This window comes from Onychomys torridus, chromosome 1, assembly GCF_903995425.1.
Source record: "Onychomys torridus chromosome 1, mOncTor1.1, whole genome shotgun sequence".
Classification (NCBI taxonomy): domain Eukaryota; kingdom Metazoa; phylum Chordata; class Mammalia; order Rodentia; family Cricetidae; genus Onychomys; species Onychomys torridus.
The window spans coordinates 127680988-127753076 of record NC_050443.1 but is presented as its reverse complement, the minus strand read 5'-3'; the positions used below and the strand labels follow the sequence as shown (position 1 = coordinate 127753076).

The following is a 72089-nucleotide window of genomic DNA, read 5'->3' as shown; positions in this document are numbered from 1 at the left end:
AAGGCTGCACTGATTGCTCTTACTCAGGCTCTAAACTGGGGAAAGGACAATGAGTAAACACACAGAAAGCATGTATGTCTTTGCTACCCTTCATGTCCATGTCATGATTTATAAGGAGAGAGGCTTATTAATTGTTGAAGGAAAAAGTGTTAAAAACAGGGGAAATTCTATCTCTTCTTGAAGTGGACTGGCTTCCCAAGGAGGCAGCAGTCATCTATTAGACTGGACATGAAACAGCCAACATACCCGAAGTCAAAGAAATTGGAGGGCAGATCAGGATGTCCAACAAACAACAAAGATGTCTGTGGATCCCATTTCTGTCTTGATCCTTGCCTTTCCACAGCTCCATCTCCAACCCATCTACCAGAAAGAGGACCAGGCCCATTCCCAAGATGAAACACAGGATCTGAGAGGGTGGTGGATCTTTCCAGACTCAAGCATTATCCTCCTTGTGGCCCTTGGGCACCTTTTGTGCATCAAGTACACCAGATCACACATCTGAGTGCTACTAACTGACTGAGTTATTGTCTTCTAGGTACCAGATTCTGTCTCTATCTACCTTCAATAAAATCAGAAAATACTTAGTTACTCATCTGTTGTTTCTGCCATGATTGTACTGGCTGGCATATCTGTCTAGGCCAGCCATTCTTTTACCTTGCAGGGTTTACAGCTATGTAAAATTGTTGATTACTTTTCTCTTCTGATAGTTGTAAAGCACCTTCCAGTCCTTTGAATGCTAGCCAGTAGGGATGAAACTTCCAGGCCAATCAACTTGCTTCATTTTGCCATGTTCTAATCCTCGAGAGTGTGGTATCGTTAGAAATAGTTTTTTTCCTGGCAAGAGTAATGGCATTAGCCTGTAATGTTTGTGGGTCTATGGAATATAACTGATTCAAAATTCCAAAAGAACCCATTTCTGGCTCTGTGGGGTTTTTTTTTTGTTAGTTTCTGCTGTCTAGAGGGAGAATTGTTGTCCTATTATAGGGTAACTCTTTTACATTATCTTTTCAATACAAATGAAAACAGACTAACATAGCATCAAATTGATCAATTTTAGATAAATTTGAATTTTCTTCAAAGTGTTTCAAAAATGTTGTTTATTATTCTTACTACACCAATTTGTCCTTCTATTAACTGGAAGATCCATGTTTTCAAACCTAATCTATTGTTTTGTTACAGTTTGGATAAGGTTCTCATAATTTCATCTGTAGAAGAATTGGTTCTTGGTGTTAGTACTTTTGTAAGGTACTGATAACTTTATAAGTTGGGGGTTGTCTTAGTTATGGTGTGTATTGCAGTGAAGAGACACCATAACCATGGCAACTCTTACAATGAAAACATTTAATTGTGGTGTCTCAATTTCAGTTTCAGAGGATCAGTCCATTAGTATCATGACAGGGAGCATGGTGGCATGCAGGCAGTCGAGGTCATGGAGGAGTAGCTGAGAGTCCTACATCTTGCAGGCAACCAGAATTTGACTGAGACACTGGCAGCATCCTGAACATAGGAAACCTCAAATCCCACCACACAGTAGCACACTTCTTCCATAGGGCCATCCCCACTCCAACAAAGTCATACCTCTTAATAGTGCTACAGCCTATGAGATTATGTTGGCCAATTCTATTCAAACTAACAGAGTTCTCATAGTCTATAACAGTCTCAAACTTATTCAGAAGTCTGAAGTTCAAAGTCTGTGCTGAGATTGATAAACTCGCTTAACTGTAATCCCATGTAAAATCAAAATAAAAGAATAAGCCCATGCTTTTAACTTATAATGGAAAAGGATATACATTACCATTCCAAAATGGAGGAAAGACAGTATAGTGAGGAAATACTGGAACAAAGCAAGACAAAAAACCAGTTGGGCAAGCTCTACACTCTGTATCTCCATGTCTAATTTCAACATGTTCTTCAGTTCTCCAAATCCTTTCAGGATTGTTGACTGTAACATACTTCTTTCTCTTGGGCTGGCTCCATTCCACATTAGCAGCTCTCCTCAGCAGGTATCCCACAACTCTGGCATCTCTAACATCTTGGGTTTTCCAAGGCAACCCAGGCTTCAACTCCACAGCTTCATGCAATGGCCTCTCTAACCCTCCATTCAGTGACAGCCCTGACACATGCCTGGCCTCACCAATTTCCTTAATCTGAGTGGCAAATTCTGTAACCTCTTTCTTCTATCCTTAACTCTAAAGCCTAAACCATGTGGCCAAAGCTGCCAATTTCTCCTTCTTACTGTGGCTGGAATATGCCCCTCTCGCTCAATTACATCTTTTTTAGCTTTATGTCCTTCACTACCTAAGGGTAGAAGTCCTGAAACTGGAACTCTATACCTCAGACTCAGAGATCTACCAGTCTCTGCCTTCTGAGTGCTGGTATTAAAGACATGCACCACCTCACCTGGCTCTAGGCTTTTCTTTAGTTCCTTTTCACAAGTTGGAAATCTGCTAGATGGGATCTTGGCCTGAGGTCACCACTTCCTTTATTCCATTTCTTAATCCATTTATCTCCTTGAACACAGGATTTTACTTTATTCCAGTTCTTTTACCTCTTTTCTTTCTTTTTTTTTGTCACTTCATTTATTGTTTTTATTTGCAGGAGGAGTTGAAACAAAAACTTAAGGGTGTTTTTCTTTTCTTCCCTAAACATGAATCATTCAAGTAAAACCAACTTAAATATAGGAATTAGCAAAATAAGTGGAAGTAGTAACAACTCACGAGCAAGGCTGGGGGAAGAGGAGGTGCAGCCGGCATAGACCACGTGCACATAGACCATATGCACATAGCCCATATGCTCGGGACCCCCTCCCTGGAAGGCAAGCACAAGGACCCTTTTGTGAGGATGTTCCACCTCTTTTCTTTATATGTACGTTTTATTTTTTATTTGCTCAGCTTGCCACTTTTCATTATATATCTTCGTTAGAGTTACCACTAATAATCTCACAACAAAGTCTTGCTAGGCTGTTTTGAGATTTCTTCTGCCAAAGGAGTTAATCCAAAAATCTTCACTTTAGCCTCAGGCAGACTTTTCAGATAAAGATAAAAAGCAACCACATTCTTCACCAAACTATTATAAGATTGATTTCTAGGGAACATTCTAAAATTTTTATCCTCTGAAACATCTTGAGCCAGACCCCTGTCAGTTTAAATCATTCTCAGTACTACTGGCTTCCATACTCCTACTTGTGTGGACCATTGAGCAGTGCTTAAAGCATTTCACTGCTTTCCTAACCCAAAGTACCAAAGTCCAAATTCCTCCAAACCAAAGAACCTATCAGGGCAATACTCCAGTCCCTGTAATCAACATCTGTCATAGTTAGGGTGTTTATTGCTGTGAATAGGCACCATGCCCATGACAACTCTTATAAAGGAAAACATTTAATTGGGTGGCTCACTTAGAATTCAGTGTTTAGTACATTATTGTCATGGTGGGACATGATGCTGGAGAAGGAGCTGAGAGTCCTACATCTTTCTGGCATCAGGAAGTGGTCTGTGACATTGGGAGTAGTTAGAGTATATTGGAGACCTCAAAGTATGCCTCTTTGAGTGACACATTTCTTCCAACAATATCTCACCTGCTCCAACAAAGCCACACCTCCTAAGAGTGCCACACCTTTTGGGGGCCATTTTCTTTCAAACCACCACAGACGTGTATTTGGAGGCAGAAGCTTACTGGGGCACACCTCTGTGAGGAATGTTTGGTTCTTGTCTTCATTCCATTGTATATTCTTGTCATTTTTCTTTTTCTCTTCTTCTCTTCTTTATCATCCCCCTATCCCTCCTCATGCTCCTTTCCCCACATACCTTACTGACCACAGGAAATAAGTTGCTTTCCTCCAGAAATCCTTCTGTTGTTGTACACTACTTCACATAGACCCTTAAATACTGCAGCCAAATGGCCAGGACTAGATCCCAATGCAACAGTCAGCCATGACAACCTTTCTGAGGTATGCATCAGAGCTAAGGGAAGATGGCCACCCCTATAGTATTGAGGAACTTGTCAATTATCTCTGACTATAAAAATACTCTGTCAGAATTTGCTTTAATATATTGTTGCTTTCTTCACAATTCTTTCTTTTCATTTTTTATTGATTCTTTGTGAATTTGACATCATGAACCACAATCCCACTCATCTCCCCATCCCTCCATATCTGCCCTCTACTCTTACAACACCCCAAAGAAAACAAAAAACCAGACAGACAGACAAACAGACAGACTGACAGACAAATAAAAACTCTCTGGAAGCTGCAGTGTGTCTCAGTGTGTAACAGAGTATACCATTTGCTCAAGTATCTTTACTTGCAAATGTTCATTGCAATGAATCATTGGACTTGGTGGCATAGGTGCCAGTGAGCCAGTTCTGAGTGTGTGAACTCGGAAGAGTTGATCTCGCCTCTCACCTGGGCAGTGTGGGAAACTTATCAACATAATCCTAAGCAGTTGTAGGGCCTTAGACCCAAACATGGCCCTTGATAGCAGCTGGTCCTGGATGTAACCATGGCTTCAGGTGCCAGTACAGTCCTTGGAGTACTGTATGATCTTTGGTGGTAACTCAGGTGATGGACATCAACACAGACTCAGGCTACAGTAGTTTCTTGGACCCAAATGTGGCCCTCAGCAGCAGCCTGGACCAGGATATCACCATGACTACAGGAGGCAGCACAGGACACTCAGATCAATTTTGCCCCTTGTTACAGTAGGACTTCCAGACATCTGAATGGCATCAAGCAACAGTTCAGACCACAGACATCTGAGTGGTTCTCAGTGACAACATTGGCCATGGATATCCACACAGACCCCAGCTGTGACAGGGCTATGGACTTAGACATGGCATTTGTAGACAGCCCTGGCCCAGACATCCCCATGGCCTCTGGTGGCAGCAAAGCCACTATATCAGTTTGGCCCCAGTAACAACAGGGCTCCAGGACATCAACATGGCTACAAGTGGCAACAAAGGCTCCTCATCTCTGTCTGTTCCTCACAGCCTTTGAACCTTCACCTCTATCTACAGCACATGAAATGCTGTACTTCTCTTTCTCTCCATCTCTACCACACACTCTGTCTTTCCCATGTCTCCATCACACACTTGTTCGCTGTAGTGGCATCTGCTGCCCCAGTGTGTGGGATTAGGGCAGGCACTTGTGTGTCATTTACACATTTCTTACTGTGAATATAGGTGGCTTTTTAAAAAAAAATTTTAATTTTTTTTTTTTTTTTGGTTTTTCAAGACAAGGTTTCTCTGTGTAGCTTTGTGCCTTTCCTGGGACTCACTTGGTAGCCTAGGCTGGCCTTGAACTCACAGAGATCCACTTGGCTCTGCCTCCCAAGTGCTGGGATTAAAGGCGTGCACCACCACCGCCTGGCACTATAGGTGTTTTATGTATAATAATTTAGTAAAATAGTATAAATACAATCCATATTTGTATCAGCATTTATTGAAAAATTAGCTAATAGCTAGGAATGCTCCTGGGACAGCACATTCTGAGTGACATTTTCTTTATCCTGCTATTTGACCAGAGGCCAGTTCTCAGAGTTCCTTAAAATGGTGACACTTTGATGATGGCACCTTCCTCATTTGTATGCCTTGAACCTTTCCGCCTAGAACACACACAACAAATACCATCAATATTTTAAATGAACCTGAAAGGACACAGAGAATAAAGGCATATCCTGAATTTCTAAGAGCAATCTCATCCTTCACCCATCACCTTTTGTAAAGTCTGATTTCTACCAAAAGATTTAAGCAAATCTGGGAAAATAAAAACCAACTCCTCCCTAGTAACCTCTAGGAGTTAGCTTTGATACTTACTCCCTTGGTGGTCATAGCATTCTCCAAGGAGATTTGAAGGAAAAATAGCACAGGAAATACACCAACATTTAGAAATCTTGCTCATTCTTTTTTGTTTAATCTCATTTTTGACCTTGCCATTTTTTCTGTTGTGAACTTTTCATACTTAATGAAACCAAGATGATCTGAATCTCACAGCAAAAGTTCACTGTCACCTGTGTCTGGTTCTATTTCCTCTAAGTTATTCAGTGATCATGGCAGACCCCTAAGCCTCCAGAAACTGTCAGTTTCAGGTGGCTTGCCAGCACTCACTGGGCTGACAGATGATTCTGATTCTTAAGGATGAAATGCCATTTTAATTTGTGCATACTTGTGAAATATAGGCAAGAACATCTGTTTCATGGTTGAATTAACGGGTAAGCTCAGTGCATTGAGTATTTTCTGCAAAAGAAGCAGATCCTGAGTTCAAATCCTAGGAACTTGTGTACAAAGCTGGGCATGGACACAAATGCCTCTAATTGTAGTATTGTGGTACTCTTTGGTCTCCATACCAGCTCCTGGTTCATTGATGGAATCCTCAGAATGGGAAAAGTATGATTCAAGCATCTAATGACCTTCTCTGGCTTCTGTATACATATAAACCTCATACATGCACCACATTAACACATATGCTTTATATGGTTTACATAAAGGCAGAGTGGGCAGAAGACATAAATATGCATATTTATCAATAAATCTCCTAGCACATCCTAGTAGAGCTGGTCTTTGTGTCTAGAGAAATCCAAGAACCATTTATATCTAAATTACAAAGGAATACAGGATACACTTCTATGCCAAATGCAATGATCACATGGGAAAAAGCCTAGATGTCTGATTGCTTGGAAGAGAGATGGTCTGAATGCTATTTTGCTTTCCACATTGGCATCCAACGTGTCAGCAAGAATTTCCACCTAAAACCTGAGAAAAAAGATTCTAAAACGGAGCTAAAAACAGCTTCTTAGTTGTCTCCCTCAAGTTAGTGGCAGCCTGCCGGTTTGAGCTACTGAGGCGGGTTTCTGGCGTGTGGGTCTGACCTGCAGTGCGGTGGGAATGAGGAGTCTACAAGCAGCACTTTACTCTGCTGCGTGGTGGATTTGGTCTTTGCGAGTTTAAAAAAAAAAAGGGGGGGGGTGTGTTTCTGGGCTATGCGCTGCTTTGATAGAACTGCTTCTGATAGTTGATGGTACACATGGCTCCAGACCCAGAGCTGGTGGTAAACTGTACCACTGCCACTTTGGGAAGCTGAGGTGGGTGGAGCCAGCAGCCACAGTGGCTTTTCAGTCTTACAAAGATGGATATTACACAGAGAATCTAGTTTGTCTTGTCTTTGGGATTTTTAACTGCAGAAAAAGATTTGATCGTAAAAGCTGTTGAGTAAAACAAATATATAAATTTTAAAGGTACCTTGACTTCAAAATTTGGATATAAGGATATGTTGCTTTGAAAAAAAGTCTTTGCTTTTGTTTCCACAGAAAGCCAGAGGCTGTGGATTTGTTCCAGATTAAGATACATCAGGTTTGATCAGCCAAGACCACCTGAAAGGTCTCTGATGACACAACGGCCCAGATGATCCAACATCCAAAATTGTTTCAAGGCAACTGGCTCAGAGGTTTACCCTCATGGACTACTCCATAATCCTAAAATTTCCTTTGTGTCCCCATAAAATACAGCGCCCCCCCTCCAGCAGGAAGTAGTAAGAAAAACTACACCCAATTTCCCAAAATTATCAAACTGGCTTTGGAGATGGAATTGGCTCACTCCTTCTCTAAACCCAGACATATTGCTAAAAAAAAAGGTTAAGAGATTTTTGTGTCCCAAATCAGAAGAGCCCTCTGGTGTGGGACAGAAAAAAACCAATATTTTTATTTAAAGCAGGTTGTTTATAAATGTGATCTCTTTCTAAAGAAGAAAAGGGGATATGATATAGATATAATAGAAAGAAAGGGTAGATTAATGAACTTACTTCTAAAAGAGCAACAACTCATTTAAAATGTTTTACATTGGTATAGATTTAGTCTATTGATACAAACTTAAAGTTAATTTTGTTATACTGTGTGTATATTTCTACTCTTGTTTAAGGTATTATGTTTATATAGCTCATTTTAAATTGTAATGGATAATTAAAAATAGATTAATAATTAGTCATCTAGGATAATCATACCTGTAGCCATGTTAGTTAAGTCTTCTAGGTATACACAGAGATATTTCAGATAGATAGGTAATCTTCAAATACGTCAAAGACCTACAGAATATGGCATTTAAAATATTTTTAAAATTTAGACTTTCTGGACAGTGAGACATGTCTGCTCCTGGCAACACCGATTTACTTCAGAGAGGAGGATGGGCATTGAAGACACTTCATATGGAATTATCTTCACCTTGGCAAAATAGCCATTTGGGCAAGAAACTGTTCTTGCCTGGACTGCTTGATCGACTGGACATGCAGGACCCATAGAAAGGTGACCACTAAACTTTGCTTGACAAAATGGTCCTTCAGGTTCCTGCTTCACAGAGGAAATGGCCAGACATTCTACAGGACACTGAGAGAAGTGACTGAGAGACTCTAGCCCTGTGGGCTGAAGACAGATGCCCCAACTTTACAAAGGAACATTAGGTGACTGTCCAGGCTGCCAGCTGTCTCTGTCTACCCTACAAGACTCCCGAAAGTTGCTTGCATCCTTCTCCCAGTTCTCAGGTAATATCATATCCTTCTGAGGTCTTTGATGTGGTTGAAGACTAGATAGTTATAATTTCCTCAATTATGATAAGAGATAAATTAGATATAAAAATTTAGACTCACAAATATAAGACAGATAGGATATCTTCTTTAATAATGTAACTGTAATTCTTGCTTGATAATTGTTTTGTTATATGTAATTTTACTATGTAAAAGTTAAAACCTTCCTTTAACAAAAAAGAAAAGGGGAAGTGCTGTGGATATCGCTTTGTGTAAATAAAGTTCTGATTGGCCAGTGGCCAGGCAGGAAGTATAAGCAGGACAAGGAAGAGGAGAAGGCGGGGAACAGGAAGGCTGGGAGGGGACACTTCCAGCCGCTGCCATGAGAAGCAACATGTAAAGATACCGGTAAGCCACAAGCCATGTGGCAAAATATAGACTAATAGAAATGGGCTAAATATAAGAGTAAGAGCTAGACAATGGTAGGCCTGAGCTAATGGCCAAACAGTTTAAATAATATAAGTGTCTGTATGATTATTTTATACGTGAGTTGTGGGACCGCAGGGGCTTGGTGGAACCTGGAGAGAAGCTCTCCATCTATACCACATCAAAGACCATTGGCATACAGTTCTCCTTAAGTGGGAGGTAGAGGTGGATGGAGTCAGGCAGAGACTTATTCTTGGTCTCAGGAAGGAGAAGAGGACAAAGCCACCAAGGATGGAGATGACTCCATAGATGATCCGGGGTAACCAGGCAGAGTATGTCGTGAGGGTCATTAAAATGGGAGACACAGCTGCCCCCACATTATTAGCAGTACCAATGAGTCCTAATGCTCTAGCCCTTGGCAAATAAAACATAATTAAGAAAAAAAATCTAGCAAACTGGCACTCAATGTATTTGTGATTGCATTAAATATGATTCAATGTGTAGTACATTCAACTTACAATTTTGGTCACTTGCTTTGCTTTGGAAATTTCTATTTTATTTGATAGTAGTTTTTGTCAAGGTCAGAGTATAAAGTCAATTATGATGTGTTCAGAAAGATAAATACCACATGTCTTCTCTTACTTGCAGATCTTACATTTTAGCTTTTAATAAATGTGTGTGTGTGTGTGTGTGTGTGTGTGTGTGTGTTTGTGTGTGTGTCTTTGTGGCTATCAGTATAGGGTGTGAAACTAGGAATGTCAACAGAAAGGAGGCAGAAAAAGATCACTAAAGGAAAAGAGATTAGGTGTTTATGTAGGACCAGAGAGGAGCAGGTGTCCACGTTTCCAGCTTCACAGAAGACTGAGCTCTGGGTAACCAGCCTTAAGTTTCTGAGAGATCATAGATCACCAGGTAATCAGGCCACCAGCTACAACAGAGAGCACAGGGCACTCAGACTTCACATTATTGCAGGATCACAGAGGACCCTGCAACCTGGTCTCCAGCCCAGTGCTCTTAGAGTTCAGTGCAGAGTTGTCTCCAGTGTTTCCAGCAGATAAATGTAAAAAGAAATCAGGCAAGAAAGGAGCTAGGCATGAGAGTAGAATAGAAGGTATGTAGAGAGAGAGAATTGACACAGAATAATAAAGTGTAAAGAGTTTTGCATATGTAGATTCATTTCTGACAATCAAAGATTAATTATCAGCTGGTTGTAGATTCTTCCTGGACACTGGGAGGGGACTATCGAGGGGCTGGACCCTCATAGTCCCTGAGAAAACAACACCTTTTTGACTGAACAGTTGGTCATCCAAGAAATCAGAGAGGAAATTAAAAAGTTCCTAGAGACAAGTGAAAATGATAACACATTCTATCAGAACATCTGGGATGCTGCCAAGGCAGTCCTAAGAGGAAAGTTTATAGCAACAAACATTCATATGAAAATATGAGACATATCAATTAAATAAGCCAATGATGTACCTCATGGCTCTTCAAAACAACAAGCAGCCAAATTCTAAACACACTAGATGGCAAGACATAATAAAGAATAATGAATAAATTGATTCAATTGAGATTAGAAGAACAATTTACAAAGCCAAACAAAGCGTTTGTCCTTCCAAAAAGTTAATGAGATTGACAGACGACTAGCTAATCTGACAAAAACAAGAGCGAGAAGTTGAAAATTAGTAAGACCAGAGCTCAGAAGGGTGTCATTGCAACTGACTCCAGTGAAATACAGAACATCATTAGAACTGATTGCAAAAACTTATACTCTGAATAACTGTACAATACATAAGAGGTAAAGGAACTTCTAAATGAATATCACCTACCAAACTTAAGGCCCTGAGACATGAAAACTTAAACAGATCCATCATAGGCAATGAGACTGGAGCTGTTATTAAAAGTCTTCCCTTAAAGTAAAGCCTAGGATCAGATGGATTCACTACTGGATTCCATTACACTTTCAGGGAAGACAGAGACCCATCCTTCTTAATTTGTTCCATAAAATAGAAAATGAGGAAATACTGCCAAATCCATTTAATAAATCTAGCAATATCCTGATACCACAACCATGTAAAAACACCATAAAAGAAAGAAAAAAAATAAGAAAACTGGAGACCAATTTCTTTGATTAACATATGAAAAAATCTTTAAAAAGTACTTGCAAACTGAATTCAAGAATACATGAAGGAGATTGTATATTGTGACCAAGCAGATTTCATCTCAGGAAGGCAAGGCTGGTTCAAAATATGTAAGTCAAAAAACATAATACACCATATAAACCAACTGAAGGACAGAAATTATATAATTACTTCAGTTGATGCTGGAAAGGCACTTGACAAGTTCAATATGCTTCAATGATAAAAGTTCTGGACACTTTAGAAATATATGGAACATGCCTCAAAATAATAAGGGCTTCATACAATAATTACATGGAGAAAAACTGAGAGCAGTACTTCTAAAATCAGGAATGAGACAAGGAAACATTCCCAAAAAAGGGAGCAGCAAGTCTGGTCTCAGTTCAATTCTTACATGTTGATACAAATATAAACTCTTTATATTACTGTTTAAGATAATTTATATATTGATACAAATACAGAACTATGTTTGTTATAATGTACACATATTTTTACTCTTATTTGAAATATTTTATACTTCTTCATTCTTTTATTATTCTTATTCTTTTTTTATTATTATATTTGTGTTTTAATTTTACAAATCAGCCATGGGTTCCCCTGTCCTCCCCACTCCCGCACCCACCCCCACCTTCACCCCAGTCCTTCCCCTCCATTCCCATGTCCTCCAGGACCAAGACACACCTGGGGATTCATATAAACCTGGTGGATTCAGTACAGGCAGGTCCAGTCCCCTCCTTCCAGGCTGAGCAAAGTGTCCCTGTGTAAGCCCAAGGTTCCAAACAGCCAGCTCATGCACTAAGGACAGGTACCGATCCCACAGCCTGGATGCCTCCCAAACAGTTCAAGCTATTCAATACTCTCACTTATCCTGAGGGTCTGATCCAGCTGGGGGACCTAGTCTGGTGATCAGATGGCCAAACACCCTACCAGTCGAGCTGGAACTCTCATCCAATAACTGATGGAAGTGGATGCAGAGATCCTCAGCCAGGCCCCAGGTGGAGATCCAGGTGTCCAATTGTCGAGAAAAAGGAGGGACTGTAAGAGCATGAATCGCTGAGCCCAAGATTGGAAAAAGCACAGGGACAAATAGCCAAACGAATGGAAGCACATGAATTATGAACCAAAGGCTGTTGAAATATTTTTATATTGATACAAATGTAAATTTATATCTGTCATACTGTATGTATGTTCTATTTCTGTTTAAGATATTCTGTATACTGATATATATTTAGGATTATTATCATATTGCATATTGCACTATATATTCCTACCTTTGTTAAAGATATTTTGTGTATTGTCACAATTTTAAAGTCATTGTTCTTTTACTGAACACTTGCTTACAGACTGTTTGCCTTGTTTATATGAATCCCTAGTCCTTAGGTTGTTTAGGTAGACAAGACTTATTGATTTATTGTCACCTATGCTTGTCATCTCTATAATTATGTTTGTTAGGTTATCCAGATTTATAAATACACAGGTCGGATGAACAGGTAATGTTCAAACACTTCATGGACCTAGAGAATATGACATTTAAATAACTTAGAATTCTGTTGACGTGAGACACAATTGCTCCTGGCAGCACCAATTTGATCCCGAGAGAATGTTGGGCTTCTAAGACATTTCCATTTGGAAATTTGTCTTCTTGGCACAAAATGGCCTATTGGACAAAGAACTGCCCTTGCCTCAACTGCTGACATACAAATGCTGTCCTTTCTGGTCAAGTGGGACACAAGGAAAGTGACCACTGTACTCTGCCAAGACAGGGTAAGATGGTCTTTCAGAATTTCTGCTTCTGAAAATGGTCTGTCAGATACTCTAGGCCTGTAGCCAATTTGAATGCACCAACGATGCTGAGAAAAATTAGGTGACTGTCCAGGCTGCCAGCTGTCTCTGTGTACTCTTGCAAGACTCCCAAAAGTTGCTTGTGACCTTCTCCCATTTCTCAGGTATATATTTCTCAGGTTATATTCCTTCTCAGGTCTTTGATGAGGTTAAAGACTAACAGTTATAGTTACAATTATATATATATATATAAAGGTTCTTTAGGATAGGACACCTTTTGGAATGATCTTTGTAACATGCCACCTACCCATGCTCTAGACTTCCCTGGATTTTTAATATGTATTTTTTGCTTGATATTATTTACATTGATTGTAGTTCCAACTTATTTAGGTCATTATCCCTCATTACTCCTGGACAATATTTGATAACCATTTCTTTGTATATAGTCTTGTATTAGGTTAGAACCTTCTTATTTAGACAAAAGGGGAAGATGTAGTGGGTAGCCATTCCAGCCGTGGCCTGGAAGTTCCAACCCCCATTGAGGCTTTGGTAATGGTCAGGCCTATAAGGCAGTGCTGAGGGAGGATGCTGAAGACCCAGAATCAAGAGGAGAGGCTTCTCTTGGTTCCAAGACCCTGAGTGCTGGAGGTAGAGCAAGCAGAGTTCTCCAGAGAACACTGCTGGACTGCTCCATTCCTTTCCCAGACCCTGCAACCTATCCCTTCATTTGTAAGCTACCCAACAAAATAAACCTCCCTTTTAACTACGTGGAATGGCCTTAATAATTTCACCAATAAGATGTGGAGGAAGGGGAACTCTCCTCCACTGCTTGTGGGAATGCAAACTTGTACAGTCACTTTGGAAATCAATATGGCACTTCCTTAGAAAATTGGGAATTTTCACTCATAGGAGGATACTAGATGTAAAACAAAGATGACTAGACTGCTACACAACTTCAGGGAGGCTACCTAGAAATCAGGACCCTAATAAAGACACAGGGATTGCCCAATGACAGAGAAATAGATGAGATCTACATGAACAACCTGGAGGAGAGTGGGGGTAATGAAGGGCAAGGTTGGAGGGAAAGAGAGCTTAGGGGAGCAGGAGATCCCAGCTGGATCAAGAACAGAAAGGGAGAACAAGGAATAACAGACCATGAGAAATGAAGACCACATGAGAACAGGAAGAAGCAAAGTGCTAGAGAGGTCCCCAGAAATCCATAATGATACCTGCACTGTAGACTACTGGCAATGGTCGAGAGAAAGCCTGATCTGACCTAGACTGGTGATTGGATGGCCAAACACCCTAACTGTCATGTTAGACCTCTCATCTAATAACTGATGGAAGTGGATGCAGAGAACCTCAGCCAGGCCCCAGGTGGAGCTCCAGGAGTCCAATTGTCGAGAAAGAAGAGGGATTGTAAGAGTGTGAATTGTTGAGCCCAAGACTGGAAAAAGCACAGGGACAAATAGCCAAACTAATGGAAACACATGAACTATGAACCAAAAGCTGTGGATCCCCTAACTGGATCAGGCCCTCTGGATAAGTGAGACAATTGAATAGCTTGAACTTTCTGGTAGGCACCCAGGCAGTGGGACCTAGAACTGTGCTTACTGCATGAGCTGACTGTTTGGAACCTGGGACATAGGCGGGGACACTTTTCTCAGCCTGGAAGGAGGGCCCTGGACATGCCTGTACTGAGTCTACCTGGTTGAACTGAATCCCCAGGGGAGTCTTGGCCCTGGAGGAGATGGGAATGGAGGGGAGGGGCTGGGGGAAGTTGGAGGCTGGGGCGAGAGGGGGGAGGACACGGAAACCCATGGTTGATATGTAAAATTAAAACACAAATATAATAAAAAAGTTCTTGTTGACTCTACCAGAAAACGCTTCAACCTACTAAATACTTACAGTGATGTTTCAGAACAGAAATCTTTATAAAAAGTCAATAGCCTTCATTTATACCATCAATCTACTCTCAGTGAAAGAAAGTAGAAAAAAAAATCCCATTCAAAATAATTCCCAAAAATAGGATTTAGGAAAATATCTAATGAAAGAGGTGAAAGACCTCCACAATGAAAATTAAATGTATGAAGTAAATAAAAGAAGAAGCTAGATGATTGGAAGACATTCCACATTCCTATGTTAACAGAATGAATAATGTGGAAATGGCTATACTACTAAAATTAATTCACAGATTAAATATAGTACCTATGAAAATGATTCTAGTGTTATATTTCACATGTTTAGAAAAAAAGTATAGAGGAATTCATGTGGATCCACAAGTGGCTGTGAATATTGAAAAGAATCCTAAGATTAAGAACAATGCTGGAGGTATTCCAATATTGAATCTCAAATTACACTATAGAGCTACAGTGAAAGAGACTTCTGGGGACTCAAATAATAGCACACAGAGAAAACCAGTGGCAAAGAATAGAGGGCTTGGAAAAAAAATGACAAAACTATGCTAAAAAATGAAGTGAGTTTTGACAAGGGAGGAAGCAATTCACACTGGAAAAAACACACCATATTCAAACAGTGGTGCAGGCCAACTACCAGCAGAGGAATAAAACTTGGTTATTTACAAGCTTGCATTCCCACCAGCAGTGGAGGAGAGTTCCCCTTGCTCCACATCCTCTCCAGCATAAGCTGTCTTCTGTGTTTTTGATCTTAGCCATTCTGACAGGTGTAAGGTGGTATCTCAGAGTCATTTTGATTTGCATTTCCTAGATAATTAGGGATGTTGAGCAATTCCTTAAATGTCTTTCAGCCATTTGAGCTTCTTCTGTTGAGAATTCTCTGTTTAGTTCTATATCCCATTTCTTAATTGGACTGTTGGGCATTTTGATGTCTAATTTCTTGAGTTCTTTATATATTCTGGATATCAGCCCTCTGTCAGATGTGGGGTTGGCGAAAACCTTTTCCCATTCTGTAGGCTGTCGCTTTGTCTTGTTGACCGTGTCCTTTGCTCTACAAAAGCTTCTCAGTTTCAACAGGTCCCATTGATTGATTGTTTCTCTCAGTGTCTGTGCTACTGGTGTTATATTTAGGAAGTGATCTCCTGTGCCAATGCATTCCAGAGTACTTCCTACTTTGTCTTCTATCAGGTTCAGAGTAACTGGATTTATGTTGAGATCTTTGATCCACTTGGACTTTTTGTGCATGGTGATAGATATGGATCTATTTTCAGCCTTCTACACATTGACATCCAGTTATGCCAGCTCCATTTGTTGAAGATGCTTTCTTTTTTCCATTGCACATTTTTGGCTTTTTTGTCAAAAATTATATGTTCATAGGTGTGCGGGTTAATGTCAGGATCTTCAATTCGATTCCATTGGTCCACATGTCAGTTTTTATGCCAGTACCAAGATGTTTTTATTATGATAGCTCTATAGTAGAGCTTAAGGTCTGGGATTGTGATGCCTCCAGATGTTGTTTTATTGTACAGAATTCTTTTGGCTATCTTGGGTTTTTTTGTTTTTCCATATGAAGTTGAGTATTATTCTTACCAGATTTGTGAAGAATTGTGTTGGTAATTTGATGGGGATTGTGTTGAATCTGTAGATTGCTTTTGGTAAGATCACCATTTTTACTTTGTTAATCCTGCCTATCCATGAGCATGGGAGGTCTTTCCATTTTCTGACATCTTCTTCAATTTCTTTTTTCAGGTACTTAAAGTTCTTGTCATATAGGTCCTTCACATGCTTAGTTAGCGTAACCCCAAGGTATTTTATATAATTTGTGGCTATTGTAAAGGGTGATGTATCTCTGATTTCCTTCTCAGCCTGTTTATCTTTTGTATATAAGGGGGCTACTGATTTTTTTGAGTTGATCTTGTATCCTGCTATGTTGCTGAAGGTTTTTATTAGGTGTATCAGTTCCTTGGTTAAATTTTTGGGGTCACTCGTGTATACTATCATGTCATCTGCAATCGAATAAACACCTCTAACTTTCAACCTAAAATGTGAAATGTCTAGAACAAACAGAAGGGAGATCATTTAAGATACTGAGGCAAGCCAACTTTCCAAACACCAGTAGAACACCAATGGCACAGGATCTAATCCTGTTACCAACAGTTGAGACTAAGTGAAAATAAAGTCCTGCACAGTAAAGAAATGATTAGTAGAGTAAACAGACTGTCTGCAGCTTTGAAGAAAAGCTTTACTAGCTGCACTTCAGAAAAGGATGGAATATCCAGAATTTATAAAGTACAGAAATTAAATACCAAATAAATAAAACTTTAGATCAACAAATGGGCAAATATACTGAATAGATAGCTTTTAAAAAGAAAAAAAACACAAATTGCCAATCATATTTTAAAAGATGTCCAATATCCCTAGTAGTATAAGAAAGACAAATTTAAACTACTTTGAGATATCACCTCACCTTGATCAGAGTGACTATCATCAAGAAATCTGACAACAAACACTTGAGAAAATATACTGAGAAAGGATCACTAATTCACTGTTGGTATGGTGCAAATTAATACAACCATTGAGGACATCAAATTGGAGATTTCTCAAGAAGGTAAGGCTATAACTACCAAAGCACCTAGCAATTGCACTTTTGGACATAAACCCCTAGACCTCCACATTCTGTTATAGAAATATCTGCACCCTCATGTATATTGTGGACACATTTATGATAGCAAAGAACTGGAATGAAAGTAGTTGTCCTGCAACAGTTGAATGAATAATGAAAATGTGCTGTATAAATACATGTAAAAATGGAATAGTACTCTGCTCTCCAGAAAAATGAAATTTCAGCATTTGTAGGAAAATGGATGGACTTAGAATGTATGGCATCACACAGCTCAGAAAGAAAAAGGTACATGTTTGTGTTTGATATATTGTGCACCCCAATAAACTTATCTGGGGTCAGAGAACAGAACAGCCATTGGATAGACATAGAAGCCAGGCATGGTTGCACACACCTTTAATCCCAGGACTTGAGATCCCATGTCTTGCTTTGGAAAGACACACACCTTTTTGAAAAATTTTTACCTTTTAGAGGTTTATTGGGAGAGATGGGGAGAGAGAGAGAGAGAGAGAGAGAGAGAGAGAGAGAGAGAGAGAGAGAGAGAGACAGAGAGAGACAGAGACAGAGACAGAGAGAGAGAGTGGGCTGATGGAAGGAGAGAAAGTGGAAAGGGATAAAGGCAGACACACACCTTCAATCTCAGGAAGTGATGGCAGGAAGCAGAAAGGTATCCAAAGTGTCAGGACCAGGAACTAGAGCCTTTTTAAGCTTTTAGCTTTTAGCAGCAGTTTAGCTGAGATCCATTCAGATGAGGACTCAGAGGCTTCCAGTCTGAGGAAATAGGATCAGCTGATTAGTTGGCAAGGTGAGGTTGGATGTGGCTTGTTCTGTTTCTCTGATCTTTCAGCATTCACCCCAATACCTGGCCCTGAGTTTTCTATTAATAAGACTTTTAACAATTCGTGTTACACATGTTATCCCTCATTTTCAGACTGTAGTCAATAATATGTTTATATATGTAAATAAATGTATATGTGTGTACAATATAACAAGTAGAAAAGAGAACAAGACAGATGGAACATTAGGGAAAGAGGAAGGAATGAATTCTTGTAATGAACAGGAGATATAAAAGAGGATAAAAAGGCATCATACTGTCTTGTCAGTTCTAACTGTGCCATAGATTTTTTTTCATTTTTGGTGGTGGATGAGAACAGAAAATTTTATTTGATAGTGAAAGTGTAAAATTGAATGTGAAGCTCCACAGCTCCAGAATTGTTATTCTAACTGGATAGAAGTTCATTGAAATGTATATATATTGGATCTAGCAAATCTTTGTGTGTGATATTAATTTTGTTTGCAATTTTTTTTTTCGAGACAGGGTTTCTCTGTGTAGCTTTGTGCCTTTTCTGGAACTCACGTAGCCCAGGCTGGTCTCGAACTCACAGAGATCCACCTGGCTCTGCCTCCCGAGTGCTGGGATTAAAGGTGTGCGCTACCACTGCCCGGTGCAAATATTTTTTATAATAAAATTTAAAATGGTAAAATGATAAAAGAGAGGAGAGTTTGGTAATGTACATTGAAATGAAATGACAAGGACAATGCGTTCTACTGGCACGAGAAAAAGCTTGTAGAAGAGGGAATGAAGGGATGAAAAATTATTTGTGAAAATATGATGACCAGAACCATTACTCACACCCACTATAAGGCAAGTACATGAGCACATGCAGGGATGCTCGAGTGCATGTGTGCATGTGTGTGCATGTACACACAACCACAGACACATGAACACAAAGATGTAAAGGTAGATGTGGCACCAGCTGAGAAGGAGGAATTCACTAGAATGGCATGAAGATAAGAGTGATAGAGGGTCCATCCATTTGCCTGCAAACCTCATGATGTCATTGTTTTTCTCTGCTGAGTAGTACTCCATTCTGTATATGTACCACATTTTTTTTTTTTAATCCATTCTTCAGTTGAAGGGCATCTAGGTTTTTTCCAGGTTCTGGCTATTACAAAAAATGCTGCTATGAACATAGTTGAACAAATGCCCCTGTAGTATGATTGAGCATTCCAGGGGTATATGCCCAAGAGTGTTACAGCTAGGTCTTGGGGGAGATGGATTCCCAATTTTCTAAGGAAGTGCCATATTGATTTTCAAAGTGGCTGTACAAGCTTGCATTCCCACCAGCAGTGGAGGAGAGTTCCCCTTGCTCCACATCCTCTCTAGCATAAGCTGTCTTCTGTGTTTTTGATCTTAGCCACTCTGACAGGTGTAAGGTGGTATCTCAGAGTTGTTTTGATTTGCATTTCCCAGATAATTTAGGGATGTTGAGCAATTCCTTAAATGTCTTTCAGCCATTTGAACTTCCTCTGTGGAGAATTCTCTGTTTAGTTCTATAGCCCATTTCTTAATTGGACTGTTGGGCATTTTGATGTCTTATTTCTTGAGTTCTTTATATATTCTGGATATCAGCCCTCTGTCAGATGTGGGGTTGGTGAAGACCTTTTCCCATTCTGTAGGCTGTTACTTTATCTTGTTGACCGTGTCGTTTGCTCTACAAAAGCTTCTCAGTTTCAACAGGTCCCATTGATTGATTGTTTCTCTCAGTGTCTGTGCTACTGGTGTTATATCTAGAAAAAAATCATCCTGAGTGAGGTAACCCAGATTCAGAAGGACAAACATTGTATGTACTCACTCATAGGAGGATACTAGATGTAAAACAAAGATCACTAGACTGCTACACAACTCCAGGGAGGCTACCTAGAAAACAGGACCCTAGGAAAGACTCAGGGATCACCCAATGACAGAAAAATGGATGAGATCTACATGAACAACCTGGATGACAGTGAGAATAATTAAGGGCAAGGTTGGAGGGAAAGAAAGCTTAGGGGAGCAGGAGATCCCAGCTGGATCAAGAACAGAAAGGGAGAACAAGGAATAACAGACCATGAGAAATGATGACCATATGAGAACAAGAATAGGCAGAGTGCTGGAGAGGTCCCCAGAAATCCACAATGATACATCCTCTGTAGACTGCTCGCAATGGTTGAGAGAAAGACTGATCTGACCTAGTCTGGTGATCAGATGGCCAAACACCCTAACAGTCGTGCTGGAACTCTCATGCAATAACTGATGGAAGTGGATGCAGAGATCCTCAGCCAGGTCCCAGGTGGAGCTCCAGGAGTCCAGTTGTCAAGAAAGGGGAGGGACTGTAAGAGCGTGAATTGTTGAGACCAAGATTGGAAAAGCATAGGGACAAATAGCCAAACAAATGGAAGCACATGAATTATGAACCAAAGGCTGTGGAGCATCCAGCTGGATCAGGCTCTCTGTATAAGTGAGACAACTGAATAGCTTGATCTGCTTGGGAGGCATCCAGGCTGTGGGACCAGGACCTGTCCTTAGTGCATGAGCTGGCTGTTTAGAAACTTGGGCTTACACAGGGACACTTTGCTCAGTCTGGAAGGAGGTGACAGGACCTGCCTGTACTGAATCCACCAGGTTTAAATGAATCCCCCGGGGAGTCTTGGCCTTAGAGGACATGGGAATCGAGGGGAGGGGATGGGGGGAAGGTGGGAGTGGAGGCAGGATGGGGGAGTACAGGGGAACCCATGGCTGATGTGTAAAATTAAAACACAAATATAATATAAAAAAGAGTGATAGAGGGTGAAAACAGCCACAGTACAGTCTATATCTGCATGAAATTTCTAAAACAAAATAAATGTCATAAAAATGTAATTATATTCATAGTCATAGGTCGGCAATGATTAGAGAGTGAGAGACTATGGGGCACTCAGTCCTAAATGAGAAGTCTTTATTAAAACTCATCCTCTCATGCAGAAAAGGACGCAGAAAGATTGTGTGGAGCAGAGGTGACAAGGGCCCAACAAGGACAAGGAGAAGTGGGCACAAAATTCCATCCCTAAAACATTGATTTGAAATTGAGGCCTGTTGGGAAAGGAAGAAATCAGTCTCTACAGGGGAATGGCACTGGGGATAGCAACCATACTCCAGGTCAGGCCACATGCCTAGCAGTAATCAGTATGGTTATGAATGTGTGTGTGTGTGTGTGTGTGTGTGTGTGTGTGTGTGTGTGTGTGTGTGTGTGTGTGTTGTGTGTGTGTGTTTTCATGAGGTTTATACAATAGTAGGTTTCCATATGGCTTTTCAAAAGCCTTTATTGTTAGTTATTCCTTCCCATATTCTTTCCTTTAACCATCAGTCCTCCCATATTCCTTCCATTTAATCATCTTATTTTAGTTTTTCTTTTATTCCTTTATAACACTATAATATGTTTCTGATTTCTTGCAAGCCTTGCCATTTTTGTCCCGTATTACTTGACTTTTGTGGTTATTTTAAATGAAGAATACACATCTAAAGCTTAAAAATCAGGACAGTAATTTCTAGCTCCACACATTTGCCTATTTATCTGAAAATTCCAGAATTTCATTTTCTTCATGGCTAAATAATACCCCATTGTGTAAATTACCATATTTTCCTTATGGATTCATCAGTTGGTGAAGGTCATTTTGTTTTGTTTCTGGCTTAAATAGATGTGTTGACGCTTCCCTGCAACCTTGCCAGCATCTGCTGCCATGTTTTATTCCTCTTGGTCATTCTAACTAAAGTAAGAGAACGTTTCAAAGTAGTTTTTAGTTTTTATTTACATTTCTCTGATGGTTCCAGAAACTGAGCACTTTTAATTGAGCTATTTATTTTCTTGATTCCTACATTCATTGTGTGCGTGCATGTGTGCGTGCGTGCGTGTGTGCATGCGTGTATGTGTGTGTGTGTGTGTGTGTGTGTGTGTGTGTGTGTGTGTGTGTGTGTGTGTTCTTTGCATTTTTGGACACTAACCTTATTTCAGGTGTGTATTTCATAAACTTACTTTTCCCATTCTGTCAGCACCCACTTTGCCATTTTGTACAGAAGCTCTTTGTATCCCTAAGGTCTCATTTATTAATTGTTGGTCTATATGCCTCTAGTACAGCCATCTTGATGAAAAAGTACTACTTTGTGCTAATTAGTTGAAGCCTATTTTGTCCTCTATCAGATATGGGGTATCTATCTGGTCTTATGTTTGTTCCTTGTTTCATTTGCAGTGGAGGTTTTAAAAATATAGATTCATTTTTATTATTAATTTTCATTATTCTACATGCAGCTATCCAGTTTTACTAATACTAATTTTTAAAGATGTTGTCTTCTCTATAGTGAATTTTTTTGACTTCTTTGTCAAAAATTAGGTGTCTATAGGTGTGAACATGGGGCTGGAGAGACGGCTCAGAGGTTAAGAGCACCGACTGTTCTTCCAGAGGTCCTGAGTTCAATTCCCAGCAACCACATGGTGGCACACAACCATCTGTAGTGAGATCTGGTGCCCTCTTCTGTATACATAGTAAATAAATATTAAAAAAAAACCCCATTGATTTGAAATTGAGGCCTGTTGGGAAAGGTAGAAATCAGTCTCTACAGGGGAATGACACTGGAGATATCAACCATACTCCAGGTCAGTCCACATGCCTAGAAGTAATCAGTTTGATTATGAGTGTGTGTGTGTGTGTGTGTGTGTGTGTGTGTGTGTGTGTGTGTGTGTACTCATTTGACTGTTCAGCAGGAATGTGTCATGGATAAGGATGATGGATGAAGAACCTGACCATAGTACATTCACCTGCATGAATGTCAGAAACAAAATAAATGCTATAAAAACATAATAAAAATTAGAAGAATAGAAGTTGTATATCTCATGGCACTTGCATTTTGGCTGACTCCAATTATTCACATGAGATATTATTCATTTTATATTTTAGTATGGTAGAAGGGTGTCATGGAAGGAGAGACGTGGGCAAGCTGGAATCAGTTTCATTTGACATGGTGTTTCAAGATTCAAGAATAAGGGAGTTGCTGCTGACATCCAGGAGTTGTGCAGATTTTTAAAACATACCACAGTCCCGAGCTTCAGCACACCTTCAGGACTGCCTAGGATCTGTGCTCCTTGCCCACATCCACATGACACCACAGGTTCAGTCTGGCCGTCCTGCTGCCTAGACCACTCTTACTTCCTTGCACTTGTTTTGTACTTCAACACAAGCAATCCTCATTATCTTGATACAACTCTGCAAATCAGCTTTGAACTTGCAGTGTCCCGAGAGTCATGACTACACTCATACAGTTTGGGAAACACCTTGTCACTGAAGTTGAAGCAACAAGACTCAGTGGGACAGAGGATGTGACAGTACATTATGATCATTTGGGTCAGAATTATAAGAACTGAAACCTACATGACTGCTATGAAAATGTCATTGAGAACGGATGAGGGGCAGATACTTCCGAGGGATTGGGGAGAGGACAATAAAGCAGAAAATGATGTAATTACATTTTAATTAAAAATGTACTTGAACAATGAGTAAATGATCTATTACTGACCTGTAGAAACATGGGAATAAATGGCTCCAATGTTCCAGATACTTCTCAAATGTACTAGACTTTCACATATTTAAACCCAAACTTACTGGTTTTGGCTTTTCTCTCAGTGTCTGAATGGAGGAAATTACTAAATGTCTGCTTACAGAAAAATCTCTGGAAGTATTTTTTTCTCATAAGTAGGACCTGAAAAACACTGATGAAAGGGACTGGTTATTTTTCCACCTCTAACTACCAACTTTATTCACCTTCAGGAACAAACACTGTAGCCAGGATGGGGATTCCAAACAGCAAACAGAGGAATAGTTGACTTATTCTACGGCCAATGTGGTTCAGTACAAACATTGCAGCAACACAGGCTGGGATGGACATTACAGCCGAGAGACATTGCATTAGGAAGACATTACTTTTCAGGTGTTGGAGGTGGATGTTGAAGCCAAACATAGGAATTCCTTTTGTAAATCTGTAAGAACAAGAGGAGAGTCACATCATACTACTTAGAGTTGACATCCAAAGGCAAGAATATGATTATCCCAAGAAGATGGTTTTAGTTGCTAAAGTATGATGGCCTATCTGTATTTTGACCTATTTGTATTTACTTGAGTGATAATGGAATAATCATCATAAAATCATTGTATCCTGACAGGATGTATTACTGTTGGAATTTTAAGGAGAGGAAGAGTATTTGTGGAATGAATGATAGATCCAATCAGCTTTTTAGAGTTTTTTTTTCCTCTAACTTGATCTTAGTGAAGGTTGTAACAGTTTTTTTAATTTAAAAAAATCTTCTAAGTTATTTTTCAAATACATACAATGTAGTTTCATGATGTTCTTCCCTAATTCTTCCTTGCAGTTTCACCCTAGCCCACTTGCACATCCTGACCACTCCCAGCTTCATGACTTCTTTTCAATAAAAATAGGCATTTTTTCATATAATACATTCTGATTAAATTTCTCCCCCTAATCTCCTACCATTTTTCCTCGCTTTCCTTTCCATGTGGGTCCACACCCTTTCTGTCTCTTTTTAGAAAGCACACAGGCATCTAAGGAATCATGATAAACTATGGTGAGATAAAACAAAAATGAATCAGAATAGGACAAAACAAACAGATAGAAAAAGAGCCAAAGAGTAAGGCACAAGAATCATATAGATGCAGAGACACACATGTTCATACACACAGGATCCTATATAAACACGGAAAGTCATAATGTGTACACAAATGATCTGTAAGACTGAAAATATGCCCTGACACAATCATATGAAACAAAAAACCCTCCAAAGATACCATTGTGTTATTTTTGTGCTGGCCATGTACTGTTGTGAATAGGAACTACCCTTAAGAGTGGTTTGTTTCCCTGGTAAGACTCCACTGGAGAAAACTAATTTTTCATTTGCAAGTGGACTGGGTTCTTAACTGGGCTTTCCCCAAGTGAGGATATTATAACTTTACATTAGTATCTATTATTGAAAAGTATATACTTGTGTAATTTAGGTTAGAAATTTTTTTTCAATTTTTGAAAATTTTACTAAAAATTTGATATTTTTATCACCTTATTCTCATATTATTACATTTTATCATTTCAAGTGTATTGTCAAATGAAAATGATTCATATTTTTATGAAATTGTATCAATTATTAAAAGAACAAATTGTAATTTTTCCCCTTTTTGTTATTTATTATATTAGGGTCTTAATTTTACACATCAGCCATGGGTTCCCCTGTCCTTGCCCGTCCCGCACCCACCCCCACCTTCCCCACAGCCCCTCCCCTCCATTCACATCTCTTCCAGGGCCAAGACTCCCCTGGGGATTCATTTAAACCTGGTGGATTCAGTACAGGCAAGTCCAGTCCAGTCCCCTCCTTCCAGGTTGAGCAAAGTGTCCCTGTGTAAGCCCAAGGTTCCAAACAGCCAGCTCATGCATTAAGGACAGGTCCTGATCCCACAGCCTGGGTGCCTCCCAAACAGTTCAAGCTATTCAATTGTCTCACTTATCCAGAGGGCCTGATCCAGCTCGGGGATCCACAGCCTTTGGTTCATAATTCATGTGCTTCCATTCTTTGGCTATTTGTCCCTGTGCTTTTCCAATCTTGGTCTCAACAATTTATGCTCTTGCAGTCCCTCTCTTTCTTGACAATTGGACTCCTGGAGCTCCACCTGGGCCCTGGCTAAGGATCTCTGCATCCTCTTCCATCACTTATTGGATGAGAGTTCCAGCACGACCATTAGGATGTTTGGCCATCTGATCACCAGACAAGGTCAGATCAGGCTTTCTCTCGACCATTGCCAGTAGTCTACAGAGGATGTATCATTGTGGATTTCTGGGGACCTCTCCAGTACTCTGCCTATTCCTGTTCTCATGTGGTATTCATTTCTCATGGTCTGTTATTCCTTGTTCTCCCTTTCTGTTCTTGATCCAGCTGGGATCTGCTGATCCCCTACGCTTTCTTTCCCTTGAAACTTGCCCTTCATTACTCCGACTCTTGTCCAGGTTGTTCATGTAGATCTCATCCATTTCTCTGTCATTGGGTGATCCCTGTGTCTTTATTAGGGTCCTGATTTCTAGGTAGCATCCCTGGAGTTGTGTAGCAGTCTAGTCATCTTTGTTTTACATCTACTATCCTCCTATGAGTGAGTACATACCATGTTTCTCCTTCTGAGTCTGGGCTACCTCACTCAGGATGATTTTTTTTAGATCCATCCATTTGCCTGCAAACCTCATGATGTCATTGTTTTTCTCTGCTGAGTAGTACTCCATTCTGTATATGTACCATAATTTCATTATCCATTCTTCAGTTGAAGGGCATTTAGGTAGTTTCCAAGTTCTGGCTATTACAAACAATGCTGCTATGAACATAGCTGAGCAAATTCCCTTGTGGTATGATTGAGAATTCCTTGGGTATATGCCCAAGAGTGGTATAGCTGGATCTCGTGGGAGATGGATTCCCAATTTTCTAAGGAAGCGCCATATTGATTTCCAAAGTGGCTGTACAAACTTGCATTCCCACCAGCAGTGGAGGAGAGTTCCCCTTGCTCCACATCCTCTCTAGCATAAGCTGTCTTCTGTGCTTTTGATCTTAGCCATTCTGACAGGTGTAAGGTGGTATCTCAGAGTCATTTTGGTTTGCATTTCCCTGATAATTAGGGATGTTGAGCAATTCCTTAAATGTCTTTCAGCCATTTGAACTTCCTCTGTGGAGAATTCTCTGTTTAGTTCTATAGCCCATTTCTTAATTGGACTGTTGGGCATTTTTATGTCTAATTTCTTGAGTTCTTTATATATTCTGGATATCAGCCCTCTGTCAGATGTGGGGTTGGTGAAGACCTTTTCCCATTCTGTAGGCTGTCACTTTGTCTTGTTGACTGTGTCCTTTGCTCTACAAAAGCTTCTCAGTTTCAACAGGTCCCATTGATTGATTGTTTCTCTCAGTGTCTGTGCTACTGGTGTTACATATATAAAGTGATCTCCAGTGCCAATGAATTCCAGAGTACTTCCTACTTTGTCTTCTGTCAGGTTCAGAGTAGCTGGATTTATGTTGAGGTCTTTGATCCACTTGGACTTAAGTTTTGTGCATGGTGACAGATATGGATCTATTTGCAGCCTTCTACACATTGACATCCAGTTATGCCAGCTCCATTTGTTGAAGATGCTTTCTTTTTTTCATTGCACATTTTTGGCTTCTTTGTCAAAAATTATATGTTCATAGGTGTCTAGGTTAATGTCAGGATCTTCAATTCGATTCCATTGGTCCACATGTCGGTTTTTATGCCAGTACCAAGATGTTTTTATTATGGTTGCTCTATAGTAGAGTTTAAGGTCTGGGATTGTGATGCCTCCAGAGGTTGTTTTATTGTACAGGATTCTTTTGGCTATCCTGGGTTTTTTTGTTTTTCGATATGAAGTTGAGTATTATTCTTTCCAGGTCTGTGAAGTATTATGTTTGTAATTTGATGGGCATTGTGTTGAATCTGTAGATTGCTTTTGGTAAGATTGCCATTTTTACTATGTTAATCCTGCCTATCCATGAGCATGGGGGGTCTTTCTATTTTCTGACATCTTCTTCAGTTTCTTTTTTCAGGGACTTAAAGTTCTTGTCATATAGGTCCTTTACATGCTTAGTTAGAGTAACCCCAAATTATTTTATATCATTTGTGGCTATTGTAAAGGGTGATGTATCTCTGATTTCCTTCTCAGCCTATTTGTCTATTGTATAAATTGGGCTACTGATTTTTTTGAGTTGATCTTGTATCCTGCTATGTTGTTGAAGGTTTTTATTAGGTGTATCAGTGCCTTGGTTGAATTTTTGGGGTCACTCACGTATACTATCATGTCATCCTCAAATAGGGAAAGCTTGTATTCTTCCTTTCCAATTTGTATCCCCTTAATCTCTTTGTGTTGTCTTATAGCTCTAGCTAGAACTTCAAGTACTATATTGAATAAGTATGGGGAGAGGGAATAGCCTTGCCTTGTTCCTGATTTTAATCGTATTGCTTTGAGTTTCTCTCCATTTAAAATTTGATGTTGGCTGTTGGCTTGCTGTAGATTGCCTTTATTATGTTTAGGTATGTTCTCTGCATTCCTGATTGCTCCAGGACCTTCATCATGAAGGAGTGTTGTATTTTGTCAAATGCCTTTTCTGCATCTAGTGAGATGATCATGTGGTTTTTTTCTTTGAGTTTGTTTATATGGTGTTTTACATTGATGTATTTTTGTATGTTGAACCACCCTTGCATCCCTGGGATGAAGCCTACTTGATCATGGTGGATAATTGTTTTGATGTGTTCTTGGATTCTGTTTGCCAGTATTTTTGCATCTATATTTGAGGGTGATCAGTCTGTAGTTCTCTTTCTTTGTTGCATCTTTGTTTTGTTTAGGAATCAGGGTAATTGCAGCCTCATAGAAGGAGTTGGGTAATATACCTTCTGCTTCTATTGTGTGGAACAATTTAAAGAGTATTGGTACTAAGTCTTCTTTGAAGATCTGGTAGAATTATGCAGTGAAACCATCTGGTCCTGGTCTTTTTTTGGTTGGGAGACTTTTAATGACTGATTCTATATCCTTAGGTGTTATTGGACTATTTAAATGGTTTATCTGGTCTTGATTTAACTTAGGTATGTGGTACCTATCCAGAAAATTATCCATTTTTTTTAGATTTTCCAGTTTTGTGGAATAGAGGTTTTTGAAGTATGACCTGATGATTCTCTGGATTTCCTCATTTTCTGTTGTTATGTCCCCCTTTTCATTTCTGATTTTGTTAATTTGGATGCCCTCTTTGTCATTGGTTAGTTTGGATAAGGGCTTGTCTATCTTGTTGATCTTCTCAAAGAACCAACTCTTGGTTTTATTAATCCTTTTTATTGTTTTCTTTATTTCTATTTTATTGATTTCAGCTCATTTTGATAATTTTCTGGAGTCTTTTCCTCCTGGGAGACTTTGCTTCTTCCTGTTCAAGCCTTTCAGGTGTGCTGTCAAGTCACTAGCGTGAGATTTCTCAAGCTTCTTTATGTGGGCATTTAGTGCTATGAATTTCCCTCTTAGCACTGCTTTCATAGTGTCCCATAAGTTTGGGTATGTGGTGTATTTATTTTCATTGATCTCTATGAAGTCTTAATTTCTTTCTTAACCCATTGGTGATTCAGTTGAGCATTATTCAGTTTCCATGAGATTGTAGGATTTCTGTAGTTTTTTTTTTTTTTTGTTGAAATCTAACTTTAAACCATGGTGGTCCAATAGAACACAGGAGGTTATTCCAATTGTTTTGTATCTGTTGAGATTTGCTTTGTGGCCAAGTATGTGGTCGATTTTAGAGAAGGTTCCTTGGATGCTGAGAAGAAGGTATATTCTTTTTTGTTCATGTGTAATGTTCTGTAGATATCGATTAAGTCCATTTGAGCCATAACATCAGTTAAGACCATTACGTCTTTGTTAAGTTTCAATTTGGCAGATCTGTCCAGAGGTGAAAATGGGGTGTTGAAGTCCCCCACTATTAATGTGTGGGTTTTTATATGTGATTTAAGCTTTAGTAATGTTTCTTTTACATATGTGAGTGCCCTTGTGTTTGGGGCATAAATGTTCAGAATTGAGACTTTATTTTGGTGGATCTTTCCTGCCATGACTATGTAATGTTCATCATCTCTTTTGATTGATTTTAGTTTGAAGTCTATTTTGCTTGATATTAGGATGGCTACACCAGGTTGCTTAAGACCATTTGATTGGAAAGTCTTTTCCCAGCCTTTTATTCTTAGGAGGTGTCTGTCTTTGAATTTGAGGTGTGTTTCTTGTATGCAGCAGAAAGATGGGTCCTGTTTTCATATCCTTTCTGTTAGTCTGTGTCTTTTTATAGGTGAATTAAGTCCATTGATATTAAGGGATATCAATGAGCAAAAGTGTAGAGCACAAGAAACACATATATATATAGAGAGAGACACACATGTTCACATACACAGGAACCTATACAAACATGGGAAGCCATAATGTATCCACAAATGATGTGTAAGGTTAGAAAAATGCCCTGACACATTCATATGAAACAAAAAATCCTCCAAAGATACCATTATCTTGTTTTTGTGCTGGCCATGTACTGTTGGGAATAGGGCCTTCCCTTAAGCGTGGTTTGTTTTCCTAGTGAGACTCCATTGGAGAAAACTAATTTTTCATTTCAAGTGTACTGGGTTCTTTACTTGGCTTTCCTGTAGTGAGGATATTATAACTTTACATTAGTATCTATTATTGAAATGTATATACTTGTGTAATTTACATTAGAAATTTTATTTCCTTTTAAATGGGGAATGAGAAATGGCAAATGCAGAGAAGTCAGGAACATGACTGAAGATTCATCATCACCCTCACTCTATAGTTAGTTCTGTGCTTCTATATCCCAAACCTCTAGAATACCACCAGACACAGAAATCCCTCATTTTTATCTTCAACTCTGTGGTTGGGAAAATTCACCTCTCTACTGTTTTAAGAGTCAGTGTATGAAGCCTACCTCAAAAGGCACAGGAGAAGCACACACTTTCACAAGTTTGGGGTGTGGAATAAGTCACGCAGAGAAGGTTTTGTTTGTGTTTCCTCCAGCTCTTCCCTCATGGTGGTTCTCACAACCTTCAGCGAGAGCATCAAGAACTGTTTAGTTTTCACAAAATGATGAGCATTTGCCACAAAGTTCTGTCTCAGTATTGCCATGATTGTTCATTATGATTAAGTGAACGTTGTGAATCTGTGAGCCCAAATCCTTTTTATTCCATTTTGTTATTTCTGTCATGAGTCTTGGTCACATTGATCTTGGTCATAGCAAAGCAAATGTAGCCAACAAAATAATTTGGTGCCATATGTGCGGTTGTTATTCTAAAAATCTGACCATGGTGTATTCCATGTGTTGTGGTTTGATGGTGGATTTTGGGAGATTTTTCAGAGGCAGGGTAGAGAGAATTTTTATTGTGGAAGTTCACTATACTGAAATGCTGATATAAATGTTAACAGTGAAAGCCTTCTACATGATATTTCAGATGGGAAAGAGTACATCATTGAGAATTTGGTAGGAGAACACTTGTCTTTCCCTATTGAGGAACTACAACAACAACAACAAGTTCTGGCAGTTTTCTGCCCATGTTCTGAAAATGTGAGTGAGAGTGAAGTCAAAGCAGTGCACTAGTTTATTTACAGAAGAAATTCAAGATGGCACAGCATTTGGGACGTGACATGGTGAAGAAGAGGGGGTCATGAGTGCCTCTGCTGAGGTAGGTTTCTGTTTATATACTCTGAGACACAAGTTCAGGGCTGGTCTTCTGTCCTTTAGAGTGAATGTTCCCTCCTCAGTTAACATAATCAGGATAATCCCACAGAGGAGTGGCCAGAGGCTGAACCAAACTAAGTCATCACTCACTCAGTGCCTGGAGGTTTTCTACTAGATGATCTTGTTGAACTGACAATCAAAATTAACTGTGATACTTTTGTCAAATTCACATCAGAACACATCACTTTTGAAACATAACTTTCCACCTCTTATCTCCATGTTCTGATAGGACTTAGTCTATGGAGGAATACAAATCATTTAAAAGTATGAAGTCCAAGGTTCATATGAAACTCATGGGAGTTTCTTTTTCTCTCAGTGCCCTGTGAAATACTTCTTTATTTTAAAAATCAATAAAATATGTCAGCAATACTTTTCTCTTCATATTCAAACTTTTATATAATAAATTAGATGATTTACTTCTATTATTCAAGAGAATAGAATAAATGTTCCTATTTCAAAAGAGAATTGTTGGGATATATCAACAAATGACTGTACTTATACAGGACTGAAACTCAGAAATGAAAACATTTAATACTGAAGGTCCATGTCTGTATCTGGGGCTCATAATGGAATCTTCTAAGCACTAAAAAAATAAGCAGTTTTTAAATATCTTTGTTCATGTCAATAGGTTACTGCTTCTGTCAGCCTTAAGAAAGATTTTATATTTAGAGTAGCGGTCATTGAAGACTCACAATTGTCATAGTAAGTGACTATTCATTGTTTATTTCCAAGTGAAATATCTCTATCCCCTCCTTCCAGGTTACAGAAACATCATAGAAAAGGGAGAGGAAAGGTGTAGAAGAAGTGATGGAAAATGTGTGATTCCATCTTATAGATATGCATTGGACTCTTGAACTTTCATCAGCTGTGATTAACTTCATAAGACTTGCTAATGTTATTCCAGTAAATATACCATCTGCAGGGGTACATGGTATATTTTTGGTAAAATAGCAGGGGAGAAGCCTTTGTTGAGTTTGAGCCAATGTGCTCCATGGCAGGTTAGGAGACATGCCATGCAGACCTGACTGGCAGCGGCCAAGGGGGAATGGCAGAAAGACACTCACATCATGCAGACATAGCAACCACATGGAATGTTTTATTGGTCCATATGGAGAAGAGAAGAGAGGGAAAGAGAGGAAAAGAGAGATAGAGAGATTGACAGAGAGAGTAGAGAAAGAAAGTGACAGTGAGGGAAGGAGAGAAGAGAGGATCAAGAGACAGGGACAGACACAAAGAGAGAGATAGAGGTGTGTGTGCCTTTTCTGACAAGGGAAAGTAAGGAAGAGAGAGAGAAGGGGAGGGGTTTTCTCTTAAAGAGGACTTTACATAAGATGATGTTGTCAGGATGCTGGGTGGGTCCCCAAGGGGCATGTCTGAATGCTAACATTATTGAGAGAAGTGCTCATGAGCCCCATCTCCATTTCACAACCTGTATGTAGTTAGTCATTGTTAGTGCATAGGGGCTCATAAAGCCATACTCCCTCCTGAGGATACATTGGCAGCTAATGGTTGCTGATGAATAAATAGACATTTTTTTCAGTCATGTACCCACATATAAGTTTCCCATATTCCTGTAGGTAAATCCCCAACATGTTTCTGTAATTGACTTAAACTGGACAAATTAGATCACAAAAAAGAAGCTACAAAAGGAGAGACTAGAATACTAGAAGGTAGAATAGGACTAGTTAAGATGTATATGAGAATCATTAGGTTTGGTAATAATGAGGGGTTATAAATAAATCAATATAGTATATGCACATATAAAATTTCAGTCTTAATGCATTATGTATAACTTATATATCCTAATAAAAGTTTAAAAGTGAAAGAAATCATCAATGAAGGTATTTATTTATTTATTTATTTTTCAAAGTCCTCTTTGAATGAAAGAACTGTATTCAATTATTTAATGATTGTACATTGTTTCTTGGGCACTAACTCATACACATGTCAAGCTTGTGTTTCCTTTATGTCATAACAAGCTTGCATTATGCTCACCTCCATGCTTAGGGCATCTCCAGAATTCTTCACTCCATTCTTGCATGCAACTTTTCTAAGTTCCTGTAAGCCCTTCTGGGGTTTGTTGGTCACAATCAGCCATCTTGCTGACTCTGACAGCCACCTACTCAAGAAGATATTGTTCATTACTTCTCAAGAAGTTATTTTCTATACTAAATTTATTCTTGTTGTGTTAAAATCGAATACCTATCAGTTATTCAGTTTTAACAAAATGTATAATCTGATATCATGAGGAACATTGCCTAGGACAACAGGAAATGATTCAGCCATGCAGAGCATCTGCACTCCTAAAATGAAGACCTGGAGTCACATTGACCTTTCCCCCTTACTAGGATACAGGTTTTCTTCCTTCCTTCCTTCCTTCCTTCCTTCCTTCCTTCCTTCCTTCCTTCCTTCCTTCCCTCCCTCCCTCCCTCCCTCCCTCCCTCCCTCCCTCCCTCCCTCCTTTCTTTCTTTCTTTCTTTCTTTCTTTCTTTCTTTCTTTCTTTCTTTCTTTCTTTCTAGACAGGGTTTCTCTGTGTAGCTTTATGCCTTTCCTGGATCTTACTCTGTAGACCAGGTTGGCCTCGAACTCATAAAGATCTGCCTGCCTCTGCCTCCCGAGTGCTGGGATTAAAGGCGTGCGCCACCACCGCCTGGCTGGATACAGGTTTTAATGGAGGTCATAGAACTAGAATGTGAAGGATGTTTCTCCCAATAATTTCCAAATTTCTTGTTAGGTTGTAGGGAATATTTATTCTTCATATGTCTGTTCCCTAAATTAAGAACCCATGAATAATTTTCCCCTAATCATATCACCCAGAGGAGCAATGATACAGTGAAACATTGTCTTCCTGACACAACAGGACTGACACATATATTAGCTCACAGAGACAGTGACAAATGCATTTCTTATATCCTGATTTAGTGGATATTGTCGTGTCAGGATTGCAAAACATAGAGGAGGAAAGAAAGCTCATACCTTGCAGGTAAAAGGCAGAAAAATATTGGCACAGACATTCCCAGTTGGAGGTGGTGCCAGTTTCAAAATGCAAATTCCAGGCCTGTCATTACTATTCTTCCAAAACTGGAAGCACATAGTGTCAAGGTTGTCACCAGGGCTTTGAATTTAGGGCTTGTCCATTCTATCACTGAAAGGAAAGAAAATGAATCTTGATTTCTCCTAATGGTGGGAAGGACATCCATCAAAAGGTTTGACTTACTGATCAAAATACCATTCATGTATATTGGTAAGACACAAATTCCTTTCAGGAAGTAAAGTAGGTAGTAGATGAAGAAGGTGGGAGCCAGAGCTGCACAGGTCCCAGTGATGACCATTTTCAGTAAAGCACATGTGAAGATTAACCTCCTCCCAAACTTGAGGAAAAGACAGTCTCCTTCAGCTAAATAATGCAGTTATTTAAAAGAACAGACAGGAAGCATTTTGTGTAATCCCTGAGGTTGACTTTTCTCATTTTTCTAAACCATGTTTTTCTTTGTCTCTTAATCTTTTTTGACCTCTTGAATGTTTAATAGAATGTTAGTTCTGTGTCAACACAACACACAGACTTTTAAACACCAACTGAAATGTATGTTTTTTGTTGCGTGATCTCTAGTGTCAAAGGTACACCCAGAAGAACATAATCTGCAATGATTGTTTTCTAGAGTGAATGTGTTGCAGATGATGAAAATACTCACATGTACAAAGAACTGCATAGCACAGACACTCACCTGTCTGATAAATGGCCACCTAGGAAACCTCCTACCAAAATTCCAATCATGAATACAAAGTAAGCCACTGAACCCAGTACCTGAGATTCACACACCAGGTCCCACTGGTAGAGAAGGAAATCAGCATGACAGCCTGTCACTGTAATTTGTTTAAAATTATTCAACATGAGCTTCTTGTTCCACTGAACCCATCTTCCTCTCCAATTTCCCTGTTTTCTACCAAGTCACCAAAAAATTATGCTAATAATTATTGTGTAATCCAGTCTTTTAAACATTTACTTTATTAGAAACTGAGTACCACCACCCATGGTCTCTTCTGGTAAATGAACTGTAACTCCCTGAAAATAAACCACAGTTCATTTGTAGACTAATTTCTAAACAGTTGTATTAAATAAGAAACATAGAGCCAAATACAGAGGTAATAGCCAAAGAGATCAGAGAATTAACAAAGAGCAATGACTAGCCTTATCTTACCAACTTATTGCCATCTCTACACCAGAAAGAGCTTCTTCTGATCTAACCTGTGTTTATATTGCCTTCCTGTTCTGCCTTCTCATTGGCTCTAAGCCCAAGTACTTGACTTCCTCATCACTGCCTGTAAATACAGACCTCTAGGTCTCTATAGTTGTTACTGGGATTGAAGGGTCATGTCATTATGCTTGGCTGTGTCCTTGACCACACAGAGACTCTGGCTGCCATGTGATCATATTAAGGGTGTGGGCTACCACCTCCTGACTGCTGTTCCTGGCTTGCTATGTGACCTTGTTATGTGACCTCTGATCTTTAGGCAAATTTTATTTATTAACATACAAATAAAACCACATTTCAACACAATTAAAATATCACATTTCCCACATTTTTCTAATAAAAAATAGAAAAAAGTTATAACTAATATAAGAAAAATTATATACAATAAGTACAATAGCTATTTAATATATATATATATATAATACCTCAACAGTGTCTAGTCCATTTGCATTTGACAAACTCAGAGAAAATATTCCATTATCTATCCTATTTTGGTATGTAATATACATGAATCACTTTCTATCCTTACATATATTACTAACAGAGAACTATCTTATATTGTCTTTCTAATTTATACACTTACACCTCTTTAGTGAATTTCTTTTCTGAAATTCTTAACAGGGAAAACTATAACTATCTAATCTTAAACTAACTATAACTATAACTATCTAATATTCAACTAATTATAACTAGAACTCTCTAATCTTCAACTAACTATAACTTTACCTAATTTTCAACTCCCTTAGAGACCCAAGAAGGAAATAATATTACCTAATAAAACAGGAAGTGCAAGCAAGTGGCTTCCAAAAAAAAATGTGAGTTGACAGACAGAAACAGCCAGCTGCCTGGATAGTCACCCAAGGTTTCTTCACAGCATTAGGGCATCATCTTCAGCCTATAGGCTTAGCGTATCTGATAGACTCATTTGTGAAGTAGGATGGATACAAGGCCTGTAGTTTGACCTCACATTCAGCGAGAGTAGTCCATGTACCAGATAAACCTGAATTCCACCAGTGTCCTTTCATGATTCAGGATTTTAAATTCTGGAAATTGTTGATGGTTTTGGAATTCAGCTGTCCATTCTTCTTGGCTTGTGTGTGGCTTCATCTTTTTTATTAAACGCCAGTCTGCTATTGAGGGGTTAGACTTTGTCATCCTAGTTACTCTTTCAAGAATAACTGTTTCAGCTAATGTTCCAATGCATAACAGAAGCCATCAGTCCACTGCCTGTTCAGCTGCCCTTTAAGAGAGGGGCACTGTACCTTTTCCAGATTGCAAAGGTCACTTCAGTGATATGTACCATATTGTCCTGGCCTCAGAGGATACCTGTTGTTAAAGCCACAACCACAGTTATTTTGGCAAAAATCTGTAGTCCTTTGTTTTGTGTCCTGTTTGTCAGCAGTCAATGTGAGGACATTTTGTCCTCACTGCCACAATGAAAGTATGCAGTTTCTTCAATGCCCATATCTTCTCTTAAGTAGATTGGTGCTGCCAGGAGCTGACATGTCTCATAGTCATAAAAAAAGAAAAAAATTCTAAGTTATTAAAACATTTTAAATGCCATATTCTGTAGATCTCTGAAGGGTTTGAAGATGACCTGTCTATCTAATATGTATTTCTTCTTGACCTTCAAAACTTATCTAATATGACTACAAGTTTGATTGTAATGTCTAATTATTAACTTTCATTTTTTTTATATACCAATAGTTGGCAATAATAACTTTCAAGAATTAGCAAATTGCATTATATTGTTAAATAAACTGTATAAATACAATATTCTGAACAAGATTAGAAATGTACAGCATTTTCTAACAGTATCAATCTCAATATATATAATTTGTATACAATATATAAAAATCCAATCCAATGTTAATTATTGAAAACTAGTAAATGTTGTGGAGCTTCAGAAGTCTAATGGAGGAGAGAGAGGAGGGATTATATGAGCAAGAGATATAGATACCATGATTGGAAAAAGCACAAGGACAAATTGCCAAAATAGCGGAAAAACATGAATTGTGAACTAATAGCTGAGGAGCCCACATGGAAGTGGACTAGGCTCTCTGGATAAGTAAGACAGTTTATTAGCTTTAACTGTTTAGTTGGCCCCAAGGCAGTGGGACTGGGACCTATCTTTGTTGCATGAACCATCTTTTAGGAACCTCAGGCCTATGCTGAGACACTTTGCTCAGCCTTGGTACAGGGAAAGGGGGTTTGGACCTGGCTCCACTGAATGTACCAGGCTATGCTGACTCCCCAGGGGAGACCTTGCCTTGAGGAGGTGGGAATGGGGGGTTGATTGGCAGGGAAGGCTGGGGGTTGGCAGGAGGAAGAACAGTGGAATTTGTGGATGATATGTAAAATGACTAGAAAATCTCTTATATAAAATTTTAAAAAAGAAAAAAGAAAAAACTAGTAATTGTCTTTTAGAAGTAGATTCAATAATCTACTTTTTTATCTACATCATATCTATATCCTCTCTTTTCTTTTCAGAGTAGATTCAATAATCTACCATCTATTATATCACATATATACTTTTTTTCCAACAAGAACCTTAAATCTAATCTTTGCTTAGCTCTTTTCCTAACCATCACAACAACTTGTATTCAACCCTCCTAATTTCCTAATGAAAATTATCCCAAGTCCAAAACCCATAGAAACACACACACACACACAAAGTAAAACAAAAAAACCCAACCCAAACCAAACCAAAACAAAAAAACCCAAAAAAACAAAAACCAAAAACCAAACCCAAACAAAATAAAAAACCACCAGCCCCACACCACTCCTTTTGGGATTGTGGGCATCATGTTCTTAAAATTGCTTCCTGCTGGTTGTGGGCAAAGGCATATTTAAGGGATTCTGAAAAGAAAAATTTTGGGATAATTGTCAAGTTTTAAAAGGTAGTTATATCATTTGTTGTCCAGTCTCTGCATAATGCCAAAGTACAGGGCTTATTTCAAGTCCTTGTTCAAGTAATCTGTGAAACTGGATAATCTTAGCTAGCTATCTTGAAATTGTTCTGAGTATGTTGTAGTCCAAAGCTGATCTGTGGGTGATGTTTGTCAGCTTAGTGGTATTATTATTGTCTACATGGAATGTTGTTGTGGGGCCCCATCATCTTTCTGGAGACTTCAAATTTCATGTTAGACCTTGTCATAATTTCCTGCAGAAAACTGATAGAGACTTGAACATAAAAACATGTATAAGCAGCTAATTGAAGTCTTTTTTCTAGAATTAGAACTAATTAGAATTAGTTAGTTAGTTTCTTGGGACATTTTTTTCTAGATAATTTGTCCTTTTTCTTCAGATGTCTCATTTGACCAGTGTCCTTGAGATTCTTTAGCCTTCATTCTCCTGAAAGACAAAAACAAAAGCCTTCCCCAAGACTAACTTTGGGGAGGTTCCCTTTTGGCAAGTTATATCTGATTAAATGAAAAACAGTTGTTAGTGGTATAAGTTAGTTTAAATTGGATGGCATGCTGGTTGATGAACTATCACCTCTTTTAATTAAGAAGTCTCTCTTGTTCAAATCAAACCTTTATCAATTTTGATGGTACCCACAGCTTATCTTCTACTGTAGAAACAAAAGCAAAACCTTGTCTCCAACATAACACATATTCTGGTTTCCATTCAGAGGTCAGAACATCTTTAAAGTACATAGGAATATTTAATTCTATAGTTTTTTTCTACTCTCCAATGTCTCTCTGAAGCTGTTGTTCCTTTCTCATTAGCATTGAGAAAATTCAAAGTTAATAGAGCATTATGTAATCTACTTGTGGTGGTTTTGTTACCCTTTTTGTTTATTTAGCATATTCTTTAGAGTTCAATTTGATCTTTCTATGACTGCTTGGCCTATAGGATTATGTGATATACCTGTAATATGCTTTATATTGTAATAAGCAAAAAAAACCCAACAACAACAAAAACAAAACTTTCATTTTAACAGAGACATATGCTGGAACATTGTCAGTTTTAATTTGTGAAGCTATACTTATGATAGCTATAACTTCTATCAAATGCATGATTCAGCTTTTTCAGAACTCAAAGCAGTCGCCCATTGAACTCCTGAATAAGTATCAATGGTATAGTGTACGTATTTCAATTTTCCAAATTCTGCAAAGTAAAAACCACCCATCTTCCAGATTTCATTCTTCTGAGTACCCTTTGGGTTACATCCTGCTGGTAATGGAGTCTGACTGTAAAAGGAACAAGTAGGACATTTCCTTACAATTTCCTTGGCTTGTTGCCAGGTTATGGAAAAAAAATCATTTTTTAAACCTTTACTATTGACATGTTTTTAATGAAGTTCTGAGGCTCTCCAGAACATTTCCTATCAATAATTTATCAATCTCATCATTACCTTGTGCTAGAGGGCCTGGCAGACCCATATGAGATTGGATGTGAGTTATATATAAGGGATACTTCCTATTCTTGATTATATCTTGTAACTGAATAAATAGTCAAGTTAATCCTGACTCATCAGGGATAAATTATGCAGTCTCAAAATGTAATACCACTGCTTCAGCATATTGTGAGTCAGTAACTATGTTAAGAGGTTCTGAAAAATCCATTAATACCAACAAAATTGCATACAATTTTGATTTTTGAACCAAATTATAAGAACTTTGAACCACTTTACTTAATTTTCTGATTTGTAGCCTGCTTTTCCATGTTTGTTTGCATCTGTATAAAATGTATGAGCTCCAGATATGGGTGTTTCAACTGGAGTCCAATTAGTTTGTACATGCCCTTGATCAGGTAGTTGCTGTATGGTTACCAGATAAATTAAGGTTTTTTTTATTATTATTAATTATTATATTTGTGTTTTAATTTTACAAATCAGCCATGGGTTCCCTGTCCTCCCCACTCCTGCCCTGCCCCTGCCTTCCCCTCAGCCCCTCACCTCCATTCCCATCTCCTCCAGGGCAAAGACTTCCCTGGGGATTCAGCTCAACCTGGTAGATTCAGTACAGGTAGGTCCAGTCCCCTCCTTCCAGGCTGAGCAAAGTGTCCCCACATATGCCCCAGGTTCCAAACAGCCAGCTCATGCACTAAGGACAGGTCTGGGTTCCACTGCCTGGGTGCCTCCCAAACAGTTCAAGCTATTCAATTGTCTCACTTATCCAGAGGGCCTGATCCAGTTCCATGAGGGGTCCTCAGCTATTGGCATTCAGAAATCTCCTCACATGACTCCATTCTTAGACTGTGTTCTGAAATCTCCCCCTTATTAATTTTTTAAATGCAGGATATCAATAATGATTATGATTTGAGATTTTGCAGATTAATTTAATTATCATTTGATGTATGAGTATTGTGTAAGAAAACAAATTACAAACATAATTAAAATATTGAAACAATGAAAGCATTGTGTGTAATACTCTGCCAGCAGGAACAAGGATATAGATTAAGTTCAGTACTTTTGATTACATTATCATATTGATCAGAAAAATCTAGAGAATAGCTTGAAATGAGACCCATATGGTTAGTAGTTCTGATATCTTATAGAACTTAAGCCAGTATTTGCCATTTAATAGGAACATAATTTATGATGTCCTATGCAAATAGAAAGTGATTCAAATCCCAAGGAAAAACTAAATGCAACCCTTTCTTCAGATGTACCAAGGTCCAGTCATAAGCACAGAGTCATAGTAAATGTAACATGAGCTGGATCTATCCAATGTACAAGTTGAAGCAAAGGAGGATGAAGAACATAAGACCAGAATGTGTGGTCAGGGGCACTACCTGCTGATACAGGTCAAATCAGCTAGCATTATCAGAAAGATATTCTCAGGTGGCATAGGAGTCTCTGTGTTAAAGATAATAGCTTCTCCCTTGGTGCCTAGGGCCTTGACTGACCACAGGTAGGCAGACTTGACTTCTGATCATATGTTTAATATCTCCTTTTGTCCTTTAGCTGGAGGTTTGCTATCATTTTTCTAATAATTTTATTGATTATAGTCAGACTTTTCTTTGGGTTGCCAGATCACAAATAACAATACAGAGACCTATTATTAATTATGAAAACTTGACCTTAGTGCTAGGAATTTCTTTCTGTATGCTGTGAATGTGTTGCTCTGATTGATTGATAAATAAAGTGCTGATTGGCCAGTATCCAGGCAGGAAGTATAGGTGGGACAAACAGGGAGGAGAATTCTGGGAAGGGGAACACTGTATCAGGAGATGCTGCTAGCCGCCCCTGCTGCCACCATGAAAAATAAGATGTAAGGCAGAACCAGGAAAAGGTACCAAGCCACATGGCTAAACATAAATAACATTTATGGATTAATTTAAGTGTAAGATCTAGCTAGCAAGAAGCCTGAGCCATTAGGCCAAACAGTTTTAATTAATATAAGCCTCTGTGTGTTTTCTTGGGTCCAGGCAGTCGCAGGACTGGCAGGTGAGAGAGATTTGTCCTGACCATGGGCCAGGTAGGACAAAGGAAACCTTCAGCTACACCTTAACTTAGGCTCATTCCCAACTATCTTTTATAATTCAAATTAAGCTGTTTTTATTAACCTCTTTTGCCACATGACTCAATTACCTTTTCTCTGTACCATATGTCTGACTTCTTCAATGTCTCACTAAAATTTCTTATGCAGCTAGATTCATTCTGAGATCCTCTGTCTGCGGGGAAGTCCCACATAGTCTCTTCTGCCTAGCTATTGGACATCAACTCCTTATTAATCCAATCACAGGGACACATCTTCACACAGTATAAACAAATATTCTGCGATGATTATTTGGGAATTTCACACCATGAATCCCCTGAGCACACAAAATTCCTAGTCGTCCCAGTTCCACCCCACCTCCCTTGTGATACCCCCAAAAAAAGAATAACAAGAAAAAAAGCAAACAAGTAAACAAACAAAAAACAAGGCCAATTTGTATCACACATATACTCACTGTGCATGTTCAAACTCCTGGTTGTCAGCCCCTAAAATAACTGAGTCTTTCGCTTCCTGCACCTCATCAGAAGCCATCATTTGTGTAAAGCTGTACTTCAGCATCCTTATCACAATTTTAAGAGTACTATTTGGTGACATTTAATCTAAACTGTTACCTCTTTTAAGGGGGTATGGTAGGATATAGATAGGAGTTCATAGACACCTTCTATGTTCCTCTTTTTCACCGTGAGTTTACAGTCTTCAATATCCTGGCAAAAGTGGCTTTCTTGCCCTATAGAGTCAGCAGGAGATCATGGACTTACACATAGTTTCTGGAGACAGCACAGACCATGGACATCTACATGGTCTCCAGCAGCAGTAGGTGCCATGGACCTCAGCATGGTAGTAGTACAGACCACAGACATCAAAGTCCTATGCTGCTGCACATGCCATGGACACCATCATAGCCTCTGTTAGCCATACAAAACAAGGACATCAACATGGCGTCAGGTGGCAGTGCAGGTCAATCAGATCAAAATGGCCTCAGCAACAGCATCGTAGAGGGCATCAACATGGCTTCAAGTGGAAGGAATTTCACAGACATCTGCATGGCCCATGGTGGTAACATAGGCCACAGATATCAACGTGGGTTTAGGTGGCAGCACATACCATAAACATCTACATGTCCCTCAGTGGCAATACCAGCCACAGAGCTCAAGACAGCCCCTGGCTGCAGCAGGATCATGAACAAGACATAGCTCTTATGGCAGCATGACCACAGATGTCAAGATGGCCTCAGGGGACAGCACAGGCAACTCACATCAGCATACCCCCTGGTGGAAGCACAGCCAACATCATCATAGCCTCAGGCAGCAGACAGAAAGAGCCTTTCTGTATGAACTTTGGTAGTAACTCAGGCCCAGTTCAGCAACATGGCTCCTGGCTACTGTAGGACCACAGATATCCACATGAATCTTGGACTTCAACATAGCCTGGGGAAGTGGGTCATGGACACCAAAGTAGCCTCTAGTGATATGACAGACCATAGTGATCTTTTGAGGAGGTCCAATCCAGAGAATGAACTGTTCTTCATCTTGGAAATACTGTTGCTGCTCAGAACCAGGGTGATCATGTATCTGGGAAGTGTGTTTGAGGGCTCAGTTGGAGTACAAACTGTAGGACCTAGTGGACAACTAGATGTTCCCCTGTACACCATAGACTTCTCACACATCAGTCAATGACATTGTGTCTCTAATTCTGCCTCTCTCCACTGCTTACTCACTGCTCCATTCCTCTATCTTTCTCACCTATCCATTGGATATTCATTCCTTGTAGTGGCATTGGAAACTATAAAGCCAATCCCTTTCATTCTTCTACAGGTTACCTTAGCAATGAGTTTCCAAAGAGTGTTTTTTTCCTTTTCCACAAGGATCATTCTGGAAGCTTCTGTTTCATTTTCATATGCAATCTTTTTTTTTTCTCCAAAAAGGCTACAACTTTGTTCTTGATTTCTTCCTAACTGAGTCACAGTGGAACTCTCCCTTCATGATATGTTTCCTCGGCAAACAGTGTCATTGTAATGAGTCTTTGGTCTGGTCCAAGCTTTCTAGTTTTTGACACATCATCAATATTGGATAACCACCAAGATTCATCTCAAATATTCTGCTGTTGCCAGAATCATGGTGATCCCATAATTCTGGCTTTTCAGGACCAGCTTCTCTCATACTACACTGGCACTCATAAATGGTGTTAGATAATAGGGTGGACCAACTCAAAACCCTGAATGAGGGCTCAGATGCTGGCTTAGTTGGGGCTGGTGGGCCTGTGGCTTCTGCCACTATTGACTGAAGTTTTCTATCTTTTTAGTGACTTCCACTGTGTCCTTGACATCCACTGTTGTTCTTGAAGACCAGGGACCAAAGGAGACAAAGAGGAATCCATACTTTTTCTGTGGTTACTTCTGCAAAGACAGATGCACAATCTTTCCCAATTTTCTTAAGGAGAAGTAAAAATAGGGAAAGTTAACGTATCAGCTTGCTTATTTCCTACTACAAACACAGGGAGGTTTGAGTGTGCACTAGTATTCTATCTACAACACAAGCAGAATCCGAAATGATATTTAATGGTTTATGAATTAACTGTTTTAGATGAAACAAAGTTGTCAGTTCTACCTTTTGGGGTGAGGTAAATTTATTAGTACATTGATGAATATTTGGATCATGTATCCCTCCTAAATACTTAGAAGAAACATCAATAAAGTAAGTATCTTTCTGTGGCATGGGAGATGGTTGGACAATCTTTGTAATCACAAATTCAGTTTGTGAGAGAAAATCCCATAGCTTGCCTGCTGAATAATGACTTCCCATCCTTCTATAGAAATCTTTCTTCAAGTGGAATTTGAAAATCCATAGAGTTTTGCATCACTTAAAAATTGATTGTTGATTAGAGAATCATCAGGTCATACTTCAAAAACCTCTACTCCACAAAACTGGAAAATCTAAAAGAAATGGAAAATTTTCTGGATAGGTACCACATACCTAAATTAAATCAAGACCAGATAAACCATTTAAATAGTCCAATAACACCTAAGGATATAGAATCAGTCATTAAAAGTCTCCCAACCAAAAAAAGGCCAGTACAGATGGTTTCACTGCAGAATTCTACCAGATCTTCAAAGAAGATCTAATACCAATACTCTTTAAATTGTTCCACACAATAGAAGCAGAAGGTATATTACCCAATTCCTTCTATGAGACTGCAATTACCCTGATTCCTAAACCAAACAAAGATGCAAAAAAAGACAGGTCCTAGTCACAGACTGGGTGCCTCCCAAACAGATCAAGCTATCCAATTGTCTCACTTATCCAGAGGGCCTGATCTAGCTGGGGGCTCCACAGTGCATGAGTTGGCTGTTTGGAACCTTGGGCTTACATAGGGACACATGCTCAGTCTGGAAGGAGGGGACAGGACCTGCCTGTACTGAATTCACTAGGTTTAAATGAATCCCCAAGGGTGTCAAGGTCCTGGAGGAGATGGGAATGGAGGGGAGGGGTTGGGGGGGAGGTAGGGATGGATGCAGGAGTGGGGAGGACAGGGGAACCCATGGCTGATGTATAAAATTAAAACACATAATAATAATAAAAAATAAATTAAAAAAAAGATGCAACAAAGGAAGAGAACTACAGACTGATCTCCCTCGTGAACATTGATGCAAAAATATTCAATAAAATACTGGCAAACAGACTCCAAGAACACATCAAAACAATTATCCACAATGATCAAGTAGGCTTTATCCCAGGGATACAAGGGTGGTTCAACATACGAAAATCTGTTAATGTAATACACCATATAAACAAACTCAAAGAAAAAAACCACATGATCATCTCACTAGATGCAGAAAAGGCATTTGACAAAATACAACACCCCTTCATGATCAAGGTCTTGGAGCGATCAGGAATACAGGGAACATACCTAAACATAATAAAGGCAATCTACAGCAAGCCAACAGCCAACATCAAATTAAATGGAGAGAAACTCAAAGCAATACCACTAAAATCAGGAACAAGGCAAGGCTGTCCCCTCTCCCCATACTTATTCAATATAGTACTTGAAGTTCTAGCCAGAGCTATAAGACAACATAAGGAGATTAAGGGGATACAAATTGGAAAGAAAGAAGTCAATCTTTCCCTATTTGCAGATGACATGATAGTATACATGAGTGACCCCCAAAATTCAACCAAGAAATTGATACAGCTAATAAAAACCTTCAGCAACATAGCAGGATACAGGATCAACTCAAAAAAATCCGTAGCCCTCCTTTATACAATAGACAAATAGGCTGAGAAGGAAATCAGAGATACATCACCCTTTACAATAGCCACAAATGATATAAAATAATTTGGGGTTACTCTAACTAAGCATGTAAAGGACCTATATGACAAGAACTTTAAGTCCCTGAAAAAAGAAATTGAAGAAGATGTCAGAAAATGGAAAGACCTCCCATGCTCATGGATAGGCAGGATTAACATAGTAAAAATGGCAATCTTACCAAAAGCAATCTGCAGATTAAACACAATCTCCATTAAAATTACCAACACAATTCTTCACAGATCTAGAAGGAATAATACTTGACTTCATATGGAAAAACAAAAGAATCCTGTACAATATAGAGCTACCATGATAAAAAACATCTTGGTACTGGCATAAAAATTGACATGTGGACCAATGGAATCGAATTGAAGACCCTGACATTAATCTGCACACCTATGAACATATAATTTTTGACAAAGAAGCCAAAAATGTACAATGGAAAAAAGAAAGCATCTTCAACAAATGGTGCTGGCATAACTGGATGTCAATGTGTAGAAGGCTGAAAATAGATCCATATCTATCACCATGCACAAAACTTAAGTCCAAGTGGATCAAAGACCTCAACATAAATCCAGCTACTCTGAACCTGACAGAAGACAAAGTAGGAAGTACTCTGGAATTCATTGGCACTGGAGATCACTTTATATATGTAACACCAGTAGCACAGACACTGAGAGAAACAATCAATCAATGGGACCTGTTGAAACTGAGAAGCTTTTGTAGAGCAAAGGACACATTCAACAAGACAAAGTAACAGCCTACAGAATGGGAAAAGGTCTTCACCAACCCCACATCGACAGAGGGCTGATATCCAGAATATATAAAGAAGTCAAGAAATTAGACATCAAAATGCCCAACAGTCCAATTAAGAAATGGGCTATGGAACTAAACAGAGAATTCTCCACAGAGGAAGTTCAAATGGCTGAAAGACATTTAAGGAATTGCTCAACATCCCTAATTATCAGGGAAATGCACATCAAAACATCTCTGAGATACCACCATGCACCTGTCAGAATGGCTAAGATCAAAAACACAGAAGACAGCTTATGCTGGAGAGGATGTGGAGCAAGGGGAACTCTCCTCCACTGCTGGTGGGAATGCAAGCTTGTACAGCCACTTTGGAAATCAATATGGCACTTCCTAAGAAAGTCGGGAATCCATCCCCCCAAGACCCAGCTCTAACACTGTTGGGCATATACCCAAGGATGCTCAATCATACCACAAGGGCATTTGCTCAGCTATGTTCATAGCAGCATTGTTTGTAATAGACAGAACCTGGAAACAACCTAGATGCCCTTCAACTGAAGAATGGATAAAGAAAACATGGTACATATACACAATAGAGTACTACTCAGCAGAGAAAAACAATGACATCATGAGGTTTGCAGGGAAATGGATGGATCTAGAAAAAATCATCCTGAGTGAGGTAACCCAGACTCAGAAGGAGAAACATGGTATGTACTCACTCATAGGAGGATAGTAGATGTAAAACAAAGATGACTAGACTGCTACACAACTCCAGGGAGGCTATCTAGAAAACGGGACCCTAGGAAAGACTCAGGGATCACTTAATGACAGAGAAATAGGTAAGATCTACATGAACAACCTGGATGACAGTGGGAGTAATGAAGGGCAAGGTTTGAGGGAAAGAAAGCTTAGGGGAGCAGCAGATCCCAGCTGGATCAAGAACAGAAAGGGAGAATAAGGAATAACAGACCATAATAAATGAAAACCACATAAGAACAGTAATTGGCAGAGTGCTGGAGAGGTCCCCTGAAGTCCACAGTGATGCATCCTCTGTAGACTGCTAGCAGTGGTCGAGAGAAAGCCTGATCTGACCTAGTCTGGTGATCAGATGGCCAAACACCCCGACGCTTGGGCTAGAACTCTCATCCAGTGACTGATGGAAGTGGATGCAGAGATTCTCAGCCAGACTCCAGGTGGAGCTCAGTGTGTCCATTTGTTGAGAAGGATGAGGGACTGTGGGAGCATGAATTGTTGAGCCCAGGACTGGAAAAAGCAGGGGGACGAAAGGTCAGATGAACAGAAGCACATGAATTATGAACCAAAGGCCCCCAGCTGGATCAGGCCCTCTGGATAAGTGAGACAGTTGAGGGGCTTGGACTGTTTGGGAGGCACCCAAGCTGTGGGACCGGGACCTGTCCTTAGTGCATGAGCTGGCTGTTTGGAACATTGGCCTTACACAGGGACACTTTGCTCATCCTGGAAGGAGGGGACAGGACCTGCCTGTACTGAATCCACCAGGTTTAAATGAATCCCCAGGGGAGTCTTGGCCCTAGTAGAGATGGGAATGGAGGGGAGGGGGGTGGGGGCGGGAGGAGGGAGGACAGGGAACCCATGGCTGATATGTAAAATTAAAACGCAAATATAATAAAATAAAACGGGAAAAAAACCTAATTGTTGGTTAAGGGGAAAATAGTACAGCAAGGATCAATGCCATGTCATTGCTGACACTGGGTCCTCCCCTGATAGACTAATGTGCAAGAAGAACAGGTTAAACAGTATTTTAGGGCCCTTATTATGTAAATAAATCCATTCCTCTTGTGCTATATATAATTCCTGTAGGTGACAATTTAGTGGGGACAATAAGTAAGTTTAAAGGCTGTGAAGGGTCCACAGGATCCACAAGTGCTTCTTTAGTCCAGATTCAGACAGCTGTAGTTCTTTTTTGCCTCTTGAGATAATATTTGAGGACTGTCCAATGCCATTTTTCCCACCAGAATTTTAAATAGATTGGTTAGTGCATAATTGGGTATTCAACTGAGACCACAAGAATCTTGTCTTCTTTTCTTGGAGTTTTCTCATAAGCACTCAGAATCTGACATGAATCCATTCTTGGATTGTGCTCCCACAACACGGTAAAGAAAGTTTAAGGTGGATCTTGTGTGCAGAGATTTGACAGGAGGTGTATATAGGACCAACATTTAGAAACACAAATGTGTCTCAGTATTATTAAGAGAAGAAAGTTAAATTGTGATGTAATTTTTGTTCAGTGAAAAATTCCCTTTAAGTTAATCATATCTTTAAGAATTAGAGAATTATTTTACTATCTTTTCTATTTGCCAGTCATCTAGGCACACTTTAACTAACAACCCCTATCCCTTTGAAGTGATGACTTATGATTTAGACCTCTGGTAACAAACAGACAGTATGGCTGCTGTTTTGGCATTTCTCTCTGAGGTCACTCAAGGTGAGTACACCATAGAGTAAATACAAACTTCTGCAGATTCCATGATAAATCAAGTCCTCTGCCAGCACTTCATTATCTTGAAGATAAAAACATCCCTGGTCAAGTCTTTTCACTACTGTATCTACTGCTGACATTTTGAGTCCTACCACATACAAGAACACAAGTCAAAGGTCCAGAAACTCTTTGTGATGAGAGATTGTTGTTAAAAGTTGATGAGGTTTCAAGTGGTTTTTTTTTTTTTTTAGTGCCAGTGAATGATTAATATAGACTTTGGTCCCTGTAGTCAGATGCCATTATATTAAACTCTTATAAATGTGGCAGTAGCTTTTTAACTGCTCGTTCAGGAGTATGTTGATGAAGTTTAACATGAGTGAGAGAAGCCTTGAAGAAACTGATTTAAAAAAATCTGTCATTTCAGAAAACACAGAATGGAACAAAGAAATGGCCTGTGCCCTACAAAGGCCTGCTTTTATGTTCTACTTTTGACAGTTTTTTCCCAACCTTTGAGTATTGAGCAACCAGCTGGGTCTAGGTATTCAAAATATAAGCCTATAGGGTACCTAAAATGAAAGCACACCAAACTCTGCTGACTATGTGACTAGCACCTTGATCTGATACACATGGCTACATTGTGTGCTTTCACCTTCTGGTATAATAGTGTAAAGATTTGGTTATTTTGAGGAAGATAGGTGGAGTTTACATGTAGCAGAAATCTATAACTCAGTTATTGGCAAGAGGGGATTGATTTTGTGCTGGATAGAAAATATGCCCATAAATTATCATCCTTTGTACCAAGACACAGACTCATGTCCATGTATTTGTATGAAGACAGAATGTCTAAATTTTGGTGAGTGGAATAAGCAAGTGATGACATGTTGGTTTCTAACAGTAGATGTGTCACATAAAGTTATAATTGCTGTGATGAAACACCATGACCAGAGTAACTTGTTGTGGCTGAGGGAGGTTTATTTGGCTTATGTAGCAGGAATCTTAGAGTATTATTAATAGGATCAAATTTGAGGCCAGTTATTGGGGTGAATGCTGGATGATCAGAGAAGCAGAACAAGCCACAGCTTCCTCACCTCAGCAGTTCCTCAGCTGATCTTGTTTCCTCAGACTGGAAGCTTTGAGTCCTCATGCAAATGAGTCTCAACTGAACTGCTGTTAGAAGCCTAAAAGCTTAACTAGCCAAATGCTTCTAGTTTCAGGTTCTCACGCCTTATATACTTTTCTGCTCTCTACCATCACTCTCTGGGATTAAAGGCTCACTTTCTAGGATTAAAGGCGTGAGTCACCATGCTTGGCTGTATCTTTGAAGAGATGGATTTCTGCCTCTGGAATGCTAGGATTAAAGGCGTGTGCTACCAGTGCCTAACCTCTATGTTTAATATTGTGGCTGTTCTGTCTCTGACCCCAGATAAGCTTATTAGGGTGCACAATATTTTGGGGAACACACCACTACAGGCTTACATGAATGACAGTCCACCAAGGGAACTCAACACAAGAACTCACAACTGGATGGAAACCTGGAGGCAGAAGCCAATGCATAAGGCTGTGGAGGAGTGCTGCTTGCTGGCTTGTTCCTTGAGGTTGCTCAGTCTGCTTTCTTAAGGAACCCAGGACCAGCAGCCCAGGGCTATCCTCAGTCACAGTGGGCAGCCCCCACTCCCCACTGATCAATCATTCGTTATAGAAATGTCCTATAGAATTGCCTGCAGGCTGATCTTATGGAGACTTTTTTTTTTCAATCAAGGTTTCTTCCTCTCAGATGAATTTAGATTGTGTCAAGTTGACCCAAAACTAGCCAGGATACTAGGTCATAGAAAAGCTATGCTTATTGCCTGTTAGTTACACTTGCTTGGCCTGAAAGTCATGAGGGCTAGGGAGCTAGCCCTGCTGTTTGGAGCTGTAGCATGCTAGAGAGCAAGGCTCTGAAGCATGAATATATTTTGTCTTATCAATAAAAACCAACAGTCAAATATCAGGGTAATAACCTGAAAGATCAGAGAAGCAAAGGAGCAGCCACCAGAGACTTCTTCCCTCCTCAGATTCTCTGACCAAAAGGGGCTGAGATCCTGTCTCGACCCACCTTATGTTCCTGTCTCCACCTCCCTATTGTGCTGAGATTAAAGGCCTGAGCCTCCCCAGTGCTGGGATCAAAGACATGAGCCTCCCAGAAGGCCTCTGGCTTCTACTACACTTACACTATCAATATTGTATTCTTATGAGGATTCCTCTCAGATATCTTCTTGTCCTGTGTCCTGTAGACCCTGGGCTGGTCCCTTCACATGCTCCAGCAGTTCTTAGATGGGGTAAATGTTAGAGTGGGCCAGAATAATGGCCTGGATCTGGGCCTGGGTGGCAGCTGAGTTGGTCAATTCATCTGCACTGCTGCACACAGCACCAGGGCCAGTTCTCCCACTTTGCCCAGGTGAGGAGTGTGGTCATCTCTACTGCTGTGGTAGCTATAAAGTGGTGGGACCACTTCTCTCACCTACATAATCAGAGCCCGCTATCAGCATTGCCCCGTGAGAGGGAGGACCATCTGACGTGAGTGCCACAGCCAGCAAGAGGCAGTGCGATCTCTTCCATTTGCACACCTCAGGCTGGCTCTCCTGTGCACATGGCAACATGGCCAGCTCTACTGTGCTGCCCTGGTAAGGTGTGGAGCTTGTTGTTTGGTATTTGGTTTGTGTTCTGACAAATAAAGCTTCTCTGAAGATCAAAGGTTGGGACCTGGACCAGAGGTGAGTGCCTGGGGTCACAGCCAGAGAGGCCGGCACCTGGGTCACAGCCCAGGGCACCAGCCACTCCTGGGAAGACCTGCCAAACTGGGCACCAGGTTTTGGCCGTAGGGCAGGACCCCCTATCCCCACCGGGAAGGTTCCCCCTCTCCAAGACCCTCTGGAAAATCCTACAACCTTCACACCCTGCATCCACACCCATCTGCCAGAGACCCCAGCCATTTCCTGCGACTTGGAAACTAGCCCTCAGCTTCCATGCTGCCCTGGAACTCCCATCTGGACCAGAGGTGAGTGCCTGGGGTTGTAGTCAGAGAGGCAACCACCTCTGGGTCCCACCCCTGGGCACCAGCCATCCCAGGAGGACCTGCCCAACTTGGCCCCAGTTTCTGGCCAATTGGCATGCCCTATGGGAAGGCTCCCCTTTTCCAAGACTGCAGGAAGACCCTGCAGTCTCCACATCCTGCCCCCACACCCATTTGCCTGAGACCCCAGCCACTTCCTCAGACTCAGTTACAAGCCCCCAGCTCCCATCCTGCCCCAGAACTCCCATCTGGACCAGAAAGCCCCAACAAATACCATCAACATGTAAACAAAGATGAAAGGACACAGAGAATAAAGGCATATCCTGAATTCCTAAGAGCAATCTCATCCTTCATCCATCAGCTTTTGTAAAGTCTGATTTCTACCAAAAGATTGAAGTAAATCTTTGGAAATAAAAACAAAGTCCTCCCAGTAACCTCCAGGAGTCAGCTTTGATACTTACTACCTTGGTGGTCATAGCAATCTCCAAGGAGATTTGAAGGAAAAATATCACAGGAAATAATATACCAACATTTAAAAATCCTGCTTATTCTTTTTTGTTTAATCTCATTATTGACCTTGTCATTCTTTCTGTTGTGAACTTTTCATACTTAATGAAACCAAGATGATCTGAATCTCACAGCAAAAGTTCACTGTCACCTGCATCTGGTTCTATTTCCTCTAAGTTATTCAGTGATCATGCCAGACCCCTAAACCTCCAGAAGCTGTCAGTTTCAGGTGGCTTGCCAGAACTCACTGGGCTGACAGATGATTCTGATTCTTAAGGATGAAATGTCATTTTACAGGCAAGAACATCTGTTTCATTGTTTAATGGGTAAGCTCAGTGCATTGAGTATTTTCTGCAAAAGAAGCAGGCCCTGAGTTCAAATCCTAGGAACCAGTGTACAAAGATGGTCACAGACACAAATGCTTCTAATTGCAGTATTGTGGTACTCTTTGGTCTCCATTCCTGTACCTGGTTCATTGATGGAATCCTAAGAATAGGAAAAGTATGAGTTGATCATCTTATGCCGTTCTCTGGCCTCTGTATGCATATATACATTACAAATCCAACATATTAACACATATATTTTATGTGTTTTACATAAATGCATAGTAGACCCTGTAACCTGGTCTGCAGCCCAGTACTCTCAGTGTACATATACACATTATACATGCACCACATTAACACTTATACTTTATGTGTTTTACATAAAGGCAGAGTGGACAACACCATTTACATCTACCTTATGAAGGGATACAGGATAGACTCCTATGCCAAACTCAATGACTACATAGGAAAAAGCCTAGATATCTGATTGTTTGAAAGAGAGATGGTCTGAATGTTATTTTGTTTTCCACATCATAGACCATTGACATATAAGTTCTGTAAGTGGGAGGTAGAGGTGTTACTCACTCATTTTCCACATCTTGGATGGAGTCAGGCAGAGGTTGGTTCTTGGTCTCAGGAAGGAGAAGAGGAACCAAGCCACCAAGGATGGAGATGACTCCATAGATGATCCAAGGTAATGATGCAGAGTACATCATGAGGGTCATTATAACGGGAACCATGGCTGCCCCCACATTACTGGCAGTACCAATGACTCCTAATGCACTTGCCCTTGGAACATAAAACATAAAGCAGAAAAAAATCTAGCAAACTAGACTCAATGTATTGGTGATTGCATTAACTATGATTCAATGTGCAGTATATTTTAACTTAAGATGTTGTTTACTTGCTTTGCTTTGGAAATTTCTGTTTTATTTGATAGTAGTTTTTTTTTGTCAAGGTTAGAGTATAACGCCAATTATATCGTGTTCATAAAGATAAATACTACATGTCTTCTCTTACCTGCAGAACTCACATTTTAGATTTTATGGATGTGTGTGTGTGTGTGTGTGTGTGTGTGTGTGTGTGTGTGTGTGTGTGTGTAGGGGGGTATATGTATAGGGTGAGAAACTAGGAAAGTCAACAGGAAAGAGGTAAAACAAAATCACTAAAGCAAAAGCGATTATGTGTTTCTGTAGAACCAAAGGGAGCAGGTGTCTAGGCTTCTAGATTTTCAGGAGGACTGAGCTCTGGGTAACCATCTTTAAGTTTCTGAGAGATCATAGATCACAAGGTGATCAGGCCTCCAGCTACAATAGGAACAGAGAGCACAGGGCACTCAGGCTTCCCATTATTGCAGGGTCACAGAGGACTTGCAACCTGGTCTGCAGCCCAGTGCTCTCAATTCAGTGCAGAGCTTTCACTCCAGTGTTCTCAGCATCACTTGAGAAACTAGAGCTTTGGTTTTAGTGATCTCTGAGGTCATTATGGATGCAGAGTTCTGAAGTTCCTGGTGTTAAAGGTCACTCCAGGACCAAGAGTCTATATTTCTGTAGTCATATAGCTTACTTTGGCCTGTGGTGCCAACCACATCCCTCTGATAGCAGACAGATTTCATTTCTTAAGTTTGGTATCTTGCCTCCAGCAGGTTCATAAAGTCTAAAAGGCCAAGATTTGATTCCAGCTGGTAATTTTGATGCTTAGTATCTAGCCTCACCCTTGGTCTTTGGCACACAACCATGACAACCTCATGAACTCATTCAGTTTTACCATGTTTCATCAATCCTCATAGCTGAATGCCATGTAGACATTCCTCCTATAAGAATTATAAGAACAGCATATTCCAATGGGATCTGGGACATGTCCAAGATGCCAAGACAAGAATTCATGGTATAGAAGAAGAAAAAGAAAAATTGAATAGACAGACCATTAAGTAAATTATAGCAGAAAACTCCCCAAATGTACAGAAGGCAGACATCCAAATTCAAGACGTGTATATAATTCCTAACAGACAAAATAAGAGAGGAAATACTCCATGATATATTATAGTCAGCATGCCAAAACACAAGTAAAGAAGGAATCCTGAAAGCAGCAAGAGAAAGGCCTCCACTCACACACAAAGACCCAGTGCAGAATTATCCCAGACTTTCCCCAGCAATCATACAAGTCAGAAGAGCATCAAATGAAATATTCCAAGATTTGAATATAAACAAGTGTGAGCCAAATCCACTACAGCCAATAAATTTATTATTCAAAACTAATAGAGAAATGAGAGCATTTCAAGACAGCTACAAATTACAGTGATGCCTGCCAACCAGGTGAGCAACGCATAAAGTTCTTAGTTAATGATTTGAAGGAGGAAGATGAGAGGCAGCTTTCTTCATGTGAATACATGCATGCATACACTTAATCAAAAGCACAGATAAATAAAGTACATTTGGGAAAAAAAAACCATGTCCAACATAGCAACTCAGCAAACCCTCAAAATCAATATTGGAGGAAGAAAATAAATATCAACTGTTGGGATCCAGGCCTGTCCAAGCCTTTCTTAACTGCCTTGATGAAAGAACAAATGGAATGGTAATTCTGTGTCATTGCCCAGGGTCAGACTTGGCTGGGTCCTGTCTGCAGCTGGGTCTTATTAGTCCCAAGGTGTCTTTGTAATTAGTCTGTAACATAGTTGAGATATTCTGTGATCTCTTTTCACAACATTTCTTGATTAGGTTCTGGTTAACTTTATCCCATCATGTGTTAGCTTTCTGATGACTCTGTCCCATGTCCCCCTGTAAACAGTACTTTGGATGCTGTACCTTTTCATTCAACTTTCTGTCATGAGGCATCAGCCAATGTAGACCTCCTGATGCCAGCTTTCTGTCTTCATTATACTCTCACCCATTGTCCTTCCTTCTTGACACCTCTCTATCAGAGACCTTTATTCCTTCAGGTTCTGGTCAACCAGTAATCCAGAAGGCCGGACTATCACCTAACAAATTGTTAGGAAATATCAACCATTTCTATAATAAACTTAAGTGTAATTAGCTTGAACTCACCACTAAAAAGACACTGACTAATTGAGAGAATTAAAAAACAAGAACCAATTGTATGTTATGGCCAAGAAATAACTCATCCTGCAAAATACTAAAAAATGACCGTCAAATGAAGGAAAACAAACTGCCAAACAAATATAAATGAGCAGGTGTAGCTATCATGAAAACCAAACTTCAATCTAAGCTACTTAGAAGAGACAAAAATGGACACCATGAATTAATAAGACAAACAATTAATCACAATGATACACAATTGTAAACTTTTACACAACAAATATTGGAGCCTCTAATTTCATAAAATGAACATTAAAAAGACATAAAATATTATATACATTCTAATGTATAATAATGAATGATTTGAATACTCTATTCTCAAATTTAGTTAGGTCTTCCAAAGTATAAACTTGAGATTTCAGAGCTAATGTATAGTATGTATGAACATAATTCTCTCTCTCTCTCCCTCCCCCCTATCTCTCTCCACACACACACACACACACACACACACACACACACACACACACACACACACACACAAACAGAATATTTCATGCAAAATGTAGGACATATGCATTTTTCTTTTTCTTTTTCTTTTCTTTTCTTCTTCTTTTTTTTTTTTTTTTTTTTTTTTTTTTAGCTTGGTTTAGTCCTGGAACATGACATATGTCACTGATATGAAAGGAAAGGAATTTAGAATGAGGAAAGGAAAAGATCAACAGAGACATCTGAAGCCCCTACAGCTTGCTCTTTTCCACAGGGGCCCCACATGCACTCTGGTCAGACGTAGCCTAGAAAAACATACAGCCAGTTTCCAGAAAAGGGATGTAGATGACTTGCTCCTTTTGTTCTAGAAGGCATATTATTTATGCTGTTCCTGGCACCAAAAGATAAGTTAGACTGCCCGAATATTCTTGGCAGAATAGAAGCTATAATGGCAAAATGAGTTTACAGAATTCTGAAGGAAATGCAATAAATCTTGTATTAGGACAGATCATCTTGGACGTAAAACTCAAGGAAAAGCCCATTGCTTTTAAATTGTCTTCTTTATTAAGAAATTTTCTACTCACTCCTCATACCACCCATGGATCCCCTTTCCTCCCTCCTCCCTCCTTCCACCCCCAGCCTTCTCTACCAAGCCACCTCGCAACCCCACATCCCCCAAATCAAGGTTTCCCATGGGGAGTCAGCAGAGCATGCAACACTGAGCTTAGGCAGGTCCAAGCCCCTTCTCACTGCACCAAGGATGTGCAAAGCATCACACCATAGGCACTGCATTTCCAGAAGCCTGCCAATACACCAGAGACAGATCCTGATTCCCCACATTTTTCAACAGTAAATGGAACCTTCTCCAAAACTGGTCATGTCATAGGACACAAGCCAAATCTAAAAAGTGAAAAATTGAGTCAATTCCTTGTCTCCTATCAGATCATAATGCTATAAAAACAGAAATCAAGCATAAGAGAAACTACATAAACCACAAAAATACTTGGAGTCTAAACAAGGCTTCAGGCCCCAGGAAAATGTAATGGAATCTAGCTACTATGACAAAAACTACTACTAGGAAAGATCAAGGATATCACACAAGGTCAAGCCATGGCTTAAGAATTCTTGGTGATATTTTAGCTTTTTTGTATATAGTAACTTGTTCCTTCAATGATTTTCTTGAAATGCTATGTGTGCTTCTAAGAACTCCTAACAGTGTATTTATCTAAAATACCAATAAAGCATCAAAGGATCTCTTGAACTAAGCTAACATTCCTGTGGAAAGGACGCCTGTTTCCTAGGTCAGTTGGATAGCTTTATTTCCTGTGCAATATTAGCTGAGACCCTCCTTTATTATATAGCCTTTCTAATATTACAGACTCCTAACATTTTAACCTAACCACTTCTAGGAATGTAGTTTGAGCACATACATTTCCTTTTTCTGATATACTAACCAATCATTAGCTCTCAGTTGACCTCCTTCTTTACCACTCCCCTTTTGGGTTGCAAAAGAAAACCTGATGGTCACTGCCTGGGGGAAAACTCTTATCTGCCTTCATGACCATGGGAGAATTCAAGCCTGGTGACCTTGCTATGCCAGAGGATTGCTATTGCTTGAGTTTATAACTAAATAATTCAGAGATGAGGGCATGGACAGGGATAAGGAGACTTAGAGGAAGATTTTGGAGGAGAGAACTTGAGGATGAGATGGAGAAGAGAAAAGAGAATGGAAGAACTAGATGGGTAAGAACTGGAGAGGAACAAACTAGATGGGGAAGAACTAGATTGAAGGACTAGAAGAGAGGACTAGAGGGACAAGATGGAAGATGAGGAAGAGCCAGATGGGGAAGAACAAGATGAAGAAGAACAAGAAGAGAAAGGAGATGGGAGAGGAGCTAAGATGGAAAGGAACTAGATGGATGAACTTAGATGGGGCAGAACTAATATGAGAGAATTAAGACAGAACTTAGAGGAGAAAGCACATAAATGTAGAGAGAAATCAGGCAAGAAAGGAACTAGACATGAGAGTAGAATAGAAGCTGCATATAGAGAGAATTGACACAGAACAATAAAGTGTAAGGAGTTTTGCGTACATATTCATTTCTTATCATCAAAGATTAATTATCAGCTGGTTGAGGATTATTCCTGCACCTATGGAGGGGACTATCGTGGGGTATGTCCCCCATAGTCCCTGACAAAAAAAAAACAACATGTCATCCAAGAAATCAGAGAGGAAATTAAAAAGTTCCTAGAGACAAGTGAAAATGATAACACATTCTATAAGAACTTCTGGGATGCTGCCAAGGCAGTTTAAGAGGAATTTTTTTTTATTATATTTGTGTTTTAATCTTACACATCAGCCATGGGTTCCAATGTCCTCCTCCCTCGCGCACCCACCACCACCTTCCCCCCATACACACCCCTCCATTCCCATCTCCTCCAGGGCCAAGACTCCCCTAGGGATTCATTTGAACCTGGTGGATTCAGTACAAGCAGGTCTAGTCCCTTCCTTCCAGGCTGAGCAAAGTGTCCCTGTATAAGCCCCAGGTTCCAAACAGCCAGCTCAAGCATTAAAGACAGGTCCCAGTGCCACAGACTGGATGCCTCCCAAACAGTTCAAGCTATTTAATTGTCTCAATTATCCAGAGGGCCTGATCCAGCTGGGGGCTCCACAGCCTTTGGTTCATAATTCATGTGCTTCGTTTCATTTGGCTATTTGTCCCTGTCATTTTTCTAATCTTTGTTTCAACTATTCAGGCTATTACAGTCCCTCCTCTTTCTCGACAATTGGACACCTGGAGCTCCACCTGAGGCCTGGCTGAGGATCTCTGCATCCACTTCCATCAGTTATTGGATGAGAGTTCCAGCACGACCATTAGGATGTTTGGCCATCTGATCACCAGTCTAGGTCAGATCAGGCTTTCTCTTGACCATTGCCAGCAGTCTACAGAGGATGTATCATTGTGGATTTCTGGGGACCTCTCAAGCACTCTGCCTATTCCTGTTCTCATGTGGACTTCATTTATCATGGTCTGTTATTTCTTGTTTTCCCTTTCTGTTCTTGATCCAGCTGGGATCTCCTGATCCCCTAAGCTTTCTTTCCCTCAAATCTTGCCCTTCATTACTCCCCTGTCGTCCAGGTTGTTCATGTAGATCTCATCCATTTCTCTGTCATTGGATGATCCTTCGGTCTTTATTAGGGTCCTGATTTCTAGGTAGCCTCCCTGGAGTTGTGTAGCAGTCTAGTCATCTTTGTTTTACATCTACTATCCTCCTATGAGTGAGTACATACCATGTTGGTCCTTCTGAGTCTGGGTTACCTCACTCAGGATGATTATTCTAGATCCATCCATTTGCCTGCAAAGTTCATGATTTCATTGTTTTTACTGTTGAGAAGTACCCCATTGTGTATATGTATCATATTTTCTTTATCCATTCTTCAGTTGAAGGGCATCTAGGTTCTTTTCAGGTTCTGGCTATTACAAACAATGCTGATATGAACATAGCTGAGCAAATGCCCTTGTGGTATGATTGAGCATTCCTTGGGTATATGCCAAACAGTGCTAGAGCTGGGTCTTAGGGGAGTTGATTCCCAATTTTCTAAGGAAGCGCCATATTGATTTCCAAAGTGGCTGTACAAGCTTGCATTCCCAACAGCAGTGGAGGAGAGTTCCCCTTGTTCCATATCCTCTCCAGCATAAGCTGTCTTCTGAGTTTTGGATCTTAGCCCTTCTGACAGGTGTAAGGTGGTATCTCAGAGTCATTTTGATTTGCATTTCCCGGATAATTAGGGATGTTGAGCAATTCCTTAAATGTCTTTCAGCCATTTGAGCTTCTTCTGTGGAGAATTCTCAGTTTAGTTCAATAGCCCATTTCTTAATTGGACTGTTGGGCATTTTGATGTCTAATTTCTTGAGTTCTTTATATATTCTGGATATCAGCCCTCTGTCAGATGTGAGGTTGGTGAAGACTTTTTCCCATTCTGTAGGCTGTCGCTTTGTCTTGTTGATCATGTCCTTTGCTCTATAAAAGCTTCTCAGTTTCAACATGTCCCATTGATTGATTGTTTCTCTCAGTTTCTGTGCTACTAGTGTTATATTTAGAAAGTGATCTCTGGTGCCAATGAATTCCATAGTACTTCCTACTTTGTCTTAGATCAGGTTCAGAGTAACTGGATTTATGTTGAGGTCTTTGATCCACTTGGACTTGAGTTTTGTGCACGGTGACAGATATGGATTTATTTTCAGCCTTCTACACATTGACATCCAGTTATGCCAGCTCCATTTGTTGAAGATGCTTTCTTTTTTCCATTGTACATTTTTGGCTTCTTTGTCAAAAATTGTATGTTCATAGGTTGGCAGGTAAATGTCAGGGTCTTCAATTCGATTCCATTGGTCCACATGTCAGTTTTTATTCCAGTACCAAGCTGTTTTTATTATGGTAGCTCTATAGTAGAGCTTGAGGTCGGGGATTGTGATGCCTCCAGAGGTTATTTTATTGTACAGGATTCTTTTGGCTATCCTGGGTTTTTTGTTTATCCATATGAAGTTGAGTATTATTCTTTCCAGATCTGTGAAGACTTATGTTAGTAATTTGATAGGGATTGCATTGAATCTGTAGATTGCTTTTGGTAAGATCACCATTTTTACAATGTTAATCCTGCCTATCCATGAGCATGGGAGATCTTTCCATTTTCTGACATCTTCTTTAATTTCTTTTTTCAGGGACTTAAAGTTCTTGTAATATAGATCCTTCACATGCTTAGTTAGAGTAACCACAAGGTATTTTATATCATTTGTGGCTATTGTAAACTGTGATGTATATTTGATTTCCTTCTCAGCCTGTTTTTCTATTATAAATAGGAGGGCTACTGATTTTTTTGAGTTGATCTTGTATCCTGCTATATTGCTGAAGGTTTTTATTAGCTGTATCAGTTCATTGGTTGAATTTTGGGGGTCACTCATGTATACTATCATGTCATCTGCAAATAGGGAAAGCTTGACTTCTTCCTTTCCAATTTGTATCCCCTTAATCTCCTTATGAGGAGAGGGGACAGCCTTGCCTTGTTCCTGATTTTAGTGGAATTGCTTTGAGTTTCTCTCCATTTAATTTGATGTTGGCTGTTGGCTTGCTATAGATTGCCTTTATTATGTTTAGGTATGTTCCCTGTATTCCTGATCGCTCCAAGACCTTGATCATGAAGGGGTGTTGTATTTTGTCAAATGCCTTTTCTGCATCTAGTGAGATGATCATGTGGATTTTTTTCTTTGAGTTTGTTTATATGGTGTATTTCATTGACGGATTTTCGTATGTTGAACCACCCTTGCATCCCTGGGATGAAGCCTACTTGATCATGGTGGATAATTGTTTTGATGTGTTCTTGAAGTCTGTTTGCCAGAATGTTATTGCGTATTTTTGCATCAATATTCATGAGGGAGATTGGTCTGTAGTTCTCTTTCTTGGTTGCATCTTTGTTTGGTTTAGGAATCAGGGTAATTGTAGCCTCATAGAAGGAGTTTGGTAATATACCATCTGCTTCTAATGTGTGTAACAATTTAAAGAATATTGGTATTAAGTCTTCTTTGATGATCTGGTAGAATTCTGCAGTGAAACCATCTGGTCCAGGGCTTTCTTTGGTTTGGAGACTTTTAATGACTGATTCTATTTCCTTAGGTGTTTTTGGAGAATTTAAATGGTTTGTCTGGTCTTGATTTAACTTTGGTATGGGGTACCTATCCAGAAAATTATCCATTTCTTTTAGATTTTCCAGTTTTGTGGAGCAGAGTTTTTTGAAGTATGATCTGATGATTCTCTGGATTTCCTCATTGTCTGTTCTTATGTCCCCCTTTTCCTTTCCTATTTTGTTAATTTGGATTCTCTCTCTCTGTCTTTTTGTTAGTTTGGATAAGGGCTTGTCTATCTTGTAGATCTTCTCAAAGAACCATCTCTTTGTTTCATTAATCCTTTGTATTGTTCTCTTTATTTCTATTTTATTGATTTCAGCTCTCATTTTGATAACTTCCTGGCATTTATTCTTCCTGGTTGACTTTGCTTCTTCTTGTTCTAGAGCTTTTAGGTAGGCTGTTAAGTCACTAGCATGGGATTTCTCCAACTTCTTTATGTGGGCATTTAATGCTATGAATTTCCCTCTTAGCACTGGTTTCATAGTGTCCCATAAGTTTGGATAGGTGGTGTATTCTATTTCATTGATTTCTAGGAAGTCTTTAATTTCTTTCTTTATTTCTTCCTTAACCTATTGGTGATTCAGTTGAGCAGTGTTCAGTTTCCATGAGATTGTAGGATTTCTGTAGTTTTTTTTGTTGTTGTTGTTGTTGTTGAAATCTAACTTTAAACCATGGTGGTCTGATAGAACAAAGAAGGTTATTCCCATTATTTTGTATCTATTGTGATTTGCTTTGTGGCCAAGTATGTGGTCGATTTTAGAGAAGGTTCCATGGGGTGCTGAAAAGAAGGTATATTCTTTTTTGTTTGGATGTAATGTTCTGTATATATCGATTAAGTCCATTTGAGCCATAACATCAGTTAAGCCCATTATTTCTCTGTTAAGTTTCAATTTGGCAGATCTGTCCAGTGGTGAAAGGGGGGTGTTGAAGTTTCCCACTATTAATGTGTGGGGCTTTATATGTGATTTAAGCTTTAGTAATGTTTCTTTTACATATGTGGCTGCCCTTTTTTGGGGGGCATAAATGTTCAGAATTTAGACTTCATCCTGGTGGGTCTTTCCTGCCATGACTATGTAATGTCCTTCATCATCTCTTTTGATTGATTTTAGTTTGAAGTCTATTTTGCTGGATATTAGGATGACTATACCAGCTTGCTTCTTAAGACCATTTGATTGGAAAGTCTTTTCCCAGCCTTTTATTCTTAGGAGGTGTCTGTCTTTGAATTTGAGGTGTGTTTCTTGTATGCAGCAGAAAGATAGGTCCTGTTTTCTTATCTATTCTGTTAGTCTGTATCAATTTATAGGTGAATTAAGTCCATTGACATTAAGGGATATTAATGACCAATGATTGTGCATTCCTGTTTTTATTTTTATTTTTTGATGGTAGTGTGTGTGTACTTCTCTTCTTTGGGGTTTACTGCTGTGGTGTTTTCTATTGCCTGTGTTTTCATGGGTGTATCTGACTTCCTTAGGTTGGAATCTTCCTTCTAGTGCTTTCTGTAGGGCTGGGTTTGTGGATAAGTATTGCTTAAATCTGGTTTTGTCTTGGAAGGTCTTGTTCACTCCATCTATGATGATTGAAAGCTTTGCTGGGTATATTAGTCTATGCTGGCATCCATGGTCTCTTAGTGTCTGCGTTATATCTGTCCAGGTCCTTCTGGCTTTCAATGTCTCCATTGAGAAATCAGGTGTTATTCTGATGGGTTTGCCTTTATAAATCACTTGGCTTTTTTCCTTTGCTGCCTTTAATATTCTTTCTTTATTCTGTACGTTTAGTTGTTTAATTATTATGTGGCCAGGCGACTTTTTTTGGGGGGTCTAGTCTGTTTGGTGTTCTATAGGCTTCTTGTATCTTCACAGGCATTTCCTTCTTTAAGTTGGGAAAGTTTTCTTCTATGATCTTGTTAAATATATTTTCTGTGCCTTTGAGTTGGTATTCTTCTCCTTCCTCTATCCCTATTATTTGTAGGTTTGGTCTTTTCATGGTGTCCCAAATTTCTTGGACATTTTGGGTCCTGACTTTGTTGGTTTTAGTGTTTTCTTTGACTGATGAATCTATTTCTTCTACTGTCTCTTCAACACCAGAGATCTTCTCTTTCATCTCTTGCATTCTGTTGGTTATTCTTGCATCTGAAGTTCCTGTTTGTTTACTCAGATTTTCCATTTCCAGCATTCCTTCTGCTAGTGTCTTCTTCATTTTTTTCTATTTCCCTCTTAAGGTCTTGGACTGTTTCCCTTGCTTTTTCATTATTTTCTTTCAGGACTTCTTGTTTTCTTCTGCTTTAATTGTCCTTTCCTCTAGTTTTTCATAGCGTTCTTCCCATTTTTTCTTTGTCTGTTCCTCCAGTTTAATTTTGATTTCTTCTATATAAGGCTCTAGCCTCTTCATGATGTTACTTATAAGGTTTTCTTCTTCTTCTTCTTCTTCTTCTTCTTCTTCTTCTTCTTCTTCTTCTTCTTCCATTCCATGATCTAGCTGTTGGAGAAGTGCTAGGTTCTGGTGATGCTGTATTGCTCTTTATTTTGTTTTATGTACTTCTGCCTTGACGTCTGCCCATCTCCTCTTGTGTTCATTCTTGGTCTTATCAGTGTACTTGGTCCAGACAGAGATGACAGATTTAGGGTGCCTCTCTCTGGTCCAGATGGAAGCTCTGGGCCAGATGGGAGCTCTGGTCCAGATGAGAGTCCTGGCTGGATAGGAGCTGGGAGGCTGGACTCTGAGGCTCAGGAAGTCCCTGGGCTCTCCTTATCTTGTCCTGATGTGAGCTTCTCTTATCCAGATTGGAGTTCCAGGGCAGGATGGGAGCTGGTGGCTGGTCTTTGAATCTCAGGAAGTGGCTGGGGTCTCAGGCCAATGGGTGTGGGTCAGCGTGTGCAGACTGCAGGGTCTGCCTCCAGTCTTGGAAAAGCAGAGCCTTCCTGCAGGTCCTGCTAATTGGCCAGAAACTGGGGCCAAGTTGGGCAGGTTCTCCCGGGATGGCTGGTGCCCAGGGCTGGGACCCAGAGGTGGTTGCCTCTCTGACTACAACCCCAGGCACTCACTTTAAGAGAAAATTTTATAGCACCAAACTTTCATATGAAAATCTGTGACATAACAGTTAAATAAGCCAATGATGTACCTCATGGCTCCTCAAAACAACAAGCAGCGAATTCTGAATACATTATTGCAAGACATAATAAAGTGTAAGGAATAAATTAATGGTATTTAGATTAAAAGTATAATTTACAAAGCCAAACAAAGAAAGCGTTTGTCCTTTCAAAAAGTTAATGAGATTGACAGACCACTAGCTAATCTGACAAAAACAAGAGGGAGAAGATGAAAATTAGTAAGATCAGAGCTCAGAAGTGTGTCATTGCAACTGCCTCCAGTGAAATGCAGAACATCATTAGAACCGATTGCAAAAACTTATGCTCTGTATAACTGGACAATCCATAAGAGGTAAAGGAACTTCTAAATGAATATCATCTACCAACATAAGTCCCTGAGATGTTAAAACTTAAACAGATTCATCACAGGCAATGAGACTGGAGCTGTTATTAAAAGTCTTCCTTTAAAGTAAAGCCTAGGACCAGATGGATTCACTGCTGAATTCCATTCCACTTTCAAGGAAGACACCAGACTCATCCTTCATAATTTGTTCCTTAAAATAGATGATGAAGGAATACCGCCAAATCCATTCAATAAATCTAGTAATATTCTGATACCACAACCATTAAAAACACCTCAAAAGAAATAAAAAAATAAGAAAACTGAAGACCAATTTCTTTGATTAACATATGAAAAAATCTTTAAAAAGTACTTGCAAACTGAATTCAAGAATACATGAAGGAGATTGTATATTGTGACCAAGTAGATTTCATCCCAGGAAGGCAAGATTGGTTCAAAATATGTAAGTCAAAAAACATAATACACCATATAAACCAACTGAAGGACAGAAATCATATAATTACTTCAGTTGATGCTGGAAGGCACTTGACAAGTTCAGTATGCTTCAATGATAAAAGTTCTGGTGACTTTAGGAATATATGTAACATGCCTCAAAATAATAAAGGCTTCATACAATAATTACATGGAGAAAAACTGAGAGCAACACTTGTAAAATCAGGAGTGAGACAAGAATGCACACTTTCTCTTCTCTTATTTTATATAGTGCTTGAAGTTTTAGCTATAGCAACTAGGACAAGAGAAACACATAAAACAGATAATAACATCAGTAAAGGAATAAGTCAAATTGTCCCTATTTGCATATGACATAATTCTTTACTTAGAAGATTATGGATGCCCACAGAGGCTTCCTAGAAAGACCTGACTCAAGGTCAGAGAATCTGAGTTTGCATTACCCAGCAGGGCTGCATAATGAAATGATGTGGCCACAGGTGTGGTTACCAGGTGTTCTGAAGGGTCTGAACTTGGCTGTACATTGTGGTTTGATCTTGAAAGGGGGAGGTCTTTTGCATTGCTCCTTGGCATTGTATAAAAAGCCCTTTGGAATAAATCTCGAAGTGACTGAGTATTGACTCTGGGCCTTCAGGAAGCTATCCTGTGTCTCTGTCCATCTTATCATCTCTTATCTTTCTTTATAAATCTTCCTCATTCTCTCCTTCCCCCAAGAACCTTTTGACAGGTCAGAGCTGGACTCTGACAGACCCTGATGAAAGATCTTATTGACTCTACCAGAAAACTCTTCGACCTACTAAATACTTACAGTGATGTTTCCAAACAGAAATCATAATAAAAATTCACTATCCTTCATATATATCATCAGTCCACTCTCAGTGAAAGAAACTAGGGAAAACTATCTCATTCAAAATAATTCCCCCCCCAAAAGGATTTAGGAATATGTTTAACTAAAAAGCTGAAAGACCTCTACAATGAAAACTAAATGAACGAAGAAAATGAAAGAAGAAGCTACGGCTAGAGAGATGGCTCAGAGGTTAAAAGCACTGACTGCTCTTCTGGAGGTCCTGAGTTCAATTTCCAGCAACCACATGGTGTCTCACAACCATCTGTAATGAGATCTGACACCCTCTTCTGTATACATAATAAATAAATAAATCTAAAAAAGAAGAAGAAGAAGCAGCTAGATAATTGGAAGACATTACTCATTCTTGAGTTAATAGAATTAATGTTTGGAAATGGCTATACTACTAAAACTAATGTAAAGAATAAATATTATAGCTATCAAAATTCTAGTATAATATTTCTCATGTTTAGAAAAAAACTATACAAGATAGAATTCATAAACATCTACAAGTGGCTGTGAATAGTGAAATGAATCATAAGAGTGATAACAATGCTGGAGGTGTTCCAATATTGAATCTGAAATTATACTATAGAGCTATAGTGAAAAAGATAGTCTGGGACTCACATAAAAGCAGACAGAGAGGATCAGTGTCAAAGAAGAGAGGACATGGAAATAAAATGTCAAAACCATGTATTGGTTAAATTATTAAGGCCACTCCACGTAGTTAAAAGGGAGGTTTATTTTGTGGGGTAACTTACAAATGAAGGGGTAGGTTACATTGTCTGGCAAGGGTATAGCGCAGTCCAGCGGTGTTCTCTGGAGAACTCTGCTCGGTCTACCTCCAGCGTCCAGAGTCCGGGAACCAAGAGACAGAGCTCTTCCCGATCCTTCGTCTTCCGCTTCCTCCACTGCCCCGCCTTGTGGGCGTGACCATTACCGAAGCCTTAGTGGGGGTTGGAACTTCCAGGCCAATGCTGGGATGGCTACCCACTACATCTCCCCCTTTTGTCTAAATAAGAAAGCTCTAACCTAATACAAGACTATATACAAAGAGATGGTAATCAAATATTGTCCAGGAGTAATGAGGGATAATGACCTAGATAGGTTGGAATTACAATAAGTGCAAACAATATCAAGCAAAAAACACATAGTAAAATCCAGGGAAGTCTAGGGCATGGGTAGGTGGCGTGTTACAAAGATCATTCCAAAAGGTGTCCTATCCTAAAGAACCTGAGTCTAATACTTAATATATCCTATCTAAGATATTATATATGTATATATACTAAGTTGTAACTATAACTGCTAATCTCCAACCTCATCAAAGACCTGAGAAGGAATATAATAATACCTGAGAAATGGGAGAAGGATGCAAGCAACTTTCGGGAGTCTTGCAAGAGTAGACAGAGACAGCTAGCAGCCTGGACAGTCACCTAATGTTTCTCAGCATCGTTGGTGCATTCAAATTGGCTACAGGCCTAGAGTATCTGACAGACCATTTTCAGAAGCAGGAATTCTGAAAGACCATCTTACCCTGTCTTGGCAAAGTATAGTGGTCGCTTTCCTTGTGTCCCGCTTGTCCAGAAAGGACAGCATTTGTACTGTCAGCAGTTGAGGCAAGGGCAGTTCTTTGCCCAGTAGGCCATTTTGTGCCAAGAAGACAAACTTCCAAATGGAAATGTCTTAGAAGCCCAACATTCTCTCGGGAACAAATTGGTGCTGCCAGGAGCAATTGTGTCTCACGTCAACAGAATTCTAAGTTATTTAAATGCCATGTTCTCTAGGTCCATGAAGTGTTTGAAGATTACCTGTCCATCTGACCTATGTATTTATTAATCTGGATGACCTAACTAACATAATTATAGAGATGACAAGCATAGGTGACAATAACTATGTAAGTCTTGTCTACCTAAACAACCTAAGGACTAAGCTTCCTATAAATAAGGCAAACAGTCTGTAAGCAAATGCACAGTAAAAGGACAATGACTTTAAATTGTGACAATACACAAAATATCTTTAACAGAGGTAGGAATGTATAGTGCAATATGCAATATGATAATAATCCTAAATATATATCAGTATACAGAATATCTTAAACAGAAGTAGAACATACATACAGTATGACAGATATAAATTCACATTTGTATCAATATACAAATATTTCACATAAGAGTAAAAATATATGTACAATATAACAAACATCGTTCTGTATTTGTATCAATATACAAATTATCTTAAATAGGAATGTAAAAAATTTATATTTGTATCAACATATAAGAATTCATAACAGTGCAAAGGCTGGTATATTACTAAATTTGTTTACTAATGTATATGACAGTCTACCATAATATCTTATACCTATCCATTCCATTTCTTCTTTTCCCTTTTTTTGAGACATATTTTCTTTCCTTAAGGAGAGTACTGAGTTTAACAGTTTCTTCCACCCCAACCCTAGAACCATTATCCATAACCCTGAGAAATATGAAACCTTAGGGAGAAGGGGCATCGTTTTCTTAGAATTGCTTCCTGCTGTTTAGGAAGCGATGGTATCTCTGTTGGGTATTGTGAGAAAGCTCAGATAGTTAAATCTCAGTTAGACTAACTGTAGATTCTGCAGCAACTCTCAGAGTAATGGGTAAGATTGTCTGAAATTTTGGCAAGAAGTGTAATATGATGATGATTACCATGGCATCATTCTGGATTGGGTAGAGTTGTTGTTGTTGGGGCCCCATCTTCCTTCTGGAGACTTCAGAGATTGCTATTGGAAAAAACTTATTTTTTTTATCAGAATGGAAGGTTTGGATTTAAAGATGTCATGACATGTAAGAAAGGATTCCAAGAAATCAAGAGTAAGCATGGAGAGAATTAGAATCTTGAAGATAATGGTCCCTTATAATTGGTTTCCTTCTGTCTCATACTAGAGGGCTCTTCTGATATGGGACTGAAGAATCTCTCAACCTTTTCTTTTATCAATATGCTTGGGTTTAGAGAAGGAGTGAGCCAATTTCATCTCCAAAACCAGCTTGGTTTATAATTAAATTGGAACCACAACTATTCTAGATTGATAGAGATATAGATGTTAGACAGTGATATCTTACCCTGTGTAGATTGGTACCAATAGATTCTTTCTTTCTGCTGTAAACATCCAGATATCCAAGGCCTTATGATTTCTGGAATATGGGTATTTCCATTATCCTGGAAAGACAAAAACAGAACCCTACCCCAACCTTTGATTGTTAAATTTTTCTTACAACCTGAAGAGATGTCACATTGGTGGATGATCTTTTACTTCTCCTCATCAAGGGGTTTCTCCTGTTCGAATCGAATTTTTATTAATTTTGTTGGTATCCATAGCTTTTCTTCTCCTGTGGAAACAAAAGCAAAACCCCTTCCCCAACGTAGGACATATCCAGGTTTCCATTCTGAGGTCAACACATCTTTGAAATAAACTGGTTGGTTTAGCTCAGGAGTTTTGTCTGTCGTCCAATGTCTCTCTGCAGCTGTTGTTCCTTTCTCATCAGCATTGAGAAAATTCAAGGTTAATAAAGCACTATGCAATCTATTTCTAGGAGTCATTGTTACCTGTTGCTGTTTATTTAGCATATCCTTTAAAGTTCGATTGGATCTTTCTATGACTGCTTGGCCTATGGGATTGTGTGGTATACCTATAACATGCTTTATATTGTAATAAGCAAAGATCTCTCTCATTTTATTGGAGACATATGCTGGGGCATTGTCTGTCTTAATTTGTACAGGTATTCCCATGATGGCCATAACTTCTAATAGGTGTGTAATCACAGAATCAGCCTTTTCAGAACTCATAGGAGTTGCCCACTGAAATCCTGAATAGGTGTCAATGGTATGGTGTACATACTTTAATGTTCCAAATTCTGCAAAATGAAACACATCCATCTGCCAAATTTCATTTCTTTGTATACCCTTTGGATTGCTTCCTGCAGGTAATGGAGTTTGGTTATAGAAGGAACAAATAGGACATTTTTTCACAATATCCTTAGCTTGTTGCCAAGTAATGGAGAAATCCTTCTTCAAACCTTTGCTATTTACATGGTGTTTCTTATGAAATTCTGAGGCTTCTAGCACATTACCTATTAGTAACTGATCAATCTCATCATTACCTTGTGCTAGAGGTCCTGGCAGACTTGTATGGGATCTGATATGTGTTATATATATAGGATGTTCCCTTTTTCTGATGATTTCCTGCAATTGTATGAATAATGAAGTTAATTCTGTATTATCAGGAATAAATTCAGCAGTTTCAATGTGTAAAACAACTCTCTCTGCATATTGAGAGTCAGTGACTATATTGAGGGGTTCTGTGAAGTCCATCAGTACCATAAGAATGGCATACAGTTCTGCCTTTTGTACAGAGCTGTATGGACTTTGTACTACTTTACTTAAGTCTCCTGATTTGTATCCTGCTTTCCCTGATTTATTTGCATCTGTATAGAATGTGAGGACTCCAGAAATTGGCTTGTGTCATACAATG

The 72089-nt window shown here is 39.4% G+C and overlaps 1 pseudogene; it reads right to left on the bottom strand.

The window, feature by feature from the left end:
• Positions 1 to 23983: 23983 nt before the first annotated feature.
• LOC118577656 lies at positions 23984 to 35431 on the bottom strand (annotated as a pseudogene).
• Positions 35432 to 72089: the final 36658 nt, after the last annotated feature.